The sequence below is a fragment of the Nicotiana tabacum genome, chromosome 11, assembly GCF_000715075.1.
Source record: "Nicotiana tabacum cultivar K326 chromosome 11, ASM71507v2, whole genome shotgun sequence".
Taxonomy (NCBI): domain Eukaryota; kingdom Viridiplantae; phylum Streptophyta; class Magnoliopsida; order Solanales; family Solanaceae; genus Nicotiana; species Nicotiana tabacum.
In genome coordinates, this window is record NC_134090.1 from 138,886,264 (window position 1) to 138,958,352 (window position 72,089).

The following is a 72,089-nucleotide window of genomic DNA, read 5'->3' on the forward strand; positions in this document are numbered from 1 at the left end:
GTAAAGTATCCAACATGGTTAGCCAATATTGTGCCAGTGCCGAAGAAGGACGGAAAGGTTAGAGTCTGTGTCGACTACAAGAATCTCAACCAGGCCAGTCCGAAAGACGACTTCCCCTTGCCGAACATACACATTCTAATTGACAACTGCACCAAGCATGAACTGCAGTCATTCATTGATTGTTTTGCTGGGTATCATCATATATGGATGGATGAGGAAGACGCAGAGAAAATGACTTTCATTACGCCGTGGGGGATGTATTGTTACAAGATGATGTCGTTCAGGTTAAAGAATGCTGGGGTCACCTACATGAGGCCCATGACTGCTATTTTCCATGACATGATACACAAAGTGATCGAGGTATATGTAGACGATGTCATCATCAAATCCAAGAGAGCCAATAACCACATGGAAGATCTGAGGAAGTTCTTCAACAAACTAAGAAGGTACAACTTGAAGTTGAATCTCGCCAAATGTGCATTCGGGGTTCCTACCGGAAAACTACTCAGGTTCATTGTGAGTCATCGAGGAATAGAACTGGATCCGTCAAAGGTAAAAGCCATCAAAGAATTGCCACCACCGAAGAACAAAAAATAGGTTATGAGTTTCTTGGGAAGACTTAACTATATCAGCCGGTTCATAGCTCAATCTACTGTCATTTGTGAGCCAATCTTTATGATGTTGAAGAAGGACGCCGCTACCAAATGGACTGATGATTGTCAGAAAGCCTTGACAGAATCAAAGAATACCTGTCAACGCTGCCAGTTTTGGTCCCGCCTAAGCCGGATAGACCTCTATTACTCTACCTTGCAGTATTGGATAGAGCTTTCGGTTGTGTTCTAGGGCAGCATGATGAAACGGGAAGAAAGGAGCAAGCCATCTATTATCTCAGCAAGAAGTTCACCCCGTACGAGGCCCGGTATTCTCTATTGGAATGCACCTATTGTGCCCTGACTTGGGTAGCTTAGAAGTTGAGACACTATTTCTATGCCTATACCACTTACCTCATATCAAGGATGGACCCTTTGAAGTATATCTTTCAGAAGCCCATGCCCACTGGCAAGCTAGCCAAGTGGCAAATCCTGCTGAGTGAATTTGACATTGTTTACGTGACTCAGAAGGCAATCAAAGGACAAGCACTAGCAGATCATCTTGCTGAAAATCCCGTGGATGGAGAATACAAGCCTCTAAAGACGTATTTTCCTGATGAAGAGGTATTTTTCATAGGAGAAGACATTGCAGAATCCTATGACGGTTGGAGAATGTTTTTTGATGGAGCAGCAAATTTCAAAGGAGTTGGCATAAGAGCAGTCCTAGTATCAGAAACCGGTCAGCATTATCCGGTATCTGCCAAGCTTAGGTTCCCGTGCACCAATAACATGGCCGAGTACGAAGCCTGCATCCTAGGGCTCAAGATGGCCATTGACATGAACATTCAGGAATTGCTAGTGATCAGAGATTCAGACCTACTTATACATCAGGTCTGAAAAGAATGGGCAACCAAGAACTCCAAGATACTCCCTTATCTACATCATGTACAAGAATTGAGGAAAAGGTTCACAAAGACAGAGTTCCAACATGTTCCCAGAGTTCAGAATGAGTTTGTCGATGCATTGGCTACCCTATCGTCCATGATACAGCACCCCGACAAGAACTTCATTGATCCTATTCCGGTAAAGATCTATGATCAGCCAGCTTACTGCACTCATGTAGAAGAAGAAGCAGACGGAAAACCTTGGTTTCATGATATCAAGGAATATTTGACGAAAGGAGAATATCCAGAACTCGCAAATCCTACTAAAAAATGCACACTTCAAAGACTATCTAACAACTTTTTTCACAATGGAGGAATCCTGTATAGGAGGACTCCTGATTTGTGGTTACTAAGGTGTGTCAACGCAAAGGAATCATCCAGGCTATTAGAAGAAATTCATGTAGGGACCTGCGGTCCACTTATGAACGACTTTGTCTTAGCCAAGAAAATACTCCGAGCTGGTTATTTCTGGATGACTATGGAAACGGACTGCATCCAATATGTCCGAAAATGCCATCGCTGTCAGATACATGCAGACATGATAAAGGTGCCTCCAAACGAGCTTACTGCAACAAGCTCGCTATGGCCGTTTGCCGCTTGGGGAATGGATGTTATCGGACCTATCAAGCCTGCCACATCAAACGGCCACAGGTTCATTCTAGTGGCAATTGATTATTTCACCAAATGGGTTGAAGCAGCATCGTACAAAGCAGTGACTAAGAAAGTGGTAGCAGATTTTGTCCGCAACCGTATTGTTTGTCGGTTCGGAATTTCGGTGTCAATCATCACTGATAATGGTTCCAATCTCAACAGCGACCTGATGAAAGCCATGTGTGAAACCTTCAAGATCAGACACAAAAATTCTACAGCTTACAGACCTCAGATGAATGGAGTTGTAGAAGCCGCCAATAAGAATATCAAGAAGATACTAAGGAAGATGATAAAGAAGCATAAGCAGTGGCATGAGAAGTTATCATTTGCTTTGTTGGGATACCTCACCACAGTCCGCACATCAACTGGGGCAACTCTTTATATGTTGGTTTATGATACAGAAGTAGTCATTCTCGCCGAGGTAGAAATTCCCTCCTTAAGAATCATACAGGAAGCAGAACTTGACGATGCAGAATGGGTAGAGAGTCGCTACGAGTAGCTAGCTCTTATAGATGGGAAAATAATAAATGCAGTTTGCCATGGTCAACTTTATCAGAACAGGATGTCTAGAGCCTTCAAGAAAAGAGTCAAGCCGAGACAGTTCTCACCGGGCCAGCTGGTGTTAAAGAAAATCTTTCCACATCAAGATGAAGCCAAAGAGAAATTCTCTCCCAACTGGCAGGGTCCATACATGGTTCACCGGGTCCTAACCGGAGGAGCCCTCATACTTATAGAAATGAACGGTGAAGTTTGGCCGAAGTCGATCTATTCAGATGCAGTGAAGCAATACTACGTGTAACTCTTACGATTTCCTGTATAATGTAATTTGAACTACACCTGACCTGATTCCCTTTTAAGAGGGGATACATAGGCAGCCCTATGGGTTTGATCATAATTCAATAAAATTTTCATTTCCCCCCGCTATTGGAAACTGGGGCAGAAATTTGAGGAGGACCTTTTTTCCTATGTATTTTTATATACAAAATAGCATATATATGCATACATAAGCATACCCAAGTGTTTTAGTATTTTTCAGATCTTTTGAAGAGATTTAAAATCAATTTACTATCCATTTTAGCAGTACTAAATCCATAATTATTCCCAAAATCATCAATTTTGGTGAATAATTTATTTTATTCCCATATTTATACCAAAATATAGTTAAGATAATTTTTGTATATTTTTACAAATTTATTTGGTATTTAAAAGACTAAATTGCATATAATTGCAATTCTAGCCTACTTTAAGATTAATAATATTTTATAATTGTAAAATTGGTTCCAGTATTTTAAATTGATACTTATATATTATTAATTGGCTCAGTACTTTTAATTTGCTTTTAAAATCATTGTTACTATTTTTTATAAAATAAAAGGAAAAACTGGCTATTTAACATTTAGCCCCATTTCATTTCAATACAGCCCCATTTCATTTCAATTTTAACCTCAATTTGACCCCAATCCTGATCCCAACCGGACCGGCCCAATTCCAATTTTTACCCAACCCACGACCCGATTCTAAATAACCCAACCCGTTCCCCACCTACCACCTAAATCTGGACCGGTGATCACTCAAGATCAACGGCCAAAAATAGCCCTTTCCTAATTAAACCTAAACTACTACCCTAACCGTCCTCATTCTCACCTGACCCGCCGCCTTGAAACCCTTCGTCTCTCAAAACACTCTCAAGCTCTCCGAAACCCTAGCCATCTCCCACCTCATTCTACCATGTTTCTACCAGAATCCATGGCGTTTCAGGCCATGGATGGCTTGTACTCACCCTCTCTCACCATCAAACCATGGTTGTTCAAAGATTCGAGGTCCGAATCCGATGGCTCTCTTCAAATCCTTATCAGATCTGCAGTTCTATGGCTTCTCCGGCCATGCTCCGGCATATTCAAGCATTAGGAGGCTGATTCTAACTCATCCGACTCAAGATCGGACCTTCTTCCAAGCCTTTCTCATTTCTAGGGTTTCGCTGAAACCCTAAGCTATTCGAGGTTCTTTCTCTGTTTGTTTGCTTAGATCTGTGCTATATATATGCTTTACTTGACATTTAAAGTGTTTTCCCCAAATTTGCTTTTCAAAATCGTTTGTCTTCGATTTAGGGTTTCTGAAAGGTTTTTCTAAAAACATCTTTCTGATTCTTCTTCTTCTTTTCTTTATTTATGTTTGTATATATCATGCTCGTGTGACTTGTTTTTACTACGTATGTACTATCCTTCTACTTTTCTTTTATACATGTTACTCCTGTGCTCACATGATTATCCTTGTTATGTTTTCATTACTCTTCTACTATATGTGTTTACTGTTAAGTTCTTCAATTTTGTTTGCTTTACTGGACTCTGTTCATGTTCTTGCTAAATGTGTTTCATCTACCGCTTCTTTAGTTTGTATCACTTTTTCTTCCGAACTTGTTTAAGTTCTGAGTTTTTTCTCAAAACATGTTCTCCATGCTCTTGACTGTGTATCATGTCTGTTTGTTTCTCATGAGTCTTTGAAAGAGACCTCTGAGCCTGTTATCTATCCTTTCATCTCTGCTTCTGATTAAAGTTGAAAACCCTAGGCTTTGGGTTTTGGCAAGTTTTATCTTGGACTTGGGTTCTACTTTGGGACCCTGGACTCTCAGACTCATTATGAGTCTATAAACTGAACTCATACCCCTTTTGCTTATGATTCTGAACCTTTCTATGATAGACTCTTTTCTAAGTAACATGACAGTTCCTTCTTGATTCACCTATTTTTGTACTTTATATACGAGAAACTCTGCTTTCAAGAGGTTCTTACCAACTAATGATTGATTCTGAAATCCTCTAATGGGGGTTTGATTGATTGTTACTGATTTTCTTTGATTGAATATCCTTTACCTTTTTCTGACTTGGTTCATTCGAATTGAACTAGTAATTTTGATTTCCCTGGCTGTTTGATTGATTCCCTTTCCTTATTTTATACAAACCGTGTAGCATTGGACTTTTGCCTTAAATAAACCCTGTGTATTTGCCCTTCTTGTACTACTTTGGAAAAGATTTTAATCCAATTCTTTCCTTAATTGTCTTCTACCCGTTTGAAATCAGAATCCCTTAATTGAAGGGAGATTCTGTGTGATTGATTGCATACTATTCCCTTACCTTTTCTTACTTGTTTTCTGCACTATAAAAGGGGCATGACCCTTCTGCACTTAGACGCCTTGAACCTTCAGTTCAACACTTCAAATTCAACACTTTACAGACACACCTCTCAATTACAATACTCTTTCAACATTCTACTATTTCTGAGATCTTTTGGAACTGTCTATTTGCAACTTGGCTTTCTTAAGACTGCTTTTACTTGTTTGTTTTCCCTGAAATTGGTATGTTCTAATTTAACTTTTCTGCCTCACTCCCCTATGTGTTAATTTTACAGTTGCTACACTCCTGTCTACTTTGCCGTTCATGTTCTGTATTGAGAATGCTACTCCCTCTTTGCATCTGCTGTTTGTTATGAACTCCCTATACCCCCACTCCCTTCTATGTTTTTGAGTTAAGGTCCATGGCTTGACAACATCCAAATTGCTGCTTAGGTCTGAACCTGATCCTCAATGGATCCCAACTCTCAAAATGTGGCTAATAGGCTAGTCAGGGGTGTGCCAGAACTCCTGATTACTGGGCATGACCACCAGTCTGCCATGGCCTTCCCCTAAATACCCTCTATGCACTTACACTTACTCTTAGAATCTAAGTTCTACCCCCCTCTTATGAGCCTTGCTTTGGGACCTTGAGTTCCCTCTGAACTTGGACATTTGAGGGTTGGCATTTCCACACTGCACTATGCTCTTAATTCTGCAATTTTGGGTTGTAAGCACTGCCCGGAGTCCATTTGAGGCTCTTGAGGAACTGTGACACATCCCAAATAAGAGAAGGCTTTGGAAACCTAATCCTGGAAGTTGGTTCACCTCATATTGTTGGACCTTGAGTCTGAATTAGGCTCCTTGGTTGTAGCTTAATTTTTGATGTAATTTTACTTTTTCTTAATTCATTCTGGTCTGTACTATGTTATAATAACTTATGGGGTTCTAGTGAAAGGGGGGAGGGGGGTCAGTTATGCATGCAAAGGGTAGACAACATGCTCATAGGTGTTACCATTTACAATTTCTGCACTTCCGCATTAGAAATCCTGTCTGTAGGATTTTCTGCACCTCTACATATATAAAAATCCTGCCTATAGTTTTCTGCATTCATGCACGTCATATAGAAATCATGCCTATAGGTTTTCTGCACCTCTGCATATATAGAGATCATGTCTATAAGTTTGCTGCATTCATGCACGTCATATATAAATCCTGCCTATAGTTTCTGCATTTCTGCATTTTACATCTATCATTAGGCAAACAGTTATAGGTTAAGTAATAATAAGTTTCATTATAGATACCATCTCTATAGGACTCCTGCACTTTCATAATCGTTTTAAAACCAACAACGCCTAGAAATCATGCCTATAAGAGTAACCTTTGAATCTGATTCGCTTATGTCATCTGCAAGTTTAAAATCAGTTGCAATGTTGTCTAAAATCTGCGGAACTTTCGTTTTTTCTATAATCAGTAAGTTTTCTTTAAAATTAGAGCAAGCACTGTTAGATATCATGCCTATAGGTCTCACTTAGGCAAACCATTAGGTAATTAATTAACTGCATCAGTCTTTGATAAATTACAACCAGGGAAGGCTAATTCGGACTCCTCATCTGAGAAATATGTGATGAATCAGCCTATCCTACGCTTTAATTTGATTTCAGAACATAACCAGTACATGCAAGATATGCTAAACAATCTGTCTTTAAATGATGAGGCATGTTTGAGCCCTTTAAACTATTATGTGTTTTCCCCATACCTGCCTTATATGTTTTGATTGTCGCCCTAGAATTTTGTCCTTTTAAAACTCTGAAAACCAAATCTCCCTTCCCTTTAGGACTAGTAGTCCCAAATGCCTCTGGGACTGATAGGATTGGGGCGGGTACTAGCATGCAATAAGTAACGATACTATTCCGCGCCTAATACCTTAACGGGATGGGAAAGGGCAGATATGAATATGATGACCGGTGCGCTAATACCACGTGCAACCCCTTTTCTGAGGAGAAATTGCCGGGTATTGCATTGATGTGATCCATATTAATCATAAACCTAGGACCCCCCTCCCCTTTACCTGTCCTTATCTGCTTTCTTTAGAATTACTTAAATCTTTCATAAATTTCTGTCATCTTTGTTGTTCCTCAAAAGTTTTTCAATTTATTTGCCATGCAAGCCCCTCTATTTGAGCCCTTAATTGCTTGTTTGATTATGTGAAGTCACAATTGTAACATGGCCGGAAACCACACTAGTGGATCTTGAGGGGTGCCTAACACCTTCCCCTCGAGATAATTTCTAGCCCTTACCCGAACTCTGGTTCTTCAAACTCAAACCCTTCTTAGTGTCCTAATGCACTTAATCATTAGGTGGCGACTCTTCAAGTTCCAAAACCCAATTCATAAAAGGGAACAAGTTGTCCTCCTAAATGTCACAAGCCCAATTTTGCGAGAAAAAGGGGGCGCAACAGGTACCATTGAATCTACCTAAATGACATGGCCTCTTATCCGACCCATGACCACCTCCATGTGACAAAACCATCTCAACTTTGTGGGCTACATTGGCTGCCTCCTTAAAAGTGATCTCACTCCCGGCCTCCTTGGCCATCTGAAGACGAATCGGCTGAATAAGACCGTCGATAAACCTTCTCACCCTCTCTTTCTCGGTAGGAAGAATGACAAGACCATGGCGAGCTAAGTCGATGAACCTGGTCTCATACTGGGTGACTGTCATGGAACCCTGCTGGAGGCGCTCAAACTGCCTCCGATAGGCCTCTCTCTGAGTAACGGGGAGAAACTTCTCTAGAAATAATACTACAAATTTCTCCCAAGTCAAAGATGGCGACCCGACTGCTCTAGCTAAGCAATAATCTCTCCACCAAGTCTTGGCAGATCCAGACAAGCGAAATATAGCAAAATCGACCCCATTGGTCTCAACAATGCCCATGTTTCTGAGAACCTCGTGGCATCTGTCTAGATAATCCTAGGTATCCTCAGTAGATGCACCGCTGAAAGTAGTAGTGAAGAGCTTGGTGAACCTATCCAGTCTCCACAAAGCATCGACGAACATAGCCGCTCCATCACCAGTCTGAGCTACCACACCCGGATGTACTGCTCTAACTAGTTGAACCGCTAGAGTCTGAATTTGAGGAGCTACCTGCTCCGGAGTGCGAATAGCAGGAGTCTGGACCCCTCCTCCAGCCTGAGAAGTGGCTGATGCTACAGGAAGCAAACCTGCTTAGGTGACACTCTCCATGAGGCCCACCAATCGGACCAGAGCGTCCTAAAGAATTGGGGTAGCAATAAACCCCTTTGGGACCTGAGCTGGGCCTACCAGAACTCTGGGGCCGGAACCTCCTCCTTAAAATCAACCTGAGGCTCTGCCACTGGTGCTACTGCTCGGGCCTGAACTTTGCCCCTACCCCGGCCTCTAGCACGGCCTCGCCCTCTGCCCCTAGTGGAAGCTGCTGTTGGGGGCTCGGGTTGCTGAGCGGTAGATAAGGAAGCGCGTGTTCTCACCATCTGCGAAAGAACGGAATAGAAATTCAATCAGTATTAGGGAAAAAGAACCGCACGACAAGAAAGGACAAATGTGAAGTTTTCCTAACTCTGTAGCCTTTGGGATATAAACACAGACGTCTCCGTACCGATCCCTCAAACTCTACTAAGTATGTCTATGAACTGTGAGACCCATGTAACCTAGAGCTCTGATACCAACTTGTCACGACCCGGATTTTCCACCCTCGGGAGTCGTGATAGCGCCTACTAATGGGAGCTAGGCAAGCGAAACCTTAATTACCTACTACACTTTCATATTTCTTCATTTTAACAAACACGAGGTGATAACATGGCAACAGCGGAATATTAAGTAAATAAGCGAAAGTCAACAGTTATAAAACTTAAAACTACGTCTATTACAACTTTTAAACTTTAATTACCCCAAAATCTGGTGTCACAGTATCACAGACTGTCTAAGAGTTACTATATACAAGGTCTGAAGAAAAAAAAACAGCACACCGTTTCTGAAGTATGAAAAATGAAACAGGAAATAGAGATAGAGGGAGACGACAGGGCCTACGGACGCATGCAAGTCTACCTTGGGTCTCCGAGTGGACTGAAGGAAGCCCTCCAACTACTGTCCGAAAGCCACTCCGGGATCTACACATAGTGTAGAATGTAGTATCAGCACAACCGACCCCATGTGCTGGTAAGTGCCTGGCCTAACCCCGGCGAAGTAGTGACGAGGCTAGGACCAGACTCCAGATAAACCTGTGTAGTTATATAATATATGGCAGAAAAGTAACATGTAATAAACAATTAAAGCTGGGGAAGGGGAACATGCTTCGGGGGTAGCTGACAAAACAAAATAACAAGAAATAACAAGGAAGCTAACAATATAACTTCTAACACAGATAAAGAAAAGTAAAGACCACTTTCACTTTCAGTTTCCATCCTGTTGCAGGCGTGAAACCCGATCCCATTTCTAATATCTTGTGGTAGGCGTACCACCCGCTCCCATTTCATCATATCTTGTAATAGGCATACCACCCGCTCCCATTTCATAATATCTTATGGTAGGCGTACCACCCACTCCCATTTCATAATATCTTATGGTAGGCGTACCACCCGCTCCCATTTCATAATATCTTGTGGTAGGCGTACCACCCGCTCACATTTCATAATATCTTGTGGTAGGCGTACCACCCGCTCCCATTTTATAATATCTTGTGGTAGGCGTACCACCCGCTCCCATTTCATAATATCTTGTGGTAGGCGTACCACCCGCTCCCATTTCATTATCTTGTGGTAGGCGTACCACCCGCTCCCATTTCATTATCTTGTGGTAGGTGTACAACCCGCTCCCATTTCATTATCTTGTGGAAGGCGTACCACCCGCTCCCATTTCATAATCTTGTGGTAGGTGTACCACCCACTCACATTTCATTATCTTGTGGTAGGCGTACCACCCGCTCCTATTTTACAGTTCATCACACAATTATAAGAAATCTCGGGAAGGGAACATAAGTAATATAATAACTTCCCGGCAAGGGAGAATCAGCTATAACCAATCTCACTTAGTTGGTACTAGTTCAATTAATGGAAATGCTCAATCATAGAAGATCATTAATTAAAGCATGCAAGGTGTCATTCAAGAACACAACAACTTTCAATTTAAGACCCACGGTCATGCTTGACACCAACATATAGATACTCGTCACCATGCCTATATGTCGTACTCACAAGAAGCAAGTAGCAAATATGACTCAACTCCTAATCCCTCAAGCTAGGGTTAGTCCAAACACTTGCCTCGATGCCTTGAACACCACTCAAATCTCAATTATAGCTTTACTCCTCGATTCCACCACCAATCCGCTTGAATCTAATCACAAGTTACTTAATTACATCAATAAGTGCTAAATGAATCAACCCCAATGCATGAAAAATGAGTTTTCCAAGGTTTTACCCAAAAGGCAAAAATCATCCCCGGGCCCACGTGGTCGAAACCCTAGGTTTGGACCAAAACCCGATTACCCATTCCCCCACGAATCCAAATATATAACTTGTTTCGAAATCGGACATCAAATTGAGGTCTAAATCCCCAATTTTAGAAAAACCTAGGTTCTACCCAAAACACCCAATTTTCCCCATGAAAATCTTTGATTTGAAGTTGAAATCATGTTAAAAGATGTTAAGGAGTGAAGAAAATGAGTTAGAAATCACTTACCAACGTTTTGGAGAAGAAACGTTGTTTGAAAAATCATCTCTTATGTTTTTTCTTGAGGTTTTGAAAAGTGAAAAATAACTGAAATTCCCGTTTATTTATACCCCTCTCAGACCCCCAGTGCGGACCGCATCAAATGGACCGCGGCCGCACTAGCGTACCTGTAGTTCAGCACCCTGTGCGGACCGCACAAGGCCGACTGCGGCCGCACAACCTCTACCGCGGACCGCACAGCCTCCACCGCGACCGCGCTGGTCCCTCCGCGGTCACACGCGATTTCTCACGGACCTCACTAGAGGGTTCAGAGACTGCAACTTCCTGAACCTGCAACACCTGACTTTCTAAGTCTAAGGCATCCTGGAACCTACTCGAAACTCACCCGAGCCCTAGAAACGCCAACACAAGTATACACACAGCCTCAAAAACATCCTACAGACATATTCGTGTAATCAAATTGCCAAAATAATATCATGAGCATCGAATTAAACCTCGCGATCAATAATATTTCTCAAAACTCTTTTAAACATCAAGTTTCTCAATTAAGGTCCAGATCGCGTCAAACGACGTCCGTTTTCAACCAAATTTCACAAGAATGACTCAAGTCATATATCAAACCTGTACCGGGCGCCAGAACCAAAATACGGGCCCGATACCATTGCTTTCTAATCAGTTTTCATTTCAAATTTCCTTAAACAATTTCTAAAAACAATTTCACTTAAAAATTCATTTCTCGGACTTGGGACCTCGGAATTCGATTCTGAGCATACGCCCAAGTTCCATATTTTCCTACGGACCCTCTAGGACCCTCGAATCACAGATCCAGGTTCATTTAGCCAAAATATTGACCGAAGTCAAATTTATTCATTTTAACATCAAAACTTAGCATTTTTCACAGAGTTTCATATTTAAGCTTTCCGGCTACGCGTCCGAACTACACACACAAATCGAGGCTACTCTAATGAGGTTTTCAAGGCCTTGGAGATACAAAAATCAACTGAAAGCAAGTGATGACCCATTGGGTAGTTACAAAAATTAACAACAGAAATAATTATTGCTGGTGGTGGTGGTGGTTGCCGATGATAATTTAGCTTGAGAATAGTAGATAGAGTATTTATAAAAGGAGAAATTTATATAAATATTTAACATCATCTCTCTCTTGATGTTTTCAAGAGTCTATACAAGATCTGAACTGATCAATTGAATGGTTATAGAGAAGAAAAATAAATACATTTAATGGGCTAATATTTGAATGAATCAAAATAAAACCTCTTTTATATGAAATTAAATGGGGTCGTTGCCCTATAACAGAGAAAAATAAGCGAGAGAAATTCACTTACATTGTTAAATCAAAAAATCAAAAGAGAAAAGCAGAGAACCATAACTTCACAGACGATCATTTGGAAAAGCTTACAATTGAATATATTATTGAGCAGACACATGAATATTATATATAAGCTCGAAATTAAGTTCTACTTTCTCACTAGATTTTTCTAGATTTATCATATGAATGCCGATGGAATGAAATTAAATTTTAACATCACGACATCCAAATTTCGTACTTCGAATTTGGTAAGAATATCTGTTTTAAAATGATATTTTTAATTACCTTTCACAATTGGAAAGGATATATGATAAATAATTGGAGAGGATATTGGTTTACAAAAATAACCTTTTTATATTAAGCATAATAACTCACAATAAAAGGACATAACCGGAATTCTAGACATTAGCCTTTTAATCATATTAGTTTTAGGATATAATAGTACACGTTGGAAATCCTATATGATTAGCTCTAAGAATCTTATTAGTATAATTATTTATGGGCATAAATATATAATAATGCATGCTAGCATGTAAACCTAATATATTTAGAAACATGTTAGATTTCCTATTAGTATAATTACTTTCTGGATATGGACATATTTTTAGCCACGTAATCCTATTTCTTTTAGGATATATTTCTTCTAAAATTTCTATTACTTATTTAATTTGAAAATGTATTATCTTGTCCAAATATATTTAGAAACATGAGAGCCTATATTTATTATAAAACCACGAATACAATATTGATAGACCAAAATAGTCCTAAAATATTAAACGGAAGAACTCATTGTAACGATTCAGCCGGTCGTTTTGAGAGTATTAGCCCTGATCCCCTATTTATTGATCTATCTATCTCATTTTATGGTTACTTAACTTTCCAGGGTGCTTGCTGTCGGGTTCGGGAGAGTTTTAGAGTGGAATAAGACACTTAGACCTTAAGTGTGAAGTTTGAGTTGTAAGAATTGACCATGGTTTTACCTCGGTGAAGACGAATCCAAAATGGAGTTTCGTTGGTTCCAATAGCTCTGTATGATGATTTTGGTCTTAGGAGCATGTCCAGAGATTGATTTGGAGGTCCGCAGGTAATTTCAGCGTTAATTGGCGAAAGATAGAAAGTTGGAAGATTTTTGGAAAGTTTGATGGGGAGTGTACTTTTTGATATCGGGGCCGGGTTCCAATTTTGGAAGTTGGAGTAGTTCCATAATGTCAAATATGACTTGTGTGCCAAATATATGGTCAATCGGATGTGATTTAATAGGTTTCGGTATCGAATGTGGAAGTTAGAAGTTTATAAATTCATTAAGCTTGAATTGGGGTGTGATCCGTGGTTTTAGCGTTGTTTTATGTGATTTGAAGGATCGACTAAGTTTGTATGATGTTTTAGTACTTGTTGGCATGTTTGGTTGAGGTATCGGGGGCCTCAGGTGAGTTTCGGATGGTTAACAGATCAATTTTGGACTTGGTGTTATAGCTGAAGATTTACTGGTGCACTGATCTGATTTCCTTTAGTGGATCGCGTGGGTTGTTATGTGATTGCGAAGGGTTTTTTTAGTGGACTGAGTTTTTACTCTACGCGTTCACAGAGAAAGGAACACAAATACGGAAGTGTTGGTTCACAGCGAGTCGCGAACGCATGGTGGATGTTGCGTTCGCGTAGAGGTTTTAGGGGCAGCAGGTCACGCGCGATTGTGCTTCGCTGTCGCACAACTGAGGTTTTAGGCCTGGCATTTCATTGTCCGCATTCACATGTAGTCAACCACATTCACGTTAGCCATTTTTGGGGGCAGCCTTGCTTTCTTCTTCCCGATCGCGAGGGTTAATCCGCAATCGCGTAGTGTAATGCCTGGGCATCAGAACTTAAATTTTTAAATCGAGAGTTTGCTATAATTTTCATTTTTGGGACCTTGAAAGCTCGGATTTTGGCAAGAATTTGAGGGATTTTCAGAGGAAACATTTGGGTAAGGATTCTTGACTCATTTTTTATTACATTCCACTAATATATCATAAATTTCTTCGTTTAATTAAGGATTTGGGTTGAGAAATTGGGGAAAAAGGTGTAAAGTTCTTAGACCGAATTTTGAGATTTTGTTCAAGGTTTTGATATCAGATTTGAGAAATTTTGATATGGGTGGACTCGTGGTTTGTTACTTTTACCCGATTTCGAGACATGGGCCTGGTCGACTTTTAGGCTAATTTTCTAATTTCTTGCTATAGTCATGATTTCTTTATTTAAATTAGTTTCTTTTAGTTGTATTTATAGTATGTAATTTCTTTTGGCTAGATTTGGATCATTTGGAGTCGGAAAGTCGAGGGAAAGACATTTTTATTGATTGATTGAGCGAGGTTTGAGGTAAGTGACTTATCTAAGCTTGTGTGGGAGAAATTCCCTTAGGATTTGGTACCATTGAATAATTTGTGATATGTGAGTGCCGTGTACGCGAGGTGACGAGTGCATACATGGGCTAAATGTTGAAATTCTGGTCTTTGCTAATTAGCTTCCTTTCTACACTTTAAGTGAGTTATTCTAGCACGTGTAGTCATCATGATTAGCCTAAGTTCACATGTCTACGTGTCTCATCTCTTAATTGCTATTTGTACAACATGCTTAGTTTAATTACCTGTTTCCTTGATTTCGGTGTTTGTTCCTTAACTGTAGGATTTCCTTGCTTGTAATATCATTGTTTCATTTACTACGTGTTTACTTTCGTGATTCTTATTGAGTTGGCTGGTTGGTTGTGGCACGAGGTTTCTTCTGTGCGGAGAGTTATTGGTATGAGGTTTCTTCCGTATGGAGTGTAATTAGTACGAGGTTTTTTCCGTGTGGACTGTTATTGTGGCACAAGGTTTCCGCCGTGCGGTTACTGTTTTCCTCTATTTGCTATATTGTTTGTTGCTGTTGTTGTTCTTTAACTCTTAAGACGTTCGTTTCCTTACATGTTGTAATTGTCTTCTCGTTTTCCTGTGCTGCTGTTTTTCCGTACATTCTTACTATTTCATTAACCTGCCATTCCTTTTTATCATTTTACCTTCTATCTTATTTTATTATACTCCAGTAGGGCCCTGACCTAACCTCGTCACTATTGTACCGAGGTAAGGCTTGGCACTTACTAGGTACCGTTGTGGTGTACTCATACTACGCTTCTGCATATATTTTTGTACAGATCGAGGTACATCTTATCAGTCTCGATAGTAGAGTGTTGGGCTGCTGCTTGGAGACTTGAAAGTATATCTACTAGCGTCCGCAAACCTTGGAGTCCCCATCTATCCTTATTATATTGTCTTTTCGTTATTTTCTTCGACTCTGATATATTGAGATATTTAATACTTTCTTAGAGCTCATGGTTTGTAACTACGAGGTTTTGAGAATTGTTTATACGCTGAGTTGTAGATTTTACTTGTACATGTTGAGCTGGTTTCCAATTATATATTTATCTGTTGATGTTGGGATTTTAGTCATTATTTCAATTTCTTTTCTGCATTTGTTAAGCTCACCTAGTCTTAGAGACTAAGTTCCATCACGACATCTTACAGAGGAAAATTTGGATCGTGACAAGTTGATAGTAGAGCTCTAAGTTCATAGGTGTTATGAGCCACAAACAGGTTTAGTAGAGTTTTGCGAATGGATAAAGAGACGTTTGTACTTATCTTCGAGAGGCCATGAAACTGTTTGGAAATTTGTTGTGGGAAATTTGTTGACTTTAGGATTCTAAACTTTTATCATCTATTCTCTCACAGATGGTGAGAACACGTACAGTCAGATCAGATGACCAAACACCCGTGCTCCCTACTAGACCCGCGAGAGGGCAGGGCCGGGGTAGATGCAGAGCTCGTCCACGTGGTGCAGCCAGAGCACCCACACGAGCTACTATAGAGGAGCCACCGGTATCCCCAGTCAGAGCGCAGGCACCTGAGACGCCTATTACCGTACCAACTCTTCAGGAGACCCTCGCCCAATTTCTGAGCATGTTCGACACTTTTGCTCAGGCAGGGTTGATTCCACTCGCTCCTGCCATATCTCAGGCCGGGGGAGGAGCACAGACTCTCACCGCTCGCACCCTAGAGCAACGGGTTCAGGTCGACCAGGTTCTAGAGGTCATACCAGTACAGCTGATAGCTCCAATTCGGCTCGATGCTAGGGCAGCAACTTCTGAGGAGGAGCAACTCAGGCTCGATAGGTACAAGATGTACCACCCTCCTACTTTTAGTGGCTTGGCGTCAGAGGATGCCAGGGTTTTCTTGAGGAGTACCACCATATCCTCCGTACTATGGGTGTTGTAGAATGGAGTGGGTTTTTTTCACTACTTTCTAACTTAGGGGAGCGACTTATCTGTGGCGGCGTGCTTATGAGTTGGGTAGTCCGACCAAGGAAGCTTCACTCACTTGGACTCCGTTCTCGGATATGTTCTTGAGGGAGTATGTTCCCTAGAGTCTTAGAGATGCATGGCATGCAGAGTTTGAGCAATTGCACAAGGGTTCAATGACTGTGTCAGAGTATGCGGTTCAGTTCAGTGATTTGGCTAGGCATGCTCCAGCCTTGGTTGCTACTGTTAGAGAGAGGGTACGTCGATTTATCAAGGGGTCAAACCTAGCATCAGACTTAGTATGTCACGAGAGTTGGAGATAGATATCGCATACCAGCAGGTTGTGTGGATTACTAGGAGGTTAGAGAGTATGCTAACTCGGGAGAGAGTAGAGAGAGAGGCCAAGAGGTCTCGAAAGTCTAGCATATATAATAGTCCTCGTGCCCCAACTACATCTCATCATGGTAGGGGCTATATGAGTCGCCATGTTCATTCAGCACTTCCAGCATCCAACGGTATTCCGGCCACTCCGAGGCCCCAGGCTTCCTATTATGTACCGCCAATGTCTAGCGCACGTCCTACATGGGGTGCTTTCAGTGGTCAGTCCGTCCGATCTAGCCTGAGCTGGAAATAACAGCCACATCCTCCGAGAGCTTGTTTTGAGTGTGGTGACACTCATTATATGGTGAAGGATTGACCCAGACTTAGGAGAGGTCACCTCCATAGACTACTCAGGCACCGCATGCCTCACTGGGTCCTCAGGCTATGGTTACAACACTAGCTACCACTCCATCTGCTTAGCCAGCTCGCGATGGAGGTCGAGCAGGTAGGGGTCGCCCTAGAGGGGGAGGCCAGGACAGGTATTATGCTCTTTCTGCCATTACAGGTATTGTTCCGGTTTGTCATAGAGATGCATCAGTCTTATTTGATCCAGACTCCACTTATTCCTACGTGTCATCTTATTTTTCTCCGTATTTGTGTGTATCCCATGATTCTTTGAGTTCTCCTATTTATGTGTCTACACCTGTGGGGGATTCTATTGTTATTGATCATGTGTATCGGTCGTGTTTGGTTGTTCTTAGTGGTTTTGATACCAAAGATGATTTATTATTGCTTAGTATGGTAGACTTTGATATTATTTTGGGCATGGACTAGTTGTCGCTACATTATGATATTCTCGATTGTCATGCCAAGACCGTGATGTTGGCTATGCCATGATTACCATGGTTAGAGTGGAGAGGTACCTTAGATTATATTCCTAACAGAGTTATTTCATTTTTAAAGGCTTAGCGGATGGTTGAGAAGGGGTGTGATGCATATCTAGCCTATGTGAGAGATGTCAGTGTTGATACTCCTACCATTGAGTCAATTCCGGTAATGAGGGACTTTCCAGATGTATTTTCGGCAAAACTTTCGGGCATGCCGCCCGACAGAGACATCGACTTTGGTATTGATTTGTTATCAAGCACTCAGCCTACCTCTATTCCTCCATATCGTATGGCCCCACCGGAGTTGAAAGAATTGAAGGAGCAGTTATAGGAGTTGCTTGATAATGGCTTCATTCGACCTAGTGTGGTGCTCCAGTCTTGTTTGAGAAGAAGAAATATGGTTCTATGCGCATGTGTATTAATTATCGCTAGTTGAACAAAGTTACAGTAAAGAACATGTATCCATTGCCTCGTATTAATGACCTATTTGATCAGTTGTAGGGTTCTAGAGTCTTTTCAAAGATTGACTTGCATTCAGGCTACCATCAGTTGAAGATTCGGGAGCCAGATATCTTGAAGATTGCCTTCAGGACTCGGTATGGTCATTACGAGTTCCTTGTGATGTCATTTGGGCTGACCAACTCCCCAGCAACATTCATGCACTTGATGCACAGTGTATTCCAGTCCTTTCATAGGCCAAATTTTGAGGATTTGATCGAAATATTTGTATCAGATTTGAGAAATTTTGGTATGGTGGAATCGTGGTTGAATGGGTGTTCGGTTTTTGTAACTTTTACTCGATTCCAAAATGTGGGTCCGGGAGCCGGCTTTTGAGTCGACTTTTGACTTTTGATTAATAACTTAGTATTTCTTATGGAAATAATTCCTTTAGATCGTGTTTATTGTATCGAATTGTTTGTGGCTAGATTCGAGGAATTTGGAGGCCGATTCGCAAGGCAAGGACGTGTTGAAGTAGGGATTTGCATGGTTTGAGGTAAGTAACAGTTCTAAATTTGGTTCTAAGGGTATGAAACCCCGCAGTACGTGTCATATGATTAGTGTTAAGGTAACACACATGTTAGGTGACGGGCGTGTGGGCGTGCACCGTAGGAATTGTGACTTGGTCAATTCCATGGAACTGTGTAGTTGTAAATCTGTTGTTATCCGTGTATTCTCCACGGGTTATAGAAATTGAACTGCAAATCATGCTAGAAATCATGTGTAGGCTATGTGTTGGTACTGTAGGGACCCACAGAGGTCATATTACATGTTGAATTATCTGCTAAATTGCTATTTTGTACTCAGTCACAGTTTTACTTGCTTATCATGTCTCAGTCTCTATTGTTCTTTATTGGTACATTATATCATTGTTGTTTGGTCCAATTATCATGATAATTGAGAGCCCAAGAGAATGGAGAGATTGATGACCGAGTGAAGCTGATGGCCTGATTGTGAGGATATTTATGGAATTGGGCTATACGCTGTAGCATGTTTTATTGATTTATGCCATGATTGGCTTATTATAGCATTTGGGCTAAAGGGGCTCCTCCGGAGTCTGCACACCCCCAGTGAGAGCATGTACCTACTGAGGCGAGTGCTGAGCGACTGTGAGAATTGAGAGACTGTGAGAATGTGTGACTGTGAATTTTGTGTGAATGAGAGGACTGGGTGACTCTTACTCTGAGATTATGCACTTGATTTCATTACTGTTGTACTTCAGCTGGCATATATCACTGTCATTTAGTATCTCAGAGATACTACATCTTGTTTCAATTGAACTTGACATGAATTAATTGTATTGGCTTTAAATGTCAAACTTGAAAGCATGCCTATTTTAATTGGTTATATTTTCTGTAATTGAATTGCGTCTATGAAGCTCGTCACTACTTTCAGTCCAATAGTTAGTCTTGTTACTTACTGAGTTGGTTGTACTCGCACTAAACCCAGCACTTCGTATGTAGATCCAGGCGTTTCTGGTTACGGTAGGTGTTGATTATCTGAGCAGCTTGATTATCGGGAGATTTCAAGGTAGCTGCCTGGCATTCGCAGACCTTGACTCTCCTCCCTATTTTTTGCTTTATATATTTAGTTTTAGCTTTTCATAGACAATATTTCCAGACTTGTGTTGTATAGACACTCATGTACTCTATGACACCCTGGTTTTGGGAACTCCATTTTGAGTTTTGACTTTCTATCTAGTTTATGAAAGCTTTAATGATTTAAACATGTGTTATTTCATTTTATATTTAAAAGTGTTGGAAATAGTTTGAGGTATCGGCTTGCCTAGTACCACGTTAGGCTCCATCATGATAGGCTAAGTTTTGGGTCGTGACGAGTTGGTATAAGAGCGTAGGCTACGTAAGTCTCATGAGTCATGAGCAAGTTTAGTAGAGTCTTGCGGATCAGTATAGAGACGTCTGTACTTATCTTCGAGAGGCTGCCAAACCTGTAGGAAACTTCACATTCTAATATTTTTGTCGTGCGGAATTATTGATTTCAGGAACCAAACTTTTGTTATTTTATTCTCTCATAGATGGTGAAGAAACGTGCTAGTGGACAGGACGGACAACTACCAGTACCACCACGATAGACCGAGGTTGTGGTAGGGGCAGAGGTGCAGCTCGTACAATAGCTAGAGCAGCACATGTAGATCCAACAGTTGCTCTAGCTCAGGAGCAGGTTCCAGAAGTGGTTGAGCTAGTGGGGCCAGCTCAGGCACCAGCTGTGCCCATTGTGATTCTAGGCCCTCAGGAGGCTTTGGCTGAGATTTTGACTGTGTGCACTAGCCTTTCTCAGGCAGTTTTTGTTCAGACCGTGCAAGCCACTTCTCAGGCCGGGGGAGGTACTCAGACTCCCACCGCCCGTATTCCAGAGCAGGTGATGCAGGGATTTCAAACACTAGAGTTTCTACCAGCCTAGCCTGATGTAGCTGCTCATGTTTAGGTGGGTCTCGTTATGAGTGACGATAAACAGAAAAGACTTGAGAGGTTTGGGACACTCCAGATTCCATCATTCAGTGGGGCCGGGTTAGAAGATGCTCAAGACTTCTTGGATAGTGTCAGTGAATTCTTTGTACCGCGGTATTCTAGAGACTAGTGGGTTCTCATTTACTACTTTTCAACTTACTGGGGCTGCCTTCAGATGGTGGGAGGCTTATGAGAGGAGCAAGTTAGTCGGTGCCATATCACTTTCATGGTACGAGTTCTTTGTTATCTTCTTGGAGAAGTTTGTGCCACCGACTCGTAGGAAGGAGCTGCGCAGGCAGTTCGAGCAGCTATGTCAGGATGGTTTGTCTGTGACTCAGTATGAGATGAGATTTTCAGGGTTGGCTCATCACGCAGTTTGGTTGGTTCTCACTGAGAGGGAGAGAATTATGAGGTTCATTGATGGCCTCACCTATCACTTGCAATTTACTATAACTCAGGGAGAGTGTATCTGATGCTCGGTTTGACAAGGTGGTTGATATTGCTCGGCGACCAGAGATGGTCCCTAGTCAGGAGCATAAGAAGAGGAAGGACAAGAGGCCTCGTGGATCGGGTGGTTTCAATGGTATTCCTTCTCGGGGTCAGTTCTATCACAGCAGGGGTCGTCCTTATAGGCATGCTTAGATGGCTCGTCCAGTTCATCGTGGTGCATCATCCAGCCATGGTTCATATAGTGCTCATCATTGTTAGTCATCTCTAAGTGCCCTTCCAGCTCAGAGTTTGTCCCATGCTACATCGGTTCAGAGTTCATCTATGCCAGGTCCTTTTAGTATTATCCCGATACTCGGGGCCCCCTTTAGTCCCCACCACCATCACCGGGAGTTTCTTCGAGTGCGGGGGGTTTGAGCATATGTGGAGGCAGTGTCCTCATCGCCCAGGAGGTCTAGTGCAGCAGAGGAGTGAGACTGCGACTTCTGCACCTGCCCAGCCAGCTCAGGGTGGGCCCCAGGCAACTAGAGGTCGCCCTAGAGGGGGAGGCCGATCAGGTGGCGGTCAGACCCGATTCTATGCTATTCCTTCCATGCCAGATACTGTTGCTTTAGATGTAGTGATCACACGTATTGTCTCAGTATGCCACAGAGATATTTCTGTATTATTTGACCCCGATTCCATTTTTTCATACGTATCATCATATTTTGCGCGTTATTTGGATATGCCCCGTGAGTCCTTAGTTTCATCTGTTCACGATCTATGCTAGTGGGCGATACTATTATTGTGGATCGTATATATCGGTCATGTGTAGTGACTATTGGGGGACTAGAGACTAGAGTTGACCTCTCATTGCTTAGTATGGTTGATTTCGACGTGATCTTGGGTATGGACTGGTTGTCTCCATGTCATGCTATTCTGGATTGTCACGCCAAGACCGTGATAGTGATGATTCCGGGTTTGCCAAGTATTGGTGGAGAGGTTCTTTAGATTATGTTCCCAGTAGAGTGATTTCATATTTGAAGGCCCAACAGATGGTTGAGAAGGGTTATCTATCTTATTTGGCCTTTGTGAGGGATGTTGGTTCTGATACCCCTACTATTGATTCTATTTCCTACTGACCTGCAAGCCATGCTGCTCTGACAGGGATATTGACTTTGGTATTGACTTGGTGCCGGGCACTCAGCCCATTTCTATTCCTTCGTATCGTATGCCACCGGCTGAGTTGAAGGAATTGAAAGAGCAACTTCAGGAACTTCCTTATAAGGAGTTTATTAGGCCTAGTATATCTCCTTAGGGTGCACCGATTCTATTTGTGAAGAAAATGGATGGTACTATGTAGATGTGTATCGACTATAGGTATTTGAACAAAGTCACAATCAAGAACAAATATCCTTTGCCACGCATTAATGATCTATTTGACCAGCTTCAAGGAATGAGGGTATTCTATAAGATTGATTTGAGGTCAGGGTATCACCAGTTGAAGATTCGGGACTCGAATATTCTGAAGACGGCATTCAGTACATTATGGTCATTATGAGTTCCTTGTGATGTCTTTTGGGATGATCAACGCCCTAGCAACATTCATGCATCTGATGAACAGTGTATTTCAACTTTATCTCGACTCGTTTGTCATAGTATCCATTGATGATATCCTAGTGTACTCTCGCAGTTAGGAGGAGCATGCCCATCGTTTGAGGATTGTATTGCAGCGGTTGAGGCAGGAGAAGTTTTATGCCTAGTTCTCCAAGTGTGAGTTTTGGCTTGGTTCAGTGGTGTTCTTGGGGCACGTGGTATCCTGTGAGGGGATTCAGGTGGATTCAAAGAAGATAGAGGCGGTTCAGAGTTGGCCCAGACCGTCCTCAGCTACGGAGATTCCGAGCTTTCTCAGCTTGGCCGGTTATTATCGTCGCTTCGTGGAGGGTTTCTCGTCTATTTCAACGCCTTTGACCAAATTGACCCAAAAGGGTGTGTTGATTCCCAATTTTTTCCTATATTATTTTCAAAATGCATGTATATCTTCAAAACAATGCATGTTCATCAATCAGTATTTTTCCCTAATTTCTGCATGTTTAAAGGATTTTTAATTATTTTATCCTAGCATTATTATTATATAAATAATTGCTAATTGTTTCACAAAGGGTTTTATAATAATATTATTGCTTAATTTTTATCATTTATATTTATATTAAGCTTTAATTATCTTATGCATAACCCTATTTACATTTGTAGGCTATAATTGCAATAACTTTGCAATAATAGCCCATATGTGCATAATTACTTTATTTTACACAAAAATGACCCTTTATATTTTTATAATACTAAATAGTTATTTTAAATCTTTTTATGCATCAATAGCATTTTTATCTTTTATTAGCTATTTTAATAAATTATTTTATCAAATTTATTGGGTATTTAATAAATAGCCTTTTTAAATTTGATTTAATTTCGGACCTGGCCCAAATTATTACCCTAGCCCAATTAAATCATAGCCTTGATCCAATACCCAATAAGCCAATCTTTAAACCCGCCCAACCCCGGATCAAATCCTGGCCGTTGATCTCAGAGATCAACGGTCCAGGATGTTATTACCATTTTTAATTACCCATAACCCCCAAGCCCTATTCATTTCCCAAATTCGCTGCCCCTAAATCCCCTCTTCCTCTCTTCTCTCTCAACCTCTCCCTAACCCTAGCCCGCCGTCACCTGATCCCTCTTCAATCCATGGGGTTTCTCGTCGATCTTAGGACCTATCTGGCCTTTTATCTCTACTGGTTGTTCGATTTCTTTGTTGTTTGATGGAATCTCAAGGGGATTCGAACTGACTTGGTTTAAATCCCTCAATCTTCTGATGAATCCATCTGTATTCACCATTTGTTTGCGAGTATTAACATTTTTGTATTTTCGTGGCTTCAAATTTCTGGTCTAAAACTCGATTTTTACACCTTTGTTTATTTTTGCACAAACCTAACTATTTTTGGCCAAATAGGTTCAGATCTCTTTAGATCTGAAGTGTTTGGAGTTTATTTAATCATTTTCCTTTAAGATTCTTTCGTTTTTACCGCTATTATCTACCGATTTCACTTTTTCCCTAAGAACTAGGATTTCATCTTTTAAGTTTCTGCAAATGTTTTAAAATGCTTAAAGGTTCAACTCTGGCCTTTCTTCTTTACTGTTCGACTAATTTCTTTGCTTGATGTTTCATCTCTATGTTTTGATATGCTTAAAGTTTTTCGTTATTCGATTATTTGTCTTACTGTTCTTGCCCGTTCACTTTGGCCCGGTTAAATAAATTGATTAATTGATTTATTTGCGTAATTAGGGTTTGAAATTATATTTTATTTTTAAAATTGGTATCTTTATGAGATTTTTATATATTCTTTCCTTATATGTGACTTATAATTGGTATTGCCTTCCAAAATTATGCTACTGGCCTGATTTTTGGGTTTTGTTTTGTTTTGACTGACCTATAAATGGTCTCTGACTTATTTCTTACCTTATTAAACTTTAATCTTTCTTGTTAATTGATTCTCCCTAATCTAAGTGATATTTCCCGGATTCTGTCGTATTAATTGATTGGGTTTAGCCTTAATAAAATGGTTGAATAATTTGCATACCTTATTTGTGACCTCTTAATTTTTTTGCCTTATTTGTTCTGCTCTGCTGAATGCTATATAAACCTCACCATTCTGATTTTTTAAACACACGGAATAACAGAGAAAATACCCACACACACTGATACACACAACTCTTACTTACACACTTACACAACTTAAGTTTCTTTGAATTGCTGCATTGTCTAGCCAGCTGAAAGCCAAACCTAGACTCTTAGATTTCATTCGTCTTCACCTTCCTGTTTGCTATCTCTTTAACTGGTAGGCCTCCATTTCTGTTATCACGTTCTCTTCTATATGCTATGTAGTTAGACCTCGACATGATTCTGTTTGCCCTATGTTTTCCTGTTTATTGCTCCCTTAACTAGCATGCCTTAATTCCTGTCCTGTTCTATGTGCTGCTATAGTTAGTTTACCTTAGCATGTTTCTGTTTGATCCATGACACTTGTTTGCTTGTTTCTCAAACTAGCATGTTTAATTCCTACTACCCCACCATATTATGTATGGTTGTCTGATTAGTCATTTTAACTTCAACATGTTTCTCTCTGCTTAATATACGTTTATATGGTTCCACCTAGTGATAGTTAAGTCAACTTCTGGCAATGTAAAACTTAGTTTGATCCAATTGTATGCTCTATGCAGAACCTGTTTAATCCTGTCTGCAATTTAAGCGTTCCTGTTCTTGTTGTGATGGTTCAATTACTGGAGTCTATGTCTAAACCAATTTGCTAAAATATGGTTTCTGTTCTATTTGCAGTCTTGTAATTTGAACCTATCTAAAAATCCGACTCTTTTTCTAAAACTATCCCCTACCTTTATGTACTATTTTCAAACTTCTGCTCTTAGTTATCTAGGGTCCTACCACACCCAGTGTGAGTTCTGCTTAGGGTCCATGAGACTCCTCCGAACTCTGACACACTGGGACTGGCCTTCCAATCTATTGCAAAACTATTTTCTTTGAAAGGTTCTAGTGTGAGCATTTCCCGGGGTCCCTGAGGCCTTTGGGAACTTTGACATACCAGAAGCCCATTTTGTGTATTACGGACTACCTATGGCCATCAGATTTGCTTGAAGGCCTGGCTTCCTGGTTGACGTTGGGCCTGCCAAGGCTCCCTATAGTGTTATAAATAGCTTTGTGTAATTCATTTATATTGGTTTGTAATAATGTAATAATCTTTGTAAAAACAGATATGAGGCTATTAGTAAAGGTTGGGGAGGGATTTTCATATATCTTTTATCAAATTCGGGTAGAAATCCTTCCTGTAGGTTGTTGTGACTGCTTATGTGCATACCATTAGAAATCATGCCTATAGGACCTATTTCATTATTTGCAATCCTGAATTTTCATATTTTGCATCCTAGAAATCCTGCTTCTAGTTAGTCAATTCTGCATCAAAGAACCATATTTCCAAAATCTCCCTGTGTGCATTAGAGATCATATCTCTAGGATCTTCTTTCTCGAACTTGCTTGGCAACTTGTTAATGCCTTTACCCACTTAGATATCATGCAGATAGGAAATAAGAGTAAAAATAGTTTCAATACTTAGATATCATGCCTATAAGGAATAATGTTTGTAACCCATTTTAGCACTTAGAAAGCATGCCTATAGGATTTAAAGATAAAATCTGCTTGTTAAAATTAGTAACTGGTTTACAGCTTAGATACTATGTCTATAGGGTTCTGCCCGACTATCACTTAGGCAAGCTTGTAGGTTAATTTAAATTCTGGGTCTAAAAACTGTGATTGCTTGTTTAAAATATGCCCGGATTCAGAGTATTAACAAAATCAGTAGGCTGCTCGTTTTAATATAACTGCTGTATATTCTGTTTGTGCTCATTTAGATATCCCGCCTATAATATCCTAAAATCATTTAAAATTGCTTGTTTGAACAGCGTGAATTTATTTGTCTATTTGGGGAGGTTAATATGAGCCCACTTAATTCTCCTTATGTGACAGTCCTACTTGACTTTTGTTTGTCGCTTAGTTTTCTCTTTTTAAACAACATAGGTGAGTCTAGAACCGCCTTAAATATATGTCCTAAACACCTCTAGGGCCAGAGGTAAGGGACGGGTAGTGCACACATAAGGTACATACTGGATGTTATTAGAACGCTTAGGTAAAAATTGAAAAGGGGAGGGTAATTGGGTAGTAAAGGAGATGATGACCTGTGCTCTAATACTAAGCGTAACACCTCAATTTGGGGAAGGTCACCGAGTATTGCATGCAAATGATCCTATAGGCTAAAAAACCTAGGACTCCTTTTTATTCCTATTGTAAAGTAATATTTATTTGTTTCAAATCGCTTTCTTTTTCCTTTAAAGACTAATTCGCTTAATTGAGTTTGGCCAGGACCCACCGTTGTGGACCTCGAGGGGTGCCTAACACCTTCCCCTCAAGGTAATTTCGAGCCCTTACCCAATCTCCAGTAATGTAAACTGGTTTCACAAGTTAATTGTTCTAGGTGCCCTAACACACCTTAATCCGTTAAGTGGCGACTCTTCAAATCTCTTACATAATTTCAAAAGGAAAGGAGTTGTCCCAAAATGTCAAAACCCGGACTCTGCGAGGAAAGGGGGTGCGACAGCATGGCGACTATGTTGGGGATATTTTTAGGCTCTTACCATAACAAACTTGCTTTTTGTGAGTTAGTCTTAAGCATGTTTTATTCTGTTAATACGTGCGCACCCTTTCCCTTTTCCCTTTATCTGGACTTAATTCCCTATTTTCAAACATTTATGATTTCCTTTATTACAGAAACTGACTTGTCTCCTTGTTTTCTTTCTTAAACATCTTTCAATTATTAAATACTGCATTTATCATTTTTAACGTGCAAATATGTGACAACACGCTATTTGTTGTTGCATAAATCATGCTCAACATCATATTTCACTCATGCGTACTCAATCCTATAGCAACACTTGATGAGCGTTTGCGCCCTTCCTATATATCACCTTTTAAATTCTGAAAGGCTTATTTGCGGTAAAACTAGTCTATCAACGGTGCAGTCGACGATTCTGTGCCTTTCCCCCTCAAGTTGTCCACTTGAGGGCGCCAGTCTAGACCTCTATAGAAACCTTACTCTGATTAATTGTACATGCATCATGGTCAAACCTAGCCGGGTTAATATGTTGCCCACATAATAACCATTTAAGACAAGCCTCATCCAAAAGTCCATCGGGGTTTCCATAATCCCAACGGACGCAACCATGATTTTGTGTATTAATTTTGGAGAAATAAGTCCCAATATGCTAATCATTGATGTATAAATAATCGAATCTGGAGGGGAAAAGGCCTAACCATATTTGTTTTGCAGAAAATGAGGCACGAAGTCCCCAGGTTCAGTATGGTTCGTAACATACAGCCACTATTGCTAGATTAGTGGGAGGATCTTCCATCAAGTGATAAAAATCATGTGAAAAGGGTATTGGGAAATTTGCCTTCTCTATTGGACCTCCAACCGAACAACATGTTGATCGAAGCTGCCACAATGTTCTGGGACAAATAAAGAGTCGTGTTTCGCTTTGGAAATATATAAATGACCCCTCTTGGAAGAAATAGGGGGATTCGCTGGGTTACCTTGGGATAGTCCCGGTTTATTGGTGCCAGAAAATCGCACTACTAGGGGGTTTCTGAAGTTGATGGGTCTAAAAAAGAATGAGGTTTTGGAGTGCCTGAAGAAATCTAACATACCTTTCGACTTCCTCTATGAACAATACAGTCACAACAGATCTTATCGTATTTTTGATAATAAATTCTCCATCACTTCATTGTGTTGGATTCACCGCAGGGATTTTGTGTTCATCATCTGCTTCTTGGGTATGATAGTGTTCCGGATCCAAGGGGATAGAATCCACACCCGACTTGCCATGGTAACCAAAACCTTGATGGATAGGATTGAGGGGCAGATATATACCATTGTCCCTATGACCATAGCAGACATATACTGGGCCTTAGAATGCTGTTAGAAGGGGTACAAATACTTCAAAGGTTGTAATCTGCTGCTACAAGTTTGGTTGTTAGATTATCCAAAGAGGTCAATACCGTCAAGAGTTTCCACGAAGGCCATGGAATGATCACATAGCTTTCCATCATCCTTAGAGAATGACTTATATCCCAGACAGGTTTGCTCAACCCTTAAATGCTATAGGATGGGCGCATTTTTTTAGTAATTTGACCAAGGATCAAGTTTAATGGATGTTCGAATGGTTCCCTACCGACGAGTTCATCATCAGATCTAGGGATGTTCCACACTTGGTACTGATCGGGTTAAGGGTCATATACCCTTATGCTCCCATAAGGGTTATGAGACAGGTAGGTAGGAAGCAGGTCATACCGCGAGTTGCTAAAATGAGTCACTACAGGGCAGATTTTCAGGATGACGACGTCCTATACAAATGTGAAGCTCAACATATGTGGCATTTGAAAATTATCGTGGAAAAGGATACCATCGAGCCAGATCAATATCATGACGGTCGTGTGTACTTTTACCTATCATGGTTAGAAGATAACATAGAGGAATATTCGAGCCAAGGGTTGGTCAAGGAAATAGAGTCATAGATGAAGTTGCCGAAGCACAAGTGAAATATAACAAACTGTGCAAAAGAGTTCACGAGTCCGAGGTCGAGCATCTGGAGCGACACAATACCGATATGGAACTAATTAATGAATGGAGGGATATGGCTGTTAGATCAAGCGAAAGGTTGAAATATCTGGAGTACAGTCTGATGGAATTGGAGGGAAAAATGAGGAAGAGAGTCACCGATTGTCAGAACGCCAAAGGAAGCAAATGAGGAGAATAAGCAATGGCATATCTACTGCTGAACCTACACGAACTGGGGAATTTGATCGACGAAGTCAAAAACATTCAGTCTGGAGAAGGTCCTTCTAGGACCAAGTAGATTAGGTTTATTTACCTTTTCAAATGCAATAAGGCCAAGTGCCATCAGTGACTTATCTTATTTAGTGTCGTTTTAGATTCATCTATTTTTACATTAATGAAATGAGGCAATTATTGGCACTAAAATTCTCCGAATCAACGTGTCGCTAGGCCTACCTCCGGCACAACGAGGCTCCCAAATTAGGATGCCGATTTACCTTTGTCACGCCCCAACTTCCGGAGGCACGACCGGCGCTCAATCGAGTGAACCCAACTGAGCAAGCCTTATCAGCCGCTATCTACCCAACTCGATAGGAATAAGAAAGCCATACTTACCTTTATTTAAACAAGAAAAGATAGTACATTCAACATCTTAGTTCATTTTATATCAAAACATTTAAAACGTGGTTAAACTACCAAGGTTCCATACAAGTTATAGTGTAGAAAAAAGCAAGATTACAAGGTTACAACATGGTTCATTGACCTATCCAATACCCATACATAACCCACACAAACGTCTACGGAGCCTCTAAGGATACAAAAGACATGATAACAATGTCGGCAACAAGGCCCCGGCTATACCTCAAAAGTGAAAGTCCAAAATAAGAAGATGAACAATATAACCCCTTGAAGGAGAAATGGGCTCACCAAGACTTTGAGAAGAAGGTACTCCGCTATGCGCGATCGACACTATCCGCAATGGAGCCACCTACATTCATAAAAAAATGTAGCGCCCCCAGAAAAAGGGACGTTAGTGCCATTGAATAGCACTAGTATGTATAACTAAATACAATTTTACTAGAAAGAACTATCAAGCAAGTACAAGTAAATCACATGAGTAAATCAAATATGCAATTCATTCAATCCTTCATATAATTTCCAAGACTTAGTTTGGGGCATTTCTTTCATATCTTCATCACTGTTCTCAATACCACCGCTATCTTGAGCGGAGTCCGATCACGACCCAACCGGCTAGGTTGCCTCATTGGAGGCATATATCTCAATCACTATTTCATTTCCCTTGTCCGCAATTCAATATCAGCACATTACCACCATGTGTGTGGCATGGTGTCCGATCACGACCCGATCGGCTAGGTCGCCTTATCTACGCATTGTTCCTTTCTCATTAGCCATCACATCTGAATCTTTATTTCATATATATATCATATCAATTCCTTGGCACTCAGGGCCACCATTATCACATCGTTTTCCATTTTCAGTATTAATCTTACAGGTTGTGATCATAGGCATATACAAAAGTAATTCAAGTTGCAGTACAGGGAAGTGGGCACATAGCTAGAATGAATAATTCTCAGTTTCTATCTTGGATTATAGCCTAAGCATTTCAACACATAATTGTATTCTTCATACTTCTCTAATTATCAAGAATGGTACATTACTCACATTGAGGCACATCCTTCACGTATATGTGTAGTTAATTGCAAATCAATTAATGCACAATAACAATCAATACATTAACAAATTCAAATCTTACCACACTTTCCTAAACGCCAACGGAGCTAAATTTCTAATAAAAGGGGGTTTTAGCCATACGTACCTCAAAGAGCTTTTCCTTAAGTTACTACAACGTTTCGAAAATTCTAGCAATGTCCATCTACTTCGAGACATAACAAAATTGAACACAAATTAGGAAGATATTCATAATTCTAGCTCATTTGAGCATTTTATCAAACACCATATGAGCGTTAAATCTTTATGGCCCTTTTATAGAGGATTTCATTAACCCACAACCCATATTTTTCCATTTCTAGGTCAACCATGTTCCTACACCTTTTGACAACACATGCAAACAAGATAACAACTCCAATACCCACAAACTTTCTTGATAAATACCCGCCTTTAGCTAAAATTCAAAATTAAGAGTTAGGGTATAGAATCTTACCTCAAGGATGAAGACCTAGTGTGGTTTTCCTTGTTAATCCTTCAAGATTTGAGCAAGAGTTGTAGAAGAATTGATGAGGAATACTTTCTCACTCCAGGGCATTCTCTCTCTAAAAGTATCTGATTTTTGCTCAAGAAATGGTCCCTTCAATCTACTTGACGAAATGAGGTCGTTTTATAACAAAAAACCCGATTTTATACAGCCGCGCCATGTGGGGCGCCGCATGGGGCACCGCGGTTGTGAAAAAAGTGCTCAGAAATCGTTTCTGGATGCTCTCTGTACCTCTCCACAGGCGCGCCGCATGGCGCGCCGCATGGGGCGCCGCAGTAGTGAAAACTTCTGCACTGCTTTTGGTAATTTGGTCATAACTTATGGTATGAGTGTCCGAATGACGAATAGTTTGAAGCATTGGAAACTAGACTCAAAGACCTTTCATTTGATAGGTTGTGAATCGCACAAAACCTTATATAAACAGAGATATACTTGTCCAAAGTGAGGTCTTGTGCGTACTCATTTACAACATTAGTCTATTTGGTAATTTTCCAACTTGTCTTAGACTTAGGCTTCTCCTTAGACCCCAACTCAATTATAATAAGACTTATACACTTATTACCATATCCAAATGATATCCATAATATCATTAATCCTCATTTGCATGGAAGATAAAATAATTAGCCTACCTTGGCACCACGAAATCTTAAATTACTGAGCAAAATTTTCTGGGGCTTTACAACCTTCCCGCAATATGTGTTTAAATACTGCAAACATTTTCAGAATCCTTGCTGCCTATCTCCTAAGGTTGGTTCACACATACTGACATCATCAACATATCACACCAGATCTAGAGGCCCTCCTCCTCCGAGTAATCCGAAAAGTAGAGGAAAAGCTAAGATGGATGATTTGAATTGTATCCGAAAAGAAAATGCTGAGAATATCAAAACTTTAGACGGTCGGAGTACTCTGGCCAAGCATGATTTGGTCCTGCAATTGGAACAAAAAATATTAGAGTTACAAGGAGAACTTGAGCAGGTCCGCAACTTGGCAAACCTCTCCCTCATCCGAAACGTCCCAGACGTTAACCAACAAAATGCCTAAAACCTATTACCTCCTCAAAACACACCAAACCAACATGCATAAAATCCTCCCGCACCCCATCAATATGCACACCGCCTCAAAATCCCAATCCTCTACCGGTACCATCTCCTCCCCAATACCATCATCAACCAACCCAGTACCCACAAATTACTACCTATCGCACTCCTCAGAACACACCATAACCTATTCCCGGTCCTCAAAGCTCAACCAACGACTACCACTACACCCTAATCCCTGGCACCCACCAAAACAACCCCATATACATGGAGACCCTACCTTACTCCACTAAACCAATCTCCTATACACCAGAATCCGCTGAGAAGGACCTGCTCATCAAGAACATGGCCGAGGAGCTCAAGAAGTTGACAAGTCAAGTTTAGGGTATTGAAGAAGGTAAAGGGATAGACGGTCTGAACTATGAGGATTTGTGCATACAACCAGATGTAGAACTGCCGGAGGGTTGCAAACCTCCCAAGTTCAAAATGTTTGACGGAACGGGTGATCCCAAAATTCATCTAAGAACTTATTGTGACAAGCTCATGAGGGTCAGAAAAGATGAAATGATTCGAATGAAGCTCTTCATGAGAAGTCTTACTGGAGATGCCCTGTCCTGGTACATAAGCTAGAATCCTAAGAAGTGGGCTAATTGGGTGAGTATGGAATCAGATTTTATAAATCGATTCGGGTTTAATACGGAGAATGCACCAGATGTCTTCTATATCCAGAACCTAAAGAAGAAGTCAACTGAGAATTTCTGCGAGTATGCTACTCGATGGAAGTCGGAAGCAGCCAAGGTCAGACCAGAATTAGACGAGAAATAGATGAACAAGTTCTTTGTCAAGGCACAAGACCCACAGTATTATGAAAGGCTAATGGTTATTGATAATCATAAGTTCTCTGGTATCATCAAACTCAGAGAAAGGATTTGAGAGGGTATTAAAAGCGGGATGGTGACAAATTTTGAGGCACTGCAGGCCACGAACAAAGCATTGCAATTAGGTGGCATATCAAAGAAGAAAGAGGTGGGAACAATAATGGTTGCCCGAGGACCTAAAACTCCCTTCGTATAGCAGACACCTCAACCTACATACCAACCCTCACCTCCCAGATATTCCAAACCTGCCGCTGTTTACTATACATATTATTCCCAGCCATCCTACTTTCAATCACCTCCAACTCGTCCAAATTACCAGAAACCCCAGCCTAATTTTGATCGCAAACCACCCAGATAGTACACCACCATTGCTGAACCCATCGACCAGCTGTACAAAAGGTTGAAGGCTGCTGGCTATGTCACCCCTATTCCCCCGGTGGCAATGTAGAATTCATCTCAATGGGTCAACCCGAATAAAACCTATGCTTATCATTACGGTATGAAAGGGCACACTGTTGATGAATGTCGGACATTGAAAGATAAGATCCATACATTGATTGATAATAAGCTCATACAGGCGAAGGAAGCTGCACCCAACGTCCGCAATAATCCTCTTCTAGATCATAGGGGCGAAAAAATCAATGTGATAGAAAATGACGAGGAGTGGGATCCCGAGGGATCAATAGGACTTATCAATGAAGGTGACGATCCTAAGAAGCCCGCAGTCACGCTCAATCCTATTGTGGTGCAAGTATAACTGCCAGTTGAGGTTGAGGTGACCGCATCAGTTTCATTTGAGGTAGAGGTAGCACCACCTACAACCACGCCTATTCCATTTAAGGTAGAAGTGGCCACACCTTTCACAGTGATAGTAGCAACCATACCTCCTTTCAAGTACAATGACATACCTTGGGATTACGTTGCCGAAGCAAGGCGAAAAGGAAAAGCAAAGATGGAAGAATCTGGTGCCGCACAAGGAATGACCAGAACTGGAAGGATCTATACACCCAAAAATTTCGGAAGATCAAGCAAGGTGGCTGCTACTAATCACCCTATTATTGAAAATGGACTAGACAATCTTTAGAGGAAAGTACATGCGAGAGAATACTCTGTTGTCGGTCATTTAAACAAGACTCCTGCCCAGATATCCATCCTGTCACTATTGCAAAATTCTAAAACACATAGGAGTGCTCTGATGAAGGTGTTGAATGAAGCTTATATGCCCAACAATATCACCAGTGGAGAAATGGCTAACATGGTAGGTCAAGTACTAGAGAGTCACAAGATCACCTTCCACGAGGATGAACTACCACCTGAAGTATTAAGTCACAATAGGACATTGCATATCACAGTACAGTTTGAGGAAACATTCATCGCTAGGGTCTTAATAGATGGGGGTACAAGCCTTAACATTTTTCTATTGACTACTCTGAAAAGGTTGGGCAAATATTTCCATGAGATAGGGGCAGGAAGTATGAACGCGAAAGCATTTGATGGGTCTCAAAGGGCCACGATTGGAGATATTAACCTTTGTCTGTAGATGTGACCAACTTGGTTCGATGTTTAGTTTCAAGTACCTGACATATCAGCTACATACAATCTTCTATTGGGACGACCTTGGATACATGTTGTTGGGGCTGTGGCTTCCACGTTACACCAGGCCGTGAAGTTCGAATGTAACCATCAGGAGGTAATCATTCAAGAAGATGGAAGTGACCCTATTTACCCCAGTCAAACTATCTCGGTTATCGAGAATAGAAGAAGGCTGGGTGAAGAAACTTACCACCACATTAAACATGTCAATGCAATTGAGAAGGACAATTGGTGGAGTAACAAAATAGAAAGCATACTAGCATGGTCTGGGTATGAACCCGGCAAAGGGCTTGGGAAGAAACTCCAGGGAATTACCAAACCAATACAGTTGAAACGTCACGACACAACTTTCAGGATAGGATATCCATACACCTAGAAAGAGTATAACGATTGGTTGCCACCATGGCGTGGTTCTTATTACCCTCTTGAGCAGCCATTGCCACATCTTAGTCAGACTTTTCACTAGGCCGATACAATATGGGGATCTGCAGAGGAAGAAGCTTTGGCTGGGTTGAGAAATTTGTTCCTAGAAGACGAGAATATGGGTTGCAATGTGATAGTTGACGAGGAGGAAGAAGAAGGCCTCACCATTCAGACTATGGAGAAGGGAGCTATTCTCAAGAATTGGACTGCCACAACATCCCGGGCCCGCCGAGTTCCTGGGTAGCTTGCCAATTAGCCTGACTTATTTAATATCCATGTTAGGCATTTAAGATATTTTCAGTAATTTTTGTTTTAAAGATGCATTTTGTTTCAAAATAATTGCTCGAGTCTTCGAGCCGTACATGTTTTGGATATTTTCAAATTTAATTAATGCATTGCTATTTAGTATTCATTATTATCTTTCAAATTTTTCTTCAACAACATTATAATTACTTTTTCTGATGAACCAATGGTTGTGACATGTAATGAGACAACGTAATATAAGGATAGTGACTCAGAAGAAGAGGATGAAATACCTGAGGAAGTTGTAAGTGAAGTTAAGAACTTTGAGAACAAACCTAAGTCCAATCTGGACGAAACCGAAGCAATCAATTTAGGAGATTCCGAAACAGTCAAAGAGACTCGCATAAGCATTCACTTATCACCGTTAGAGAAGGAAGAATACACTCGTTTCCTGAAAGAATATAAGGATATTTTTGCATGGTCATATGATGACATGACCGGTCTGAGCACATCTATAGTGGCTCATAAGTTGCCCACCAACCCAATGTGTCCACCGATGAAGCAGAAACTCATAAATGCAAACCTGATATGAGCCTAAAAATCAAAGAGGAGGTCACTAAGTAGATCAAAGCCAAAGTCCTCAAGGTAGTTGAGTGCCCAACCTGGTTAGCCAACATTGTACCGGTTCCGAAGAAAGATGGGAAAGTCAGGGTATGTGTTGACTATTGGGATTTAAATAGAGCAAGTCCCAAGGACGATTTCCCATAGCCAAATATACATATCGTGATTGACAATTACGCCAAGCATAAACTCCAATCCTTTGTAGAATGCTTCGCGGGTTATCACCAGATCCGGATGGACGAAGAAGACGTAGAGAAAATAGCTTTCATTACACCGTGGGGGGGGGGGTACTGCTACAAAATGATGTCATTCGGTCTAAAGAATGATGGGGCTACCTTTATCAGAGATGGCCATCTACCATGATATGATACACAAGAAAATAGAGGTGTATGTTGATGATGTCATCATCAAATCTTAGAGGTCCGCAGATTACATAGCAGACTTGAGAAAGTTCTTTGATAGGCTAAGGAGGTACAATCTAAAATTGAATCCCGCAAAATATGCATTCGGGGTTCCTGTAGGAAAGTTGTTGGGATTCATTGTCAGCCACCGAGGAATCGAGTTGGACCCGTCCAAGGTTAAGGCTATCAAAGAGTTACCACCACCAAAGAGCAAAAAGGATGTGATGAGCTTCCTGGGATGCCTCAACTACATCAGCTGCTTCATAGCATAGTCCATAATAATATGTGAACCCATCTTCAAAATGTTGAGGAAGGATGCTGAAAATAGTTGGACCGAGGATTGTCAGAAGGATTTTAACAAAATCAAGGAATACCTGTCTACACCGCCAGTCATAGTCCCGCCAGAACCTGGGAGACCTTTGCTACTCTATCTGTCCGTGTTAGATGGGGCTTTCGGATGTGTTTTCGGACAACATAATGAAACAGGAAGAAAGGAGCAAGCCATATACTACTTGAGTAAGAAGTTCACACCTTATTAAGCACGATATTCTCTGCTAGAACGCACTTGCTGTGCTTTGACATGGACAACTCAGAAATTGAGGCATTATTTCTGTGCCTATACCACATACCTCATATACAGGATGAACCCTCTGAATGCCAACCGAAAAGTTAGCCAAGTGGCAGATATTGTTAAGTGAGTTTGATATCATCTATGTAACTTAGAAGACGGTCAAAGGACAAGCATTGGCAGGTCATTTTGCTAAAAATTCTATGGGAGGACATTCCTGATGAAGAAGTATCATTCGTAGGAGAGGACATTGCTGAAGTCTATGACGGTTGGAGATGTTCTTCGATAGGGCTGCAAACTTCAAAGGATTGGGCATTGGGGCAGTTTTGGTATCAAAAATAGGTCAACATTACCCGGTATCCGCAAAACTTAGGTTTCCGTGCACCAACAATATGGAAGAATATGAGTCTTGCATTATGGGACTCAATTTGGCCATCGATATGAATATACAAGAGTTGATGGTAATTGGCAATTCAGATCTTCTAGTACATCAGGTTCAAGGAGAATGGGATATGAAGAACACTAAGATACTACCATACTTGTAACATGTGCCAGAATTGATGAAGAGATTCACAAAGATAGAATTCAAACATATGCCCAGAATTCAAAATGAGTTCGCAGACGCACTAGCCACCTTGTCAACAATGATACAACATCCAGATAAGAATTTCATCGATCTCATCCCGGTGATGATCCATAATCAACCGGCTTATTGTGCTCATGTTGAAGAAGAAACGGATAGATAACCTTGGTTCCACGACTTCAAAGAATATTTGGCGAAAGGATTGGATTATGCAGTCCGCATGTTGGAGCTTGAGTAGTTTCATACTTTGAGGTACACTTTTCTACACTCACTGCACAATCTTGCCAATTTCTGGCTTGACACCACATCCCCAACTTAGGCTTTTAGCCTCATTCTCAATGAGCAAGGAGGGACGAGTTCAAAAGAGGGAATTAATTTACAAAAAGGGAAAGGTTTGTAATGAGGTAGCCAAAGAAAAGGTTAAAGGCTCAAGTGGGGCGACTAGTGATACTATCTGTACAATGGGTGGCTTGAAAGGCTAACTGGTTTTCCAAAATTACAAAGATGGCCTAAGGTCATTTCTCCAACCAAATGTAATTATTATAAGCATCGAAAAACCAACCGGACAAGTTCTAGATGGCAGAAGTAACCATAAGAATTATTTACACAAAGACTCACACACATGGCACACGAACTGTTTGGCTCACATAGTTTTTAGCCCTCGAGTTAACACTTGGCAACTTAAAACATTCATCATATTTACAAGTATAACTCTAGGTAGACATGGAGTCAAAGAGCGAGCCTCAAGTTCACATAGTTGATCTCTTTTTTTATCTTAATGGAAGGGTATAGGCTATATACAGGCACACATGCTTGAAACTAGACAATTACACCAAACCGGTCAAAATGTTTCATTCTACTGCTTTGGTCTACTATTACACCCTTGGAAAAGAACCCGACAAAGAAAAACCAAGGGGAATTCATTGCTAATTAATAAAGATGAACATAAAACTATCTACTTGTTTTTGTTTTTGTTGCATTTTTTTATTTTTTTATACAAAGATAGCTTATGTACTAAAACTACAAAATACCAATATATACGGAATCACAAAACACAAATAAAAATAGAAGTTTGCTTATATAGCAGAAAAGTATAAATGTGTACAACAGTTGGGTTCACAAAAATATATACAAGGCTATCCCACCCCCAACTAAAAAGCATGCATTGTCCCCAATGCATAAGAATGTAAAGAAGAGTTTAGGGGCTCCCTAAGGTGCACTAAGCGCTATGGAAGTTGGAAGCCAGCTGAATGATGGTGGGGTCACCCTCTGATGCTGAAGCTGGGACTGATGAGATCTCGGCCTGAGGAGTGACCTCCATGGATGGAGGAGGGATCTCTGGCTGACCCAAAATTGGAGTTGGGCCCTGTGAGCTGCTAGCCTTACCCGCTGATGGCTGAGTGGTCGATGGATCTGCGGGGGCAACTATGTCTGCTAATGAATGAGCTATCGCCACCTGAATTGTTGCTCGTTCTTCATCCTCAACTATAGAGGCATCAATCTGCTTACCCTTCTCTTAAGGGCCATCATCCTCCTCGGACCATAAATCCTCCCCAGTCTCTCCCTCGTCTGCCTCCCCACCCTCGGACTCTATAGAGTGTTCGGAATCCTCCTCCAAAGGGATATCAATATGTTCAGGGGGTACTGGAGGCTGGGAAGCCCCGACAGTCTGAGGGTGCACTATATATCATCAGTATGGAAAAGTCAAGATCCAGCCCAGGTACTGCTGTGTCTGCTCCCTGCTCACCTTCCTTGGGCAGGAAGGATAATAGATCGAACTCCAGAGACTACATCTTATGGAGTTCAGTCTTCATAGTGTCAACTTCCTCCTGGAGCTTTGGAAAGTCACTAACCTCACCCCGCTCTATCTTCTCAACCCGCACCTCAAGCTGTGTCAAGCGATCCATATAAGATATTTGTTGTTGCTGGAGAGCTTTCACTGAGGACTGGATAGGAGTCAGGGCTTTCTTGATGAGGGTAGGGAGATTCTTCAGAAGCTGGTCTACCTTAGCATTGGCATGTTGAGCTAAGAGACCTAGCCTCGAGACAGCTGGCAGTGTAGTAGAGGCTGAGCAATGGTGGACTGAGAGGTGGGTTGTGAAGTGGAAGTGGATGCAACTGGAGCCTGAGGAGACACCGGAGTCTGGGAAACTGAGGGCTCTACATCAGCAGGAGCCTGAGTATGAACCTCTGGGGGAGCAACATCATTAATTTGCATGATATCAATATCCTTCAGCACTTTCCCTGTCTTGTCAGTGTGTAACATGGTAGGGACTTTCACAGCCGTACAAAGGGCTGTGTTCAAGCAGGGGAATAAAAGTGACGTGGTTGTCTATTTTGCCCAGATCCCTATCTCTTGGAAGATAAAATCACCCACATCAATATTGATTCCCGCCATAATGCATGCAATGAGAAGAGCTTTCTCAATGCTTATGTCAGTCTCGTTTCTGGACAGTATCAATCGAGAGGTGACAAAGCTTAGCCAAAATCTGCCCTCTTGTGTGAGATTCTCCTTGAATATTTTGTGCAATGGGTTGCTCTAAGCAGAAGTCCCCTTGGATATCACAGAAGCTATCCAGTTACGCTCATTATCCTGGTTTTCCCATTTGGCGACATACTCAACTGCGCCCGGGCTCCAGTCAGGGAAGTAAAACTCATTGATGGTCTCACTGCAGAACATGCTCTTCCTCTGAACTAATACAGTGTCATAGAAAACCCTGTTGCACTTGTGGTGAGCAGTTATGGAGGCTCCATATGAGGCATAAAACTCACGGACAAGGGTTTCATTATAGTCATCAGGCAGCTCAGTGAAACACTCCCACTTTCTTGCTTTGATGTTCTCCCAGATGTGGGGGTACTGCACTTGTAGCCCATTCAGACTTAGTTTCTTTCCGGCCAGGATTTTGCATTTTATCAACCCTTTTCTATATAGATCCCTGGACCCGTCGACCCCAAACCTGAGCTGGAAGTCATCTCCTATTTTCCTTCTTGCCTCAGCTTGTAGATTAACTAAGGGCAAGGTATCCTCCTCGTCAGACTGGGAGTCAAGCGTAACAGTAGGATATGGTCGTGAATGTTTTGCTTGTTGAGTTTAACGACTGGTGGAAGCCCTTTTCTGGGCAGAGGCTGTATGTTTCCTGGGACCCATATCTGCACAAAAATGAAATGTGAGTAACATGGTAGGCAACAATGAAATGAAAACAGAAAAACTAAAGAAAAATTTAAGTATGCGACAGGTTATGCGGTCGCATAACCACTATGCGGACCGCAGACTTGTCGCATACTCTCAGACTATTCAAATGATCTAAGTATGCGATGGGTTATGCAATCAAATAACCATTATGAGGTTCGCATGACCATCACATACTTGATTGCTCAGAAAACAGAAACACAAAATGCGATCGCAAAACCCACCGCAAAGTTGGATATGCGATCGCGAACTAACTGCAATCAGCATGCCACAAAACCAGGTAAATTGTCTCAGTATGCGGTGACTTTGCGGTCCGTATATCAATTATGCGATCGCAAAGTCGCCGCATTTTGTCATCTTCTTCAGCCAGCTAGGGTTCGCTTTTGCGGCTAAAATGCGGACCGCAATTTGATTATGCGATCCGCAAAACCCATCATTCTCAACCTAAGAGTTCAACCCTCAACAATGGCAGACCTAGTTTTTAGCACCAAGCACCCAAACATACTACCTAACCAAGAATTCCATCACATTACGAACAGATATCCAACTACAAAACACAAACAAAAAGAAAAAGAAAACAGGAAACAAAGCAGGAGAAACAAAAACAAATGTGAAACGAAAGCTTGCCAGGATGAAATAGGGACAAGGAAAACATACCAGTGACGGATTATTGATCACACTTGGGAGATGATTGCACAGGTGTTGCCTTACGTTGTGGATGGACTAGCTGTTTTGCCTTCTCCTTTTTTTTCGTTTTGTTTTGTTTCTTTCTGATAATAAAAAAAAATTCTTTTTGTTTTGAAATTGCGTAAATATTGAAGAGATGCGAAGGACGTACCTGAGAGATTTGCGATGGCTAAGTCACTGCATAACACATTATGCGACCGCATAAGTGTTATGCGGTGAATTCAATGTGAGTTGCTGGAGTGCCGAAAATGCGGTGCACTATGCGATCGCATAGTGGAAATGTGGTCCGCAAAGTGCACCTCCTTGTCGCATTCTTATCACCAATTTTTGCCAAACACACTATCTGGGTTTGCGACCACAATACGGTCTGCATAGTGAAAGTGCGATCGCATATGTGTAGCAACCTTCCCAAGGTGATTTTTCTTCCCTTTCTCATGAAATCTTACCTAGTGTTATGATCTTTTGAATCCCCTGCACTCTAGCATACACTTTAAATTGCTCAATTAAATCTATCTAACAAAAATTAAAAATTTAAAGGACAAAAAGAGTGTTACCACACATGGGTTGCCTCCCATGAAGCACTTGATTTAACGTCGTGGCACGACGAAGTTGGCGTTCCTTTGGATTCACTCATTGGTTGGGCACAGACCATCTTTGAGATCCAACTGCTCCACCAAATGTTTTTCTCCATCTGTGCCCAAGTAGTACTTGACTCGCTGGCCGTTCACTTTGAAGGTTCGGAGCCCATCCTCCGATTTTAGTTCCACAGCTCCAAAAGGAGAGACATTGACCACCTTGAACGGCCCGGACCATTTCAATTTGAGCTTGCCCGGAAACAATTTGAGCCTTGAGTTAAAGAGCAAAACCAAGTCACCCTACTTGAACTCCCTTTTCAAGATCTTTTTGTCGTGGACGAACTTCATCCTTTCTTTATACACAGTTGCACTTTCATATGCATGGAAGCGGAATTCCTCCATTTCATTGAGTTGTGTTAACCTCAAATTTGCAGCTTCAGCCCAGTCCAAGTTTAACCTTCTTAAAGCCCACATGGCTTTGTGCTCCAGTTCTACGGGTAGATTACAAGCCTTGCCGAAGACTAATCTATAAGGGGAAGTGCTAATAGGAGTTTTGTACGATGTGCGGTAAGCCCACAATGCGTCATCTAGCTTCCTTGACCAATCAGTCTTGTTTTCATTAACAGTCTTTGCTAGAATGCTCTTTATCTCCCGGTTGGAAACTTCAACTTGGCCACTTGATTGGGGATGATAAGGTGTGGCACCTTATGCTTGATGCCATATTTCTCTAGTAGCCCCATGAAAGCCTTGTTACAGAAATGAGACCTACCATCACTAAGAATGGCTCTAGGAGTGCCAAACTGAGTGAATATGTTTTTCTTTAAGAATGCGATCACACTTCTTTTCTCGTTGTTTGGTAAATCAATTGCCTCAACCCATTTGGACACATAGTCCACAGCCACCAAGATATATTTCATCCCACAAGAGCTTACAAAGGGACCCATAAAATCAATTCCCCACACGTCGAAGATTTCTATCTCCATCACAAAGTGCATTGGCATTTCATGCCTCTTGGAGATTGATCCTTGCCTTTGGTATTGGTCACAAGCCTTGACCATTTGATTGGCGTCATGATAAATCGACGGCCAATAATAACCACATTCAATCACCTTAGCCACTGTTCGATTTCCCCCATGGTGACCCCCAACCGGTGAGTCATGGCATGCCTTTAGAATCGACATAATCTCTTCTTCTGGAACACACCTTCTGATGATGTTGTCAGCATAAATACAGAACAAGAATGGTTCTTCCCAATAGTATTGCCGACAATCTCTCAAAAACTTCTTCTTTTGATAGGAGTCTAATCCATCCAGAATAAGGTCACTAACCAAGTAGTTAGAAATATCGACATACCAAGGAGTAAAAGTGCTAGATAGTGCCAATAAGTGCTCATCCGGGAATGATCGTTGATTTCATGATCTCCCTTTGGTCTCCCTGCCTCTTCAATCCTTGATAAATGATCCGCTACTTGATTTTGCGTTCCCTTGCGATCCTTGACCTCGAAGTCAAATTCTTGCAACAACAAGACCCACCGAATCAACCTAGGCTTTGAATCCTTCTTTGCCATGAGATAGTGAAGAGCAGCATGATCTGTGTACACTATCACCTTGGATCCCAACAAATAAGCCCGAAATTTCTCAAAGGCATAGACAATGTCAAGAAGTTCTGCTCAGTCACCGTGTAATTCATGTGCACTACATTTAGTGTCTTTCTTGCATAATAGACCGGGTGAAGAACCTTGTTGTGACGTTGGGCAAACATTGCTCCAATAGCTACACCACTGGCGTCACACATGAGCTCGAAAGGAAGAGACCAATTGGGTGTGACAATAATAGGTGCCGTGGTGAGCCTTTGCTTCAATTCCTCAAAGGCTTTGAGGCATTTCTCGCCAAGCACAAATTTTGCATCTTTCTCAAGGAGTTTGCACATAGGATTTGCAATCTTGGAAAAATCCTTGATGAAACGCCTATAGAACCCGGCATTCCCCAAGAAACTTTGGACACCTTTAACGGAAGTAGGTGAAGGAAGCTTGGAAATCATCTCGATCTTTGCTCGGTCAACCTCTATGCCATGTTTTGAAATTTTATGCCCCAATACAATGCCTTCATCCACCATGAAATGGAATTTCTCCCAGTTGAGCACAAGGTTGGTATCCTCACATCTCTTAAGCACTTGTCTAAGATTATTGAGACAATGCGTAAAAGAGTCACCTACCACCGAAAAGTCGTCCATGAAAACCTCTAGAAAATCCTCCACCATATCAGAGAAAATGGACATCATGCATCTTTGAAAAGTAGCCGGAGCATTGCAGAAACCAAATGGCATTCGGCTAAAGGCAAAAGTTCCATAAGGGCAAGTGAATGTTGTCTTCTCTTGATCCTCCAATGCTATGTTAATTTGGTTGTAGCCGGAATATCCATTAAGAAAGTAATAGAATGACCTTCCTGCTAGCCGATCAAGCATTTGATCAATAAAAGGCATAGGGAAATGGTCTTTGCATGTGGCACTATTGAGCTTCCGATAATCCATACACACCCTCTATCCGGTCACCGTTCTTATTGGGATGAGCTCGTTTTTATCATTTTCAATTACGGTCATGCCTCCTTTTTTCGGCACACATTGCACTGGGCTCACCCAAGAACTATTGGCAATGGGGTAGACTACCGTGGCATCCAACCACTTAATAATTTCTTTCTTTACTACCTCTTGCATGGACGGGTTCAACTGTCGTTGATGTTCCACACTTGGTTTCGTCTCACTCTCCAATTGGATCTTGTGTTCACAAATTCCGGCGGGAATCCCTCGGATGTTTGCAATTGTCCATCCAATAGCTTGCCTATGCTCCTTCAAGACTTCCAACAATTGTTCTACCTCCACATCATTTAACAACAAAGAAACGATTACCGGTAAAGTATCATTTGAGCAAAGAAATTTATACCTCAAGTGTGGTGGAAGTGGTTTGAGCTCTAGTTGTGGTGGCTCAATAATAGAAGTCTTTGCGGGAGGAGTGGCTCTATTCTGCAAGTCGAGAGAGAGCTTTATCGGAGCATAAGTGTAGGACCCAAGCCCATCCAATGCATTTACCGATTCCATATACCCTTCCATATCTTCACCATCAAAGTTCACCAAAATAGCCGCCAACGCCTCACCGAGGCATTGTTTTTCCATATTTATTTCAACCGCATCATCCACTTCATCAACAACATCAATCACCGAGATGCTCTCATATTCATGTGGTAGTTTCATACCCTTTCTTGCTTGGAATGTGACCTCTTCATCATTCACACGAAATTTGATCTCATTCCGTTCCGAATCCATTAGTGCTCTTCTTGTGGCTAGGAATGGTCTCCCCAAAATGATAGGTAACTCTTTGTCAACCGCACATTCAAGGATTACGAAATTGGCGGGTAAATAAAACTTTCCCACTTTAACAAGCACATCATCAACAATTCCCACTGGTCTCTTTATGGAACAATCGGCCATTTGCAATCTCATACTTGTGGGCCTTGGCATCCCTAACCCTGCTTGCTTGTAAATGGAAAGAGGCATCAAGTTGATGCTAGCCCCATTATCGTAAAGGGCTCTTACAAAATCATGTGCCCCAATAGTACAAGAAATGGTGAAAGCTCCCGGGTCTTCTTTCTTTTGGACGGTGGATGTTGCAATGATGGAACTAACCCGGTGAGTCACATTCACCACTTCATTTTTAGTGGTTCTCTTCTTGGTAATCAAGTCTTTCAAATATTTAGCAAAACCCGACATCTCTTGAAATGCTTCCACAAATGGAATATTCACCGATAATTGCTTGAGAATGTCATAGAACTTTTTGAGTTTGCTATCATCAACCTTTCTAGCAAGTCTTTGAGGGAATGAAGGATGAGGTCTAGGAATAGGTGGTAGAGTTTTTGGTGTCTCTTTTACCTTTTCCTTTACCTCTTCCCGGTTTTATTCTTGCACATTCAACTCTTCCGGAACCTTTTCAACTTCAATAACACTTGGCTCTTCAACCTCAACTTCATGTTCGGACTCTTCAACTTCAACTACTTGTTCACTCCCTCCTTGTAGTACCTTTCCACTTCGAGTAGTAATTGCCATGACATGAGAAGTTGGACTACTCCCACTACCCTTGGGGTTTGCAATTGTGTCACTTGGAAGTGTCCCTTTTTGCTTCGGATTTTGTTCCCTAGAGAGGTCTCTCATTGCATCTCCAATTTTTGAATGGATGCAGTATGAGAACCAACAAGTTTGGTCATATTCCTCATAGAAGTGTCGGACTTCTCTTGATTTTGCAATACCCGTTCAAGCATCCCTTCCAACTTAGACTCACTTGAGGAACCTTGATTTGAATATTGACCCTTTGGAGGAACATAAGGGTTTGAACTCCGATTTGCCAAGTCGTTGTTGTTCTAATTTCCTTGATTTGAGCCGCCTTGGTCATTTTGCCACTGTTGGTTGCCTTACCCTTGCGGGTGAGGCCTCCATTGATTTTGTTGTCCTTGACCTTGGTATTGTTGCCTTTTATAACCTCCTTGAGAGTTGTTGACATAGTTTGCTCCTCAAAGTCTTCATTTGATATGGGTTGCACATCTTCCACTACATTTACTTTCTTTATTTGGCTTTCTGTGAACATCTTTGTCCACACATTGACATTTGTGGCAAGCCCTGCAATCACTTGATCGTTCTTTTGGTTTTCCTTGATCATTGTGGTCAAGGAAGGAGATCCATATGCAATTCCACTGTGGTGTCCTCTGAGTGCCATGCTTGATTATGCTTTGCCATTTTGTCAAGTATTTGCGTGACCCTTGCGAATGATTTGTCCATGAAAGATCTATCAGCTGCATTCTTGGCTATATATTGGTTCATAGGTTCCAAACCCATGTATAATTTGTCCAATAAGATAGAGTCCGAAAAACCATGGTTGGGAGACCTCACCAAATATAACTTGGATCGATTGCATGCCTCATGTAGATGCTCTCCCGGTACTTGCTTGAAAAAGAAGATTTTATCCCGGAGCTCAGACTTCTTACTTTGTGGGAACCATTTAGCTAAGAATGAATGGAGTTTGGTGGCATATTTTGAAGCCACTTCCTTGTGTCCCCAGCTAGTAAATACTTGAACACCCTCAACATTAGGGCATCATTAGAGACGTTGTTCTACTTATGCATTGCACACACACCTAAGAAGTTTCTAAGATGTTGTGTCGTATCATCATTAGTGGAATTCCTGAAAAACCCCTCCTCTTTGAGCATAAAGATTAAGCCATGTTCCACCTTGAAAGTTACAGCACCAACAACCGGAGGTACAATAACATTTGTATCCTCGATATACTCATCTATGTCTGCAAAAGGATTTTCTTCCATTTCTGACTCCATTTCCTCTTTGTATTCAGTCATGTTTTCCTATCAACACCAAGCAAAACAAGCAAAGTGTGATAGAATAGAATAAGACGTAAAGTAAAATACACACTAATTAGAAATTTCAAAACCATATTCCCCGGCAACGGCGCCAAAATTTGATACACTCAAATTATACTTTAATTAAATAGTGTAAGGCGGTCGGTGTCAAATATAATAACCCAACAAGGTTGGGGTCGAATCCCATAGGGAATAGGCGTGAAAAGGTTACTTGAGTAGTGTGTTACTTGACTTAAGTCGTAATTCTATTCGATTAATTTTAACAAGAGTATGATATGATTTTTGTTTGAAGAGATAACTAATTGTAATGTTAAAAATGTAAATAATTTGATTAAGAAAACTAAGGTTGTGTCCCCTTCAATGAAGTGTAATGCTATCGGTGTTAATATAATATATTTCTAATAGAAGGTTCTTTAGATATGCAAATGAGTTCTAAATGACTACCCAATATTTTCCAATAGTTGGGTAGTATTTCCTCTTTATGATTTTTTAAAATATAAAAGAGTTGCAATTAAGAAAAATCAATATATGCCAAATAGAACCCACTTATTCCTAAGCGATTCTATTAAAAAAGGTTTAAAGCCTTAAGTCTTGGATATTTACTTCTACCAAATCCTAACTCACTTTTTTCAAGTAAAGAAAGAATTTAATGGTACTTGTTAATGTTTGCAACCACCAACAATAAATGAAGAATGAGAAATAAATATATATCAACCAACCATTATACATATATTCAATGTTAAACACCCATTAACATAACACCTATTTAGGATCCACAACCTTAGTATTTAAAGTTAGCTACACATACTAAAATACAAAAGGATGAGAATATTTAATGCCATAAAGCTTACAAAGTGCAAGATTCTTCCTTCAAAAGCTTCCAAAAGAGAGGAGTAATAAAGCCTTGGAATGTAGCTCCAAAATCAGACCAAATGCCCCTACAAAACCCCAATAAATCTATTTATAGTGGGTCAAAACTCGGGACAAAAATCGAACAAAAATACCCTTTTCGGTCAGTTATGCGACCGTGTATCTGTCGCATAACAGACATGCGGTCCGCATTTTCGCCATGGCCATCGCATCTTCAAACCATAGTTTCCAGGCCTTCATCGCATTCACGTTCTGTGGTCTGCATTGCAGATATGCGATCGCATTTTCCACCTTCAACAACTTTCATAACGAGTTTGTGGTCCATTATGCAGCCCGCAAACCTATTATGCGATCACAGACTGGACCGCATTTCTTGCACTGGACTTTGGCCAACAAACTGTTGTGGTTTGAGATTCCCTTGAGCATTATGCGACCCGCATGTTGAATTTGTGGTCCGCATTTCCACATTTGCGATGCATTTTGCTATTTTCTTGTCTTTTTGTGGCTTTCTGATTTCATGTCCATGCTCTTAAGTCCTTAAACCTCATACGCTGCAAAAACACTAAAATTACATAAGTATAAAGATAATTGCATTTAAAACAAGTTAAAATCTAAGCAATTTAATTAAATGTGCCGAAATTCTCCGGCATATCATAGTCCAATCACTTCTTCCAAAGCGGAGAGACCCTGGATAGAAGAATTCCTAATCTGGGGTTGTTAAGGTGTGTTGACGCAAAGGAGGTTTCCAGATTGCTTGAGGCGATACATGCCGGAACTTGCAGACCGCATATGAACGGTTTTGTTCTAGCCAAAAATATACTCAGAGCCGGATATTTTTTTATGACCATGGAAACGGATTGTATCAGGTATGTACAGAAATGCTAGGTACATGCAGATATGATAAAGGTACCACCAAATGAGCTCAATGCAACAAGTGTACCTTGGCCTTTTGCTGCCTGGGGAATGGATGTCATCAGTCCGATCGAGCCCACCGCTTCCAACGGACACCGGTTCATTTTAGTGGCTATCAACTATTTCACAAAATGGGTAGAGGATACATCCTACAAAGCTGTAACCAAGAAAGTTATCGCAGATTTTGTCAAAGATCGTATTGTTTGCCGATTCGGGGTTCCCGAGTCCATTATCACTGATAATACCACCAATCTCAATAGTGATCTGATGAAAACCATGTGTGAAACCTTCAAAATCAAGAACAAAAACTCTACAACATATAGGCCTCAAATCAATGGAGTTGTGGAAGCTGCCAACAAGAACATCAAGAAGATACTAAGGAAGATGGTAGAAAATCACAAACAATGGCACGAGAAGTTACCCTTTGCCCTATTGGGGTACCGCACTATGGTCCTCACATCAACTGGGGCAACTCCCTATCTACTGGTTTATGGTACCGAAGCTGTCATTCCAACTGAGGTAGAAATTCCTTCTTTAAGGATCATACAAGAAGCCGAACTCCATGATGAAGAATGGATAAGGAGCCGCTATGAGCAACTAGCCTTCATAAATGGAAAAAGAATGAACGCAGTATGTCACAGTCTGCTTTATCAGAATAGAATGTCGAAAGCTTTCAACAAAAGGGTCAGAGCAAGACAATTCGCACCGGGGCAGCTGGTGCTAAAGCGGATCTTCCCGCATCAGGATGAAGCCAAAGGGAAATTTTCACCCAACTGGCAAGGTCCTTACATGATTTACCGAGTGCTAACAGGAGGAGAACTTATACTCTCAAAAATATACAGGGAAGTTTGGCCAAAACCCATCAATTCAGATGCAATCAAGAGATACTATGCTTAAATTGTTTGCATTCATTCATCTGATGTAACTGAACTATGCTTGACCTGATTCCCGTTTAAAAGGGGATACATAAGCAGCCCTGTGTGTTCGGTCATATCTTAATAAAATCTTCATTTTCCCAGAACCAGAAACTGGGGCAAAATTTTGAGGAGGACCCTCAAAATTCTGGAACAAGTCCAGCCGATGCCATCATATGCTAGACAGTCAGAAATCGATTAAGTAACTGGGGGCAGAATTTTGAGAAGGATTCTTAAAATTCCGGAGCATATCTAACAAACATCGTTGCACGCAGAACGACCGAAGGATCAAACTGGGGCAGAATTTTAAGGAGGACCCTCAAAATTCTAATCCAAGGAAGCTGCAATGTCTCTAAAAGTGTTACAGTGATTAGTGCATCTAATTTACTTGATACTACGTACCACTATGTTTTCCAAAATGATTCTATAAGTACATATTTTTTTGAAAACTTTATTTCTATAATAGCCAGGTGTTACCCAAGATATCTCGAACAAGGCCTCCAGAGCAAAGAAAAACAAAGCAAAGTAAGTAGACAAAGGCACGGACCAACCTCCCCATATAAAACTCACGATTCTTTTTTGATGCAGGAACAATGAACATAATAGGAGTATTCACAAATATACACATATCAAAATCACTATCAATCAGGCCACCAGATGCAAATATATAGCCAGCTAAGAAATATTCTACTCTTATTTGCTACTTGTTCACTACATAAGGCTAAGTATTGCCTTCCCTTTGCATGAGACTAAGACCTATCTCAAATCTTGCATGAGGCTAAGCTCCGCCTCCATATTTTCATAAGGCTAAGTATTGCCTTCTCTATGCATGAGACTAAGCCTTGCCTCAAATCTTGCATGAGGCTAAGCCCCGCCTCCATATTTTCATAAGGCCAAGCATTACCTTTCCTTTGCACGAGACTAAGTCCTGTCTCAAATCTTGCATGAGGCTAAGCCTTGACTCCATATCTGCATAAGGCTAAGCATTACCTTCTCTTTGCATGAGACTAAGCCCTGTCTCGATCCTTGCACGAGGTTAAGCCCTACCTCCATATTTGCATAAGGCTAAGCACTGCCTTATCTATGTATGAGACTAAGCCCTGTCTGAAATCTTGCATGAGGCTAATCCTGCCTCCACATTTCCTTCTCTTTGCATGAGACTAAGCCCTGTCTCAAATCTTGCATGAGGCTAAGCCCTGCATTCATATTTGCTTAAGGCTAAGCACTGCCTTCTCTTTGCATGAGACTAAGCCTTGTCTCAAATCTTGCATGAGGCTAAGCCCTACCTCCACATTCTCACAAGGCTAAGCATTTCCGTCTCTTTGCAAGAGACTAAGCCCTATCTCAAATCTTGCATGAGGCTAAGCCCTGCCTCCACATTTGCATAAGGCTAAGCATTGCCTTCTCTTTGCATGAGACTAAGCCTTGTCTCAAATCTTGCATGAGTCCAAGCCCTGTTTCTGTATTTGCATAAGGCTAAGCATTGCCTTTTCTTTGCATGAGACTAAGCTCTGTCTCGATCCTTGCATGAGGCTAAGCCCTACCTCTATATTTGCATAAGGCTGAGCATTTCCTTCTCTCATCATGAGGCTAAGCCTGCCTCCGTATTTGCATAAGGCTAAGCATTGCCTTCTCTTTGCATGAGACTAAGCTCCGTCTCAAATCTTGCACGAGGCTAAGCCCTGCCTCCCTATCTGCATAAGTCTAAGCACTGCCTTCTCGTGAGACTAAGCTTTGTCTCCCACTGCATAATTATTGCTTCATTATAAACTTTGCATTATCTTCTTCTCTCGAGGCTAAGCTCTACCCCCAAACTCTGCGCAAGGCTAAGCTTTGCCTTGTTATTACCTTTGGTACCATGTCTCTGCACTTCTTGGACTGATGTATAGCCAACTTGTCCAAAGGCGTCATAGTCCGAAGGCATCATCTTCATAGCCTGAAGACAACATCCCATGGCCTGAGGATCTCTCAAACTTGCATATCAATATTCAAAGGCATCATGGTTCGGAGGCACCATTTTCATGGCCCGAGAGCATCATTTTTGTGTCTTGCGAATCCCTTACCGCATAATTCATGTCCCGGGACATCATGGTCTAAGGACGTCATCCTCAACCGTCCAAAGACAGTTCTCATGGTCTGAAGGGATTTGCATCATGTTTAAATTTATGCAGAGATATATGCTTGCAGTGCATCCTTTATTTGTAGGTAACCCGATGAGCAACCATCATCCTACAAGAGCAATCCCGCTCCAGTTCCTTCATACTATTTCAAACCTGACCGCTCATCGTAGCCATTTCACCTATTCAAAACCTTGTATCCGTCCTTGTGATAACTCTATCGGTATGCTTCGCCGGTGGATCCAGAACTACACACGGTTGATTCCTGTAAAACTAGGGATATGTAGGCAACTCAAAAACTAGAGTGCGGCCTATGTCTCTCAAATCACCCCATTCAATCAAAATTGGCCATCATATCTTTACCCGATAACTCTTTCATCCTTCCCGAGTAAAGAGGGGCACCTGTTGATACCCAATTTTTCCCTATATTATTTTCAAAATGCAATTATATCTTCAAAATAATGTATGTGCATCAATCAATATTTTTCCATAATTTTTGCATTTTTAAAGGATTTTTAATTAATTTATCCAAACATTTTTATTATATAAATAATTACTAATTGTATCACAAAGGGTTTTATAATAATTTTATTTCTTAATTTCTATTATTTATATTTATATTAAGCTTTAATTATCTTATGCATAACCCTATTTACATCTGTAGGCTATAATTGCAATAACTTTGCAATAATAGCCCATATGTACATAATTACTTTATTTTATACGAAAATGACCTTTTATATTTTTATAATACTAAGTAATTATTTTAAATCATTTTTAGGCATAAATAGCATTTTTATCATTTATTAGCTATTTTATTAAATTATTTTATCAAATTAATTGGGTATTTAACAAATAGCCTCTTTTAATTTGATTTAATTTCGGACCTGGCCCAAATTATTACCCTAGCCCATATAAATCATAAACCTAATCCAATATCCAATAACCCAATCTTTAAACCTGCCCATGTGATGACCCAAAGGGCCATCACCTGTTTTCTTACCCATTATGTGCATTCGAGGCCTTGAAAACTTCATTTAGAGTCACTCTGATTTGCGTGCGCAGTCCGGGCACGTAACCGGAAAGCTTAAATATGAAATTCTATGAAAAATGCTAAGTTTTGATATTAAAATGAATAAAATTTGACTTCAGTCAACATTTTGGGTAAACAGACCTGGACCCGCGATTTGACAGTCGGATTCCAAGGTCCCAAGCCCGATAAATGAATTTTTGAGTAAAATTGTTTTCTGAAATTGTTAAGGAAAAATTGAAATGAAAATTGATTAGAACATGTTGGTATCGAGCCTGTATTTTGGTTCCGGCACCCGGTATAGGTCTTATATGTGATTTAAGAGGTTTTGTAAAGTTTGGTTAAAATCGGACGTCGTTTGACGTGTTTCGGACTTGAATTCCTAAATTTGAACTTGATGAAGTTTTTGAAAATTTCATTGATCTTGAGGTTTAATTCAATGTTCATGATGTTATTTTGGCGATTTGATTACACGAATATGTTCGTAGAATGTTTTTGAGGTTGTGTATATACTTGGGCTAGAGCTTCGAGGGCTCGGGTGAGTTTCGAGTAGGTTTTGGGATGCCTTAGGCTTAAAAAGATTAGATGTTGCAGGTTCAGGAAATATTGCAGGTCTCTGAACCCTCTTGCGCGGTCCGCGAGAAATCGCGTGCGCCCGCGGTCAGCTTTGTGCGGTCTGCACGGGGCTATGATCTGCAGGTCTTTAAGGAGGCCTGTGCGGCCGCGGTCCTTTTTGTGCGGTCCGCACAGGGAGTTTTAGAGGGGTATAAATTCACGTGGATTTCAAATATTTTTACACTTTTCAAAACCCCAAAATGTAAGGCGATTTTCTAAACAATTTCTTCTCTAAAACGATTGGTAAGTGATTTCTAACTCATTTTCTTCACTTCTTAACATCTTTTAACATGATTTCAACTTCAAATCAAAGATTTTCATGGGAAAATTAGGTGTTTTGGGTAGAACCTAGGTTCTCTAAAATTGGAGATTTGGACCTCAATTTGAGGCCCGATTTCAAAACAAACCATATATTTGGATTTGTGGGGGAATGGGTAACCGGGTTTTGGTCCGAACCTCGAGTTTCGACCGCGTGGGCCTGGGGCATTTTTGACCTTTTTGGGTAAAACCTGGTAAAACTTATTTTCATGCATTGGGGTTGACTTATTTAGCATTTATTGATGTAATTAAAAGTAACTTATGACTAGATTCGAGCGGATTGGTGGTGGAATTAAGAGGTAAAACTATAATTGAGACTTGAGTGGTGTTCAAGGCATCGAGGTAAGTGTTTGGTCTAACCTTAGCTTGAGGGATTAGGAGTGGATTCATATTTTCTACTTGCTTCTTGTTGAGTACGACGTATAGGCATGGTGACGAGTATCTATACGTTGGTGTCGAGCATGACTGTGAGTCTTAAATTGAAAGTGGTTGTGTCCTTAAATAACATTTCAGATGCTTTAATTAATGATCTTCTATATTGCGCAAAGAATTGTTCTATCCTCGCAGATCTTATTTATGTTTGAGCATTGTCATTATTTGGGCTGAGTACAAGCTAAGTTAAGATTGGTTATAGATGATTCTCCCTTGCCGCGATGATTGTTTCGATATCTTTGTTCCCTTGCCGGGAAACTATTATATTGCTTTTGTTCCCTCGCTAGGAGTTTATTATATCACTTATGTTTCCTTGCCGGGATTTCTTGTAATTGTGTAATGAAATGGGAGCGGGTGGTAATCCTACCACAAGATATTATGAAATGGGAGCGGGTGGTATGCCTACCACAAGATATTATAAAATGGGAGCGGGTGGTACGCCTACCACAAGATATAATGAAATGGGAGCGGGTGGTACGCCTACCATGAAAAATCATGAAATGGGAGTGGGTGGTATGCCTACCACGAGATATGAGAAATGGGATCGGGTTGCACGCCTGCAACAAGAGGAAACAGAAAGTGAAAATTGCCTTTATTTTCTTCATTTGTGATAGAAGTTATATTGCTAGCTTCCTTATTATTCCCTATTATTTTCTTTTAACTGCTAGCCCCGAAGCATGTTTCCCTTCCCAACTTTAACTGTTTATTACTTGTTTACTTTTCCGCCATATATTGTATAACTGCACAGGTTTATCTGGAGTCTAGTCCTAGCCTCGTTACTACCTCGCCGGGGTTAGGCTAGACACTTACCAGCACATAGGGTCGGTTGTGCTGATGCTACACTCTGTGCTCTTTTGCACAGATCCAGATCTTGGACAGCAGTAGTAGCGCGGGAGCCAGACTTCAGTCCAGTGAGATACCGATGTAGCCTTGCAGGCGCCCGCAGGCCCGACATCTCCTCTATCTTTTATTTCAGTCTGTTATCTCATGTACTCGAGACAAACAATTTATATTTTCTTTCAAACGGTTGTATTTAGTACTTTTAGAAGTTCGTGAGTAATGTGACACCAGCTCTTGGGTAGAGGCATATGTTGATTCTCGCATTATTGTTTCGTCTTCTTTAATTTAAGTCTTCCGCATAATTATTTAATTCCGTTGCTTTCATATTATCACTGATAATTGTTAAAAGAAGTAATTGTTAATGAAGTAAGCAATTAAGGATTGGCTTGCCTAGCTCACATTAATAGGCGCCATCACGACTCTCGAGGGTGGGAAATCCGGGTTGTGACAAGTTGGTATAAGAGCTCTAGGTTACATAGGTCTCACAACTCACGGACAAGCTTAGTAGAGTCTGAGGGATCAGCAAGGAGACGTTTGTATTTATCCCCCAGAGGCTATAGAGTTAGGAAAATCTTACATTTGTTCTTTCTTGTCGTGCGGATTTGTTCCTCAAATGCTAATTGAACTTCTACTCTGCTCTTCGCAGATGAAGACAACACGCGCTTCCTCATCTACCGCTCAGCAGCCCGAGCCCCCTACATCAGCTCCCACTAGGGGAAGGGGCGAGGCCAAGGCCGTGCTAGAGGCCGAGGTAGGGGCAGAGCTCAGCCCCGAGCAGCAGCACCGGTGGCGGAGCCTCAGGTTGATTTCGAGGAAGAGGTTCCGGCCCCAGCAGTTCCAGTGGGCCCAGCTCAAGTTCCAGAGGGGTTCATTGCTACCCTAGTTCTTCAGGATGCTCTGGTCCGATTGGTGGGCCTCATGGAGAGTGTCACCCGAGCGGGTTTGCTTCCACTAGCACCAACCACTTCTCAGGCTGGAGGAGGGGCTTAGACTCCCGCTACTCGCACTCCGGAGCAGGTAGCTCCCCAGATTCAGGTTCAAGCGGTTCAGCCAGCGGTGGCAGTTCAGCTGGGTGTAGTGGCTCAAACCGGCGATGGAGCGGCTATGTCCGCCGATGCTTTGTGGAGACTGGACAGATTCACCAAGCTCTTTACTACTACTTTCAGCGGAGCTCCTTCTGAGGATCCCCAGAATTTCCTATACAACTGCCACGAAGTTCTTAGGAACATGGGCATTTTTGAGACCAATGGGGTCGATTTTGCTGCATTTCGCTTATCCGGATCTTCCAAGATTTGGTGGAGGGATTATTGCTTAGCCAGGCCAGCCGGGTCACCATCTTTGACATGGGAGCAATTTTCAGTGTTGTTTCTGGAGAAGTTTCTCCCCGTGACTCAGAGAGAGGCCTTCTGGAGGCAGTTTGAGCGCCTCCAGCAGGGTTCCATGACGGTCACCCAGTATGAAACCAGGTTGATTGATCTAGCCCGCCATGCTCTTGTCATACTTCCCACTAAGGGAAAGAGGGTGATGAGGTTTATTGATGGTCTTATTCAGCCGATTCGTCTTCAGATGGCCAAGGAGGCCGGGAGTGAGATCACATTTCAGGAGGCGACCAATGTGGCCCGCCGAGTTGAGATGATTCTGTCACAGGGAGGTGGTCATAGGTCGAATAAGAGGCCCCGTCATTCAGGTAGATTCAGTGGTACCTCGTCTGGAGGTAGAGATTCATATGGTAGAGGCCATCCCGCTAGGCCCTTTCAGTCAGCTCTTCAGGTCTCCTATGGTACTCCAGGTGGTGGTGGTTCTCAAACGCACTAATTCTGATCAGCAGTCTTATAGTGCACCATCACCACCTTTATTTAAAGATCAAAATAATTTTTTACATTTTTATAATCTTCCATTATTGTTTTTAAGTATTCAGTTTAATAAATAGCATTGTTATATTTTTATTTAACTATTTTATTAAATTATATTCCCTTAATCCCTTGCCCAATTTTCCCAGCCCAAACCAGACAACCCCTTTAATTTTAACCCGGTCGGGACCCGTTCTCCAATCCGCCCATCTCTCGTTCAATCCTGGCTATTGATCTCAAAGGATCAACGGCCCACAACCTCTCCCTCACTTTTAATTACCCAAACCCCACGAAACCCTACCCATTCTCCTAAATCTGCCGCCCCTAAATCCTCTTTACTCTCTTTTCTTCTCTGAGAAACCCTAGCAGTTGTATCTCTAAACCCCTCCAAGTCCGGCTATAAATGGAATAATCATTGATTCACTTACCTATTTTATGGTACTTCACTATTGTACATACGCATATGGTGTTACTTAGTTCTTGCCCTACTTTTGGCAGGAACTACCTTTCAAAATCAGGCCTAGTTAACTTCAATCTTCAAGGATTTAGATTGTATTTCGTCTACATACACTTGAAAGAAGATGATGCTTGCACTCCTAGTTCGATTTACAATTGGTTTAACCCAACTAGGGTTTGATATCTCCATCTCCTTTACCGATTCTGATTGTATGATATCTTTTCTTTCCTTTTCTATGTTTAGATTGACTGTTTTCATGATTTGTTTGCTTAATCCACTACTATAACCCCTCCCCTGATTCCCTTTAGACCTAAACAATCACAACATTATTCTCATTCTCGCTTATTATACTCTGAAACTTGAGACCTTGGCCGGCTGAAAGACAAGGCTATTCAAATTCGATTATGTTCTTTCTTAGTGTGAGCATTGCTCGAGGTTCATTTGAAACCCTTGGAAACTCTGACACACTAAGATTTTTGGGATTCTACTATTCTTTGCTACTGCTAATCAAATTGCTATTGGAAACTGTTCTTCTCATTTGTTTGTTCGTTAATTTGTAATTGGTAAGTGCCTTTGACTCTTGCAATTTCATTTTCTTGTGCTTATCTCCATGCTCTACATATCTATGTTGCTTAAGATTCGATGAACCAATATGCTACTATATTGTCTCTATTTTTAGTCCTCTTTGCCTTGATGTTATCCAGTAGCCTTGTGTTTCCTAGCATCAGAACTTGCCTACAACTCTAAATTCTGATGCACGCCCATGACCTCTGACTGTCTTAAGACGGCTTAGCCTAATGAATTTATGTATTGGCTGAACACTATCCTGTTGCTTGTCAAGAGTTCATCTCCCAGCTTGTTTTAGATTCTTGTGATAGATTAATTCACGCCCAGAATTTGTACTAATGTATTACTTCCTATTGAGCCATTCCTGTACAACGTGTAAACTTCTTTGTGGTTTATCTATGCATGTAATTTCCACATGCCAGTGTTGCTTGAACTCTTGAACCATCATGACATGTTTTCTTGCTACTTGTAAAGTATAATGTATGCTCCTGATTTGTTCAAGTCCGTGTTTCTCAAATATTGCCAAAGATTTCAGTACATAGCCTTTCTTCTATGTCTAATTGGTCTAAGTCTTGATGCCTACTTATCCTGTTAATCTTGATAATGTTCCTGAACATTGGTTTTATGACTGATGCCCAGCAAGCTAGGTTATCCCACATTCAATAAGTACTTGCTTATGAACCTGTTCTATGCTACTCTCACTAAGCTCTCATGTTAGACATTCTATTGTATCCCCACTTGTTCTCGTCTATGACTCTGCCATGTTCTCATGCTAAGTCTCTTAGCTAAAGCCTTGACTAATTCTAGATCATGTTCTTGTCTACGACTCTGCCATGTTCTTATGTTGTCTTCTGTGTAATTTTCCGTTGTTGAAAATGAGTCCTACTGACTTCCCTAGTTCTCACGTTCTTGACTTAATCAGTTATGTTGCTTTTCTTCTGAAACATTAGTGTGTTTTATGTAAATCCAACTCATTGTCATATAATCTTGCCTCTATGAGGCATTGCTTCAGGGTTGTTTTCATATGTGGTCCATTAACTTATTTGGTTAATTGGATGATCCTAACTATTCGGTTTGGTATGAGTTCATGTATGACCTTGGGTTGTGCAAGTGGACGCGCTATCCTATATGAGATATGTTTGGGTTTGGGCCTACTATTCATATTAAAAGATGTCTGTTGAAGGCCCAGTCAGTATTGGGTTACTTTATTTGGGCCTATTCCTAGGCCTGCAGTTATTCCTTTATGTAATGTTTGTAATTGTATTCATTATCTGGTCCTGTAATAATTTGTTATAATGAATAACAGGGTGATTAATGAAAAAGGTGTTTGGGTATTATAATGCTTGCATAAAAGGGTAGAAAACATGCCTATAGGGTCTACGTGCTCTGTTTACTATCTCGTTCAGCATGACTTATATGTGGTTTCGTTTAGTAGGATGCATTTTGAATAGAAATCATGCATATAAGGATTACACACACCTCACTCATACACTGTTTAAGCATGTTAGTCCAAAGTATTTGCCCAATCTTGTTTCTATATTACTACTTTAGTTCTTAGATAGCATGCCTATAGGATATATAGCATATGTTTTGTTAATCTAGATACCATGCCTATAGGATTCCAACTAATCAATTGGTCAATCGCTTCTATTGCTTTTAGTATACTGCCCATCTAGATATAATGACTATAGGATGTTACTCAACTAATCGATTACTTTGTTACTTCATTGCATTACCACTCTTAGATGAAATGCTTATTGGGTTAACATATATAAAGTCGATTTCAGTTGTTAACTACTAGAAATCCTGCCTATAGGACACTGCTACCTGCATAAAAAACATGCCTATAACACCAGCACTGGTAATTCGGATAATTTTATTGTCTCATTGCGGAAAGATATTAGAAATCATACCTATAGGACTTGTAACGTTTTAATCCAGCTATACGTTAGTCCAGAAACTGCAGCACTGTCTGTATAATACTGGAATCATATAGAAATCATGCCTATAAGACTTAACGATTCTAATACATCTTAATTGTATGCTGCCTAATATGAGAATCTCATCACGTGCTTTTTGTGCTAATGTGTGGAGGTAACTTGAGCCTTTCATTGCAATTGAGTGCAGTCCTATCTGTTTTGAATGTTTCCTAGTTTTAACATTTTAAGCAACCTAAATCATGTCTATACCCACTTAATAGTAGGTCCAAAGCCTCATAGACCATATGCATGAGATGGGTAGTGCATGCATAGGATAAGGTTTAGAATTGAATTAGAGCACCTTTAAGTAATAACTTCAACATAGTAATTGGGTAGCAGGAGATGATAGTCTGTGCCCCCAGAATAATATGGGCAATCGCTACTTTAGGAAAGTTGTGAAGTATTATTTATGTTGCACGGGGTGATCTTTTAGGCTAAAACACTTAGGACCCCTCCCCCCCCCAATCCTTTTATATACTTATTGTTCACACTTAATCATAGATCAACACAATTGTAGTCCTTGTGATTTTTTAAAGACTTGTATCAATTGATCATCTAGTTAATTCTTATGTTATAATAGAATTTCTCCACTTCTACATCTTTTCTTGCTTATTTGATCACCTAGCTTAATTATCTAATCTACATAGTATAAAATTCGGCCAGGACCCACAGTTGTGGACCTCGAAGAGGGCCTAACACCTATTCTTTGAGCTAATTTGAACCCTTACCCGATCTTTGGTGACACGGACTAGTTAAAACAGAGTTATTTGCAAATAGGTGTCCTATCACACCTTAAAAATCGTTAGGTGACGACTCTTCTTTTTAATACCCATTTAAAAGAATTGTCACATGTCGAAACCCGCTTTCGAGGAAAAATGGGGCGCGACAAGTGGTTGTCCATAATTAAATCCGGCATCGGCAATTAGCCTCATATCCATTAAAACCCTACTTCAAACCTTCACAACATTGACAACGATGCAATAAACATGAAGACCTCACAACTATTCGCCTGAATCAACAAGTCACATCCAACGCCACTGGACCACACACCTCATAAGCTAAAACTCATTAAGCACAACATGAATATGACTTATTATGTAAGGAGAAACACACAACAGAACTATCAACAAGCCTGACATGCACAACTCCCTATCAGTACCATTCTACAAGTCAAATACACAAGGGAGAATAAAAACATATGAACAAATCGCAAGGATCTCATCCTAATATAACTTCCACCGCGGCACGCAGCCCGGTTCAAACACATCAAATCACATGAAACCGTGAGGGTCTCACCCTCAACCCTAAATCACAAGTGGAATGCACATCATACCACCCGAACCTTACACTAATTCAATTTCTGCCAACAATAATCACAACACATACTGAACTCCCACACAGGTAGAGCATCTAAATCACAAGTCGTAACCTATCAACTAGAAATCACATCAAAACTACTAAAATGGGTAACACAAAGTCAGTTCTAGTCTCATAACTCTCAATAATGAATTAAAATAATACGATAAACACGGGATACCACTATAGAATCTCCCAACAGAGGTAAACACATAAATAGAGTAAAAAATCATGAAACTCACCCATATGTGAAGCAAAATAGGATGACTCACCCTGATAAGCAGAACCGAAACAAAATGCGAATGACGCTTCTCTATAACAAATAGAAACCATGCTTGTACAACATCATCTGGTGCAGCGGCCTTAGCCCTACTTTAGAAAACATATCAAAGGGTCGGGCCTCCCCCTCTTAGGCTCCCTCTACTCGCCTGACCTGCACCCCAAGCTGTCTATGCAAGAATATCTACACTTGGAGCTGAACTCAACGAACTCATAGCCTGAATACCCTACCGTGACACATATGTCTGGAGTCTGGGACAATCTCTCACCATATGGCTAGAAACTCCATACTCAAAGCAACCTCTCTACTGACGTAGCAGTGGAAGTTGTCTGATACAGGCATCCCAAGACACATGGGTATCTAAAACACCATGCGAAGCCTGAAGTGCAAACTGAATTAGTTGGCCTACAAAACCTCTATAATGTCGTACCCTGCCCCCAAAATAGGAACCAATAGATCCTTCCAGTCTACGAGGCCTTACGGACTCTCTACCCTCTCTCTCCTGACTCCCCCATAACCTCTAATCGATGAGTGATCTCTACCACCTACTGAAATGGAATATCTCGCCCTCTAATTGTATAAACCAAGGTAGGCGCATGTCTGGACAAATCATAGAACATAACGGCATACGCTGACACTAACATAGTGCCTGGTGTAATTACTCAAACTCTACGCACCGTGCTCAAACTCTATGCACCATGCATCCCGAAGGGTCTGGGAAACAAACTCTCCCAAGGACATCCCTGAAAACTGAATCCATGAAAGTGAAGTTGCATTGGCCAGACTACCCAACTCATACACTTACCACCACTGTTATGCCGCTCCCATAAGCTGAAATGTAGTGAAAGCAACCCCACTCATCTCTACAATGCCCATAGTGCGGAGAATATGGTAGCACTCCCCTAGGAACCCATGCGCATCCTCTGAAGCCAAACCGCTAAAAGTAGGAGGATAATACTCGTTGAAACTCGCAAGTCTAAGCTATTCTTACTTATATGCTATAGCCCAAACCACGGGCTGAAATGGAACAACAGGCCATGTCGGCATGATACTTGAAACCTGGCCAATATGGGCTCGATGTGCTGGAGTACAGGGGCGAGAGTCTAAGCTCTTCCCCCGATCTGTGAAGTAGTTGGTACAACCGGAATTAACCCTACATGCGCTAATGTACCAAACATGCTATGGAACTGTGCTAAAGTCTCACAAAGTCTTGGGTTAACAACAGGTGCCTCCGGTACCTGTCCCCCAACCTGAACTACTGGAGGCTCATCAACTGCTGCTCTAACAGGTGCTTTAGCTGTAGCATGTGCTCTTCCTTGGCCTCTGCCTCTACCCCAGCCCCTAGTAACTCCGGCTTTGGGGGCAGTGTCATCGGTAACTGCAACTCGTGCCTCACTATATGTTAGAGAATAGAATGACAAAGGCTCAACTCTAAGATCAATAAACTTGTACGATAGGAGTGAATGAAGTGAAACTATCCTAATAGTTCTATAGCCACTCGAAGATAAGTACATACATCTCCATATAGATTCGCAAGACTCTATTAAACTCGCTTATGACTCGTAGCACCTATGAACTTAGAGCTCTGATACCAATTTGTCACGGCCCCAATTTCCCTCTGTAGGATGTTGTGATGACACCTAGTCTTCTAAAACTAGGTAAGCCAAAACATTTACTAAATAAATAAAAGTATTTAACCATCGAATGATAATTATGAGATAAAAATCTTATACACAATTAAAATTCCCAAAACTATTAGTTCAAGTCATAAGCTCTACTGAGTTTACTAGAAGAATCCCTAAATACAACTGTTCGAAATGGAAGTTAAATAGTACAAGTACAATATCAGAAGGTGACTCTGAGGCCTGCAAATGCGACGACAGGTTTAGCTTGAGTCTTCACAGCTCTACTAGCTAGCTAATGATCAACAACAACCGTGGCAACTGGATCTGCACAAAAATGTGCTGAAGCGTAGTATGAATACACCACAGTGGTACCCAGTAAGTATCAAGACTAACCTCGGTGGAGTAGTAATGAGAGACAGTCAAGACACCTATCGGACTAAACAACCTGAACAAATATAAAGGTGTACTAATAGAGAAAACAATATTGATATAAAGCTAAGCAGGTTAAGGAATACAAAATCATACTTACAATGATACACTAGTAACAACAATATTTAACAAGAAGCAGCCAGGTAAATATGTTGTAGAGTAAGCTAAACACAGTCTAAGTCCAGTGATAGCAAATAAACAAAAACCAGCAACAACTCAATAAGAACAACCGCTTTCACACCAGGTCCATTCAAGCATTTCCACGAGGTACCAAACCACATAATCAAAGCTCGCGGGTCCCAGCTCTTTGAAACCTAATCACTTGGCATCTTGTTCCCACATTTCAATTCATAACTGCACGGACGACTCACGTGCCGAGAGAACAACTCTCACATGGAAGGCAAGCAAACAATAGTACATATAATGGTCAAAATGTCAGGATTCATCTTCTAAAATTGATATGGGTAATTCATCTACTTGTATGCTTGTGCAAGTGTCCTACCACAATCCAAGTCAGCAAATAAGAGTAAAGACATTGAATGGCACATAAGAAACGATCGCCATGAAATATACGGTGTAAATAAGACAGTAATGAAATGGACATTACGACAAGCACAACAAGGTTAGCTAGATAGAACTGAGCAAATAGAGCAACACGGAGGAAAACAATTAGTAGTATGCTAAGGAAAACAACAATCAAAGACAAGTTCAAAGAAAAGGGGAAAACAGAGGTCTCCCGAGGTACCTCCTCGTAGTTTCAAATAGTAAAATAAATCACAACTTTCCTTATATCACCGCAAGAGCTTTTATATTTAATTTTTGAAAATTATTTTCTGAAATAGCATCCCGTGTTTTAGCCTACCTTATCACACCGCATGGCTTCTAGTAGTTTCCCTACTATCCACGCGTTTCAAGCCCACTTTATCTCACTGCGTGCATTTCAACGCCCATACCTTATACCACCGCATGCGTATCAATAAAAACAACACAGCAAAAACCTCATGCAACACAATAGCAAATGCACGGCAAAATTTTCGTGCAAACACAATAACAAATGCATGGCAGAAACCTTGTGCAAACACAATACTAAATAAAACAGCAACAACGACAATAACACAAGAATACGGCAAGGAAATAAACTCAGGAACCCCAGAACACAAAGAGATGAAAGAACGAACTCACAAAGAAAGACACAACAGAAAATAATAGTACAACATAACAATAACTCAACAATGAAGAGATAATGTATAGTAGCAACTCTACAAAAGTACAACTAGACTATAAGGGAGATATCATGAGTCAATAATTCCAAATAAGGATAAGTCAATAATGATAAAGGATAATAAAACTTCATTTAGGTTGAGCAATTACGGAAGAGATACAACAAATTCAATTAAGGATAAGAAATTACGGAAAAGGTAATAATAACTTCACCAAAGACTCAAATCCTAAGGGGTAGTTCCTTAACACAAAGTTAAGCAAGATAGTTACCTCAAAAAAGCTAGAACGTTACTCTAAAGTGAACTTCTAGAGTGAAACAACATCCGGAAGGCTCAAATCAAGCCAAAATAACTTCAAATCATAAATAAAACTCATAGGAAATAATTCCGAATAATAAAGCTTCAATCTTTAACAAAAATTGAAAAGTCAACCCCTAGCTCGTACCTCGAAATCCGATAAAATTCACAAAACCCGAACACCCATTTCGATACGAGTTCAACCATACCAAAATTATCAAATTCTAATACCAATTATCCCTCAAATTATCTTTTTACCTTTTGGAAGATTTCTTCAAAATTCCCATTTTAACCTAAAACACTAATTATAAGATAAAAATAAAGATAGAATCATGAAATATAATAAATTCTAGGTGAAGAACACTTACCCCAAAATTTGCTTGAAAACCCCAGAAAAAATCGCTCAAATCCAACGTCTATAACTTCAAAAATGATAAAAATGGCTAACCCTCGAAATAGAGTACTTTTATATTCTGCCCAGGTATTTACACATCACGATCGCGGAAATGCAATTACGATCACGAAGAGGAAATGACTACTGACCAGCAATTATGCTACGTGATCAGGAACAGATACATGCAATCGCAAAGAAGGGAACACTGATGGCCCAAGGACTGTACTACGCTATCGCGTAAGAGTACATGCAATCGCAAATGAGAAGAAGGAAAATACCAGCTACTAAAGCGGCGCTACGCAAACACGAAACCTGGAATGCGAACGCGGAAGGATGATGCACACATACGCGGTCGCAGGCAGTATCATGTGAATACGAAGAACAATATTGCATGCATCCAAAATTACACTATGTGAACATAGAGGAATTGATGCGAGTGCGATGAAGAAAACCAGATGACAAAATTATCAACTCTAAAGCATGAAGAATGGCCCGTGGCCATCTAAAACACACCCGAGGCCTCCAGGACCGCGTCGAAGCACGACAACAAGTTCCATAATATAACACGGACCAGCTTGAGGTATCAAATCATACCAAAAAACATCGAACTATGACTCGCACCACAAATTGAACTTATAAATTTTTAAATCTTCCAACTTCTAAACCTCGCGCTGCAACATATCGAATCAACCCGGAATGACGTCAAATTTTGCATGCAAGTTCCAAATGACATAACGAAGCTAATCCAACTCTCGCAATCGCACTACAACCTTGATATCACCAAATTCAACTCTTTTTTTTGGTTAAAACTGGATGCATATTATAAACTTAAAACAAACTACCCGTTAGTGTGTATAGACGGAATGTTTATGGGTGGATAAATGAGATCCCCCACTACCAGGCTATTGTCAGCAATATTACAATCCATTGATTTTCTTTCAAACACAGTTCCTGCGATGTCTGCCCAAAATACATGATTGACAAACACCGGAGGAACTGTTGTTACAAAAACGTCCTCAAAAAAATTTCTGTTTGTGCCCTCCTTTGCCATCATATCAGCAACTTTGTTGGTCTCCCTGTAGCTGTGCTTCACCACCACGGCGCCTAATATTTGGACGATTGACCTGCATTCATGAATAAGTGAGTCAAAATGGAGGTTTCCATTGATTAGCATTCTAATTACCTTTTGTTGAGTCAGTGTTTATTTCCAAAGGTATGAACTGTCTTTCTTCTGCCATTTGCATTCCTTTTAGAAGTGCTAGAAATTTTGCTTGAGTGTTAGTGGTGTATTGGATTGAACCCATATAGCCGAGTACCCAATTTCCACTTGCATTTCTGAAGACTCCTCCCAGCCCTCCCCTTCCAGGATTCCCTGCTGCAGCTTCATCAGTGTTAAGCTTATAGATATTGTTTTTTGATGGCTCCCATTTTACCCAGATATTCCTTTTGTTTTTGGGTTCTTTATCCAACATCATTGTAACATATTCAGTGGCCTTAGCTATTGCACATTTTGAGTCTGCCCTATCTTTTTTATTATTGAAGAAGTTGTTGTTCCTTGTGAGCCATATTTGCCAAAAGGAGAAGGGGATAAGCTCTTCCCAAGTAATGATGTTGTTATAGGATTCTTTCTTAAGAGATGCCCAAATGGTTGGCCAACCCCTGGTAGTGAAAGGAGGTATAGGAGCATTGGTTTTTTTGTGTTTTATGAGATGATATCTTGCCAGAAGAGACTGGAGTTAGTGCATTCAAAGAAAATGTGTGTTGATGTTTCATTTGCTTGACTGCACAGATGGCATATGGGGTTTGTTTGTATCCCAACATGGTGGAGAGAGGCTCCAGTGGGGAGCCTGTCATGGAATAGTAACCAATTTTAACTTCCTAATTTTTGCCGAAATGCTTCAAATTTCCCTACAAACCTCCAAATCCAAACGCATGCCAAAGTCCAAAATCACCATAGAAGCTATTGGAATCATCAAAATGTCGTTTCGGAGTCGCCTACACAAAAGTCAGATGTGATGACCCAAAAGGTCATCACTTGTGTTGCAAGTGCATTCAGTGTTCTGAAGCCTAAAAATCTCCATTTTTACCCCACATTGATTTACGTGCGTGGTCCAAACCTATATTCGGAAAGCCTTCTCTGTGAAAATATGAGAAAATGAAATTCTAGAGTTAAAACTTTGATTATGGTTGACTTTGGTCAACATTCTTAGCAAACGGACCCGGATCCGTGTTCTGACAATCCCAGGAGATCCGCAGTAAAATATGGGACTTAGGCATATGCCCGAAAATGAATTCCGAGGTCCCAAGCCTTAGAAATCAATTTTTTAAGAAATTGTTTTACTAAATTATCTAAGGAATAAAGAAAACAATTAATGTTTGAAACCATTGTTATCGAGCCCGTATTTTGGTTCCGGAGCCCAGTACAAACTTGTTACAGTATTTGAAAGATAACTGTAAAATTTGGTGAAAAACAGAGTTTATTTGACGTGAGTTGGACTTCCGGTTGAAGAGTTATAAACTTTGAGAGTTCTTGATGAAAATGTTGAGTTTTGAGGTTTAATTCATGATTTTACATGTTATTTTGATGATGTGATTGCACGAGTAGGACCATATGATGTTTTGAGTTAGTATGACATTTTGTTTGGAGCCCCGAGGGCTCGGGTGAGTTTCGGAATGTTTTTACACTTAGGAAAAAGTTGCAGATTCAGAGAAGTTGCAGGTCTCTGAAGCCAGGTCTCGCGGTCCGCGGTGGAAGCTTCGCGGCCACGGTGGGGACTCCGCGACCGCGGTGGGATTTATGCGGTCTGTGGTGAGCAAGGTCAAGCCTTCGCGACTGCGCTCGATTTCTTGCGGTCCGCGGTGGAGCTCTGCGGTCGCGGTCTTTTTTATGCGGTCCGCAGAGAGGGTCTGAGAGGAGTATATTAAAACGGACTTCTCAGTTATTTTTCATTTTTCAAAACCCTAAAAAAATATAAGAGGCGATTTTTCAAATAACCTTTCTTCTCCAAATCAATTGTAAGTCAGTTTTAACTAGTTTCCTTCAATCATTAACATCTTTTAACATTATTTCAACTTAAAATCAAAGATTTTCATGGGGGAAATTGGGTGTTTTGGGTAGAATCTAAGTTTTTCAAAAATTGGGGATTTGGACCTCAATTTGAGGTCCGATTTTAAAACAAATCATATATTTGGGTTCATGGGGGAATGGGTAATCGGGTTTTGGTTCGAACCTCGGGTTTTGACCATGTGAGCCCGGGGGCGATTTAGAATTTTTGGGTAAAACTTTGGAAAACTCATTTTCATGCATTGGGGTTGATTGATTTAGCGTTTATTGATGTAATTAAGTAATTTGTGACGGTATACGAGCGAATTGGCGGTGGAATTAAGGGGTAAATCTATAATTGAACCTTAAGTTGTGTTCGTGGCATCGAGGTAAGTGTTTGGTCTAACCTTAGCTTGGGGGGTTAGGAGTTGTGTCCTATTTGCTATTTGTTTCTTGTCGAGTACGACGCATAGGCATGGTGACGAGTATCTATGCATTGGTGTCAAGCATGACCGTGAGTCTTATCTTGTGATTTTCATGATCTATTATTCATTCCTTGGTGAAGATTTCTATTTGTTGTGTAAAGTTGTGGAAAGAATTGTGACCTATGAACATTGAGGAGCGTTGGCTCCAGTTGTATAACAAATTGTGAAAGTATAAGTGATAATCGAAACTCTAGAGCATTGGCTCGAGTTGTGAAGTGAATTGTGAAGTAAAAGTGAGGAAGAGAAGAGATCACTATGTTGCCCCCTTGCTGGGCTATTGTTGAGTTGAGGTTCCCTTGCATTGTGTTCTTAATTGATATTACGGATGCTTAGGTTGATGATTTTTCGTGTTAGGTGTTGGAACAAGTTTGGTTATGGTTGTTTCTCCCTTGCCGGGACGTATATACTTGTACTGTTGAGTTCCCTTGTCGGAATAGTGTAGTCTATTGTTGATCCCTTGCCGGGACGGTGAATTATGATTATTGTTGGTTGTATATTTGGAATGGGTTACGCGCCGCAACATTATTAGATATTATATTGGATCGGGTTGCACGCTGCAACAGTTATATATGTGGATCGGGTTGCACGCCGCAACAGATATTATATTGGATCGGGTTGCACGCCGCAACAGATATTATATTGGATCGGGTTGCATGCCGCAACAGTTATATATGTGGATCGGGTTGCACGCCGTAATAATGTTAAATGATAAGGGATCGGGTTGCGCACCACAACAGTATTGTTATTGTATTATTATAGATATTGAGTTGTCCTTTCATATTTTATTAAGTTTCTGTTGGCCTTGATATGTTTCCCCGAAGCATGTTTCCCCCTCCCTTTTAAACTGTTATTACCTATTTATATTTCAGTTGTATATTATATAACTGCACTATCTGGAGTCTGGTCCTAGCCTCGTCACTACCTCACCGGGGTTAGGCCAGACACTTACCAGCACATGGGGTTGGTTGTGCTGATACTACACTCTGCACTCTGTGCAGATACTGGAGTGGCACTTGATCAGCAGCAGTAGGGGAGCCAGCCTTCAGTCCACCAAGACACCGAGGTAGCCTTGCAGGTGTCCGCAGGCCCGACATCTCCTCAATCCTTTATTATGTTCTGTTATCTCATGTATCCGAGACAAATAGTGTTATTTTTCCTTCAAACTATTGTATGTAGTACTCTTAGTAGTCCGTGGATATTGTGACACCAGTTTCTGGGTAGAGGCATGTGTTGACTTTCGAAACATTTTGGTTTTATATTTATTTAAGACTTTTGCTTTAATCTCATATTCCGCTATCATCTAGATGTTTATCACTTGTTAATATAAGTTGTAAAAAGGATTAACACAGAAGAGTTAAAGATTTCTAAGTTCGTGGTTTGTCTAGCTTCTACGAGTAGGCGCCATCACGACTCCCGAGGGTGGGAATTCCGGGTCGTGACAAGTTGGTATCAGAGCTCTAGGTTACATAGGTCTCACAATTCACGGACAAGCTTAGTAGAGTCTGAGGAATCGGTGCGAAGATGTCTGTATTTATCCCCAGAGGCTACAGAGTTAGGAAAAACTTTGCATTTGTTCTTTCATGTCGTGCGGTTCTGTTTCTCAATGCTAATTGAATTTCTACTTTGTTCTTTCGTAGTAGCTCCCACGAGGGTTAGAGGGAGATGCCGAGGCCGTGCCAGAGTCCAAGGTAGGGGTAGAGCTCAGCCCTAGTAGCGGAGCCTCAGGTTGACTTTGATGACGAGGTTCCGGCTCCAGCAACTCCGGTAGGCCCAGGTCAGGTCCCAAAGGGGTTTATTGCTACCCAGTCCTTCAGGATGCTCTTGTCCGATTAGTGGGCCTCATGGAGAGTGTCACCCGAGCAGGTTTGCTTCCTGTAGCACCAGCCACTTCTCAGGCTGGAGGAGGGGCTCAGACTCCTGCTACACGCACTCCGGAGCAGGTAGCTCCTCAGATTCAGACTCCAGCGGTTCAGCTAGTTGGAGCAGTTCAGTTGGGTGTAGTAGCTCAGATCGGTGATGGAGCGGCTATGTCTGTCGATGCTTTGTGGAGGCTGGATAGGTTCACCAAGCTCTTCACTATTACTTTCAGCGGTGCTTCTACTGAGGATCCCCAGGATTTTCTAGACAGCTGCCACGAGGTTCTCAGGAACAT